The sequence below is a fragment of the Hylaeus anthracinus genome, unplaced genomic scaffold, assembly GCF_026225885.1.
Source record: "Hylaeus anthracinus isolate JK02 unplaced genomic scaffold, UHH_iyHylAnth1.0_haploid 12002, whole genome shotgun sequence".
Classification (NCBI taxonomy): domain Eukaryota; kingdom Metazoa; phylum Arthropoda; class Insecta; order Hymenoptera; family Colletidae; genus Hylaeus; species Hylaeus anthracinus.
In genome coordinates, this window is record NW_026534349.1 from 1,781,590 (window position 1) to 1,853,678 (window position 72,089).

At 45.4% G+C, this 72,089-nt stretch overlaps 1 protein-coding gene and 1 long non-coding RNA gene across 5 annotated transcripts in view; one reads left to right on the forward strand and one right to left on the reverse strand.

Annotated features, from left to right (window-relative positions):
* The window catches only part of LOC128891554 (telomerase-binding protein EST1A-like), a 115,727-nt gene extending 98,510 nt beyond the window's left edge, over positions 1 to 17,217 (forward strand). For both annotated transcript variants that reach the window (XM_054151120.1, XM_054151121.1), the window contains exons 18-20: positions 7,837 to 8,057; positions 9,501 to 9,585; positions 10,073 to 17,217. In XM_054151120.1, coding sequence (XP_054007095.1) covers positions 7,837 to 8,057; positions 9,501 to 9,585; positions 10,073 to 10,209 — 443 coding nt within the window. In that variant the 3' untranslated portion in view covers positions 10,210 to 17,217. The remainder of the gene's footprint in view (positions 1 to 7,836; positions 8,058 to 9,500; positions 9,586 to 10,072) is intronic.
* A 13,788-nt stretch (positions 17,218 to 31,005) lies between these two features.
* On the reverse strand, positions 31,006 to 53,960 carry LOC128891576 (uncharacterized). 3 transcript variants are annotated; one of them, XR_008460865.1, is made up of 7 exons: positions 53,316 to 53,960; positions 47,125 to 47,269; positions 46,901 to 47,037; positions 45,504 to 45,634; positions 45,358 to 45,432; positions 32,589 to 32,897; positions 31,006 to 32,072 (listed from the first exon to the last, which is right to left on the reverse strand). It is a non-coding gene; the product is annotated as an uncharacterized LOC128891576 (long non-coding RNA). The 3 variants fall into 3 exon arrangements; XR_008460864.1 differs by lacking the exon at positions 53,316 to 53,960 and having other exon boundaries at positions 47,125 to 48,149; XR_008460866.1 differs by lacking the exons at positions 46,901 to 47,037; positions 47,125 to 47,269.
* Between the last annotated feature and the right edge of the window lie 18,129 nt (positions 53,961 to 72,089).

A 72,089-nucleotide genomic window follows, 5' to 3' on the forward strand; every position in this document is an offset into this window, starting at 1 on the left:
TCGAAGGATTAAACTAAAATAGAGTCGCGTACATTTGTTGTTTAAATTCAGCTTTATCGCATCTTCGTACAGCTCCTCTTGCGTATCGACAGCTACAAGATAAACGATTTCCATGTATTTTAATCGCGAGAAAAATTCATAGAAATATCCACGGTCGTAGAATCTTGATCTTTCGTGCAATAAATTCTTGATAGATCGGGAGAGAATCGTGTCACTCTTGACAACATCGCGCATTCAGCGTAGATGACTGTTTTCCATGATCTCTGACGCGATTATAAAAATCAATTGTACGGGTTACTTATGCAAGAATCGATGACTCAATGCTCCTGCAATTAAAACTATATACACGTATCCTCGTTGCTGTAACGAGAGACTACTTTATATTTGTCAAAGCCAGTGATTTAAAACGCAAAATGAAATGGGGATTGAAATTCAGGTTTTAGCATAACTCCGAAACCGCGTTGAAAGGATACACTCGGTCGTATATCTACAGGGGGGACGTTAGGGTGGGGTAATTATCCTTGTTATTCGCGAAGGATCCAATTCTCTCGTTTTCGTAACGCGAGCCTCTCGGCGCGAGGACTACAAGGAAGAGATTAAATAATTCTGCACGGTCGCCAGAAACATCTTCGAACAACCGGTTGACCCCCTCCTGGTACCGGAGGGCATTTCTTTCGAGGGTCGTCGATTATCCCGAGCGAAGAGGTGGGCAACTCGGCTCGAAATAATGCCTCGTTGCGTGCCCGTGGAAAAAAGTAAAACGTACGAGATAATCGGCGATAAATAACAACAGCGGGAAGGGGGGTCTGTGGCGCGAGTCCTGAGACCTCTGTACTCGACGCGCCAAAATAAAAGGGGGGGCGCCCTCGACGCGAATCGATCGAGCCGAATATCGTAAACCCGCCTCCGCGCGATGACCACCTTGTTCGGCCCTGCTCGCGAGGATTCGCCGAATTCTCGCGATGGAGAAAAAGGATACGATTGTCGATGAGAACGTCGAGATGGGAACGATACCGAATCGGTGCTATCGATATCAGCTTCCATGAATCGTAAGGCGATATCGTCTGGAGACCTTATTTAAAATTTTAGTGGCTCTCAGCTATGGGTTTGCTTCCGAATAAGTCGAAAACATTTGTGAGCAAGTCGAATAAAAATTCGCCTCGATTCAACCTAATTGCGTTTCAAAAACGTTGAATCCTTAAGGAAAATCACGGATTACGACGTATCGATTCTTACGAAAAATATCCAGCGAGTCTCGCGGAGTGTTTCCGTCGTCGTTAAAAGTATCGCCCGAGGGCGAGCGTGTCATCGGGAGGATATCATCAGCGGGTCATGGCGTGGGTCAAAACGATGCGCAAATCTATCCGACTCACCTTGCGATGACGATGATCGTCGTCATCACCGCATTGGTCATCGTTGCGTATACGTTCTTTCGCACATTGATTTTTCTCGAATTAGTTTCTATCGATACCCGTACGCGCGCAAGAACGTTTCCTATGGCCTGCGAAACGGAAAAAGCCACGGGTATTTATGGTTGCATCATTACAGTCGAGGCGAAGCACCATTAAACGAGACCTGGCAAGTTCACAGTCGATCCAAAAATAATTTCCTCGTTCGCCGGTGCCAAGAGTTTCGCTTTTTACCATCAGAAGCGACAGTCCGTTAGTTCTCGGACATCGATGCGTACCGTAATTACCCATACGTCCGAGCGTACTTTAGCATGGCAATTACCCAATTACCAAGCCGCGTGTAACTGTCGAATTGGCGTTCTCGTGGCGCGGCCGGAGGCCATCGTAAATGTGTTCCAGTCGATGCCAACGACCCGCAGTTCGTCGATAGGAGTCGTTGAAAGGATCCTTGAGAATGATGCGTGACTCCTGACATCGAACTCGTTCGCTGGCTTGTTTGAACGCAAAAAAAAAAAAAAAAAGAAAAAGATCTTGAGGGTATGGATGAAACAAATGTAGACTTTGTTCCTATATCGGTGGAATATTAATATCTAATACGATACAATAAAATAAGCATACAAGCTCACACTTAAAGCAAAGTACCATCATAAACGAGCCTGAAACTGTCAGCGGAGAACACAGTTTCCACTTGAAGTAGTCAGTCGATGATAACCCTGTCGCGATACCCAGCTACCATGATCACGATATCGTTTCTGTCAGCGCGAACGCTAACGACGACAGCGTGAACGTCTTCATGCGCAGGTTTCTTTCTTTTTCATCGCTACGCGGTGGAACGCTATCGGCGATAAATACACGATTTTCCTTGGTGGTTGACGTTGGCTAGGAATTTTACGATGATGCCGGATTTACAGGCGTTACCGTGGATTGTATTCCGTCGGCTGCTCGAAACATGCCCCGAGATGTTTGTTCGTTTTCTTACGCGCCTTCTTTCGAAAACTGAATCGTAAATATTTGAGCGTTATCGCGCGGCCTCTTCCGCGTCGCGGGCTTTTCATTCGAGTAACGAGAATGTCTGATCAACGACGGTGGCATCTACTGCGTTTCTTCCTCGCGGCCGTAAAGCTCGGTTTCCGTTAACCCTTCCGCTCGTGAAACGATACATCCAACACGCTCGGTTTTATACGTTTTCAAACGGATCGAAAAGCAATTCCTGTTATTTCAAGTTGTGCTACATTTCATTCGTCTACTGTTTAACCATTGACCTTTGGGCAGGAATGTAAAATTTGTGAAGCCTTATTGAAATTCATTCGTTTAAACGAAAAATAATACGAGAAAGAGTATTAAAATCCACGCGAAAAAGTATAATACACTGTTTCCGCGCTATTAAAGAAAATAAACGTCGATCTCTTCATTTCTCTCGTCATGCAAAGAGTAGTTCAGCAACCCAACACCAAACGCGATTTAAAAGTAATGAAACGCCGCAAGAAATGCACCTATCGCGCGTAATTTGATAACGAACGCACGGCAAGCGCATGATCAAACTTCGTTATCCGCCAGACGTCGTTCATTTATCTTCCTCTCAGTCTCGCTATCGTTTTTTCATCGTGTGTCTATCATAAATGGAGTTTGGTTGAAATGCACCGGTCATCGCGTTTTCGCCAGAACTAATGAATCGATCGCATCCGCGCGTTAAATAAGAAACCAAAGGAGACGTGTTCCGTGAGAAGATTGCCCCGAGTCCGACGGGTTCAAGGTCGTTTGAAATGGAAAGGCCCATCAATCACTGTTACATGATTGCATATTACCAGTGATTGGGTCGATAATTCAGTCGAATCAATTTCGAGACCTTCCATTAGCCAGCCGTGTTGTTCGCGGAGAATTCGAAATCGCGAGATACCTCTCCTGTCCCTCGGTCATGGCCTAGGTCAGGCACCCATCGCTATGAATTTCGAGGACCCATATCTCGGCATCGTGAATTTTCGTCGATGAAAGTGGAGAACCTGGATCTTTGTTCAATTTATGAACTCCCTTGTGCATGTATCGACTTGGAAACGGTCCAGAAGCACGGGAGCGATTATTATGTCGTTAAAATTCCCTCGTAGGTAATCTATTAGTTAATGTGACAAGTGAATTAATCTCGAAGACAGCGGTTGGATTTATGATACCGAACTGACTTTGCTGTTTTTGCGACTTGGAATTTCTGGACATTATTTCTGTATTAATTTCATTCCGGACTGTTCGCGGCTGGGACAGCTCGTTCGTTTTAATTGGGATTTGAAGGGTCTGGAAGCCTCTTCCTGTCTCTGGAATTATTCTTCTTTCCACATCCGCGAGAGTAACGTCTGTGTACAGGATGATTTCGATGTCAGTCGTTTTCTGATTTGGAGGTGCCGGTTCATTGACTGTGTATAATACACACGTACTTGTTGCGCCAATGCTTTCGACTCGCATTCATTCAACGAACTGAAATTTTTTTAATTTTTCTCGATCGTCGTATTCTACCGCCGCGTGGACAGTTTCCGTTCAGAAAAATGCGAAAGTTCCGTAGAAGCGTGGTTTCGCGTGATTCGTGCGGCGAGGAAAAGAAGAGTCGTCGGGTTTAGGAGCACAAAGGCTGTCGGCGAGGTTGCGGGTCTCGTTTGGAAATAGGATCGTTGTTCTCTATCGCGGAAACATGCATTCGTATCAGCATTCCTTCGCGCGCACTATAAATCCTCTCTCTGCTTACCATACGCAACGGTGCGCGCGAATTTTGGTCGGAACGCGTGCTTGAACTCGATGAAATTTGCTATTCCGTGTTAAATGGTATTCGGCGCCGCGCGCGCGCGGAATAACCGACGAATCGATTTGCAAGCGAATTACTCGCCTAGTACCCGCCGGGAAATACATCTTCGATTCCTTTTGCGTGTCGGCTCTTAAGGGAGGGTTGCCAAAGTCCCGCCGCTCGAGATATTCCGTCACATTAATTTTCCTTCCATGCCTTTCTTCTTCGTTCTTTTCCTTTTTGTTTTTAACCGACTTCGAAAAGGAAAAAGGTTACTCAATTCTACATGTATATTTTTTGTTTAATGTATGTTCGCCGATTACGCCGAGATGGCTTAACCAATCGGGGTGAAATTTCTTCTTTAGCACGCGGTTTCTAGGTCTATTAAAAATCGCGTCGAGACACCCTGTACACCCTCCATCGTTTCTATTGAAAGAAAGGGCATACCCATCAACGAAGCACGCTCTCAAGAAAGTAATTCCCGTCCTCGATGGATCCCCGATCGAACGCAGCCGTGGATCGAGCAAATCGTTGCAAATCCGGTATCGGTCTCCGTGCCTGTGTTTACGAGGGGGTGGGTTTCCGGGTAGACTAATGCATACCAAATGCCGTTGAATCTGCAATTGAAAGTGCTTCTCTCTAGCAGACCCGGTGCGTGTTTGGCTTGGTACGATTGTGTGTCCAAGTGGCGCGTGCAGAAATTCAACAGAACTGGTGCAACAGAAGATTGATGTCATTTAAAAAAATTCTATCAGAAAAAATAGAGAAAATGGAGGAAAAGTTTATTCGACTTTTTTTTTTCGTGTACCTTTTAATTCTCTTCGAGATTTATTCAGAACATTTTTAAGAATTGTCACAAATAACGAAGGTATGCGAGTAAAATCTGAACAGGTCCCTGTGGTTCTCGATATTCTTTAACCCAAGTCTCCTCCAATACACGAGTCGATTATCGGATTTCAGCGATGGCTGGGAACGTCGGGGGTGGAAAAAGACACACACAGACTCGTTCAGAAAAACACGTCTGCAGGGAAGACTCTTCGGAACTTTTGTCGGTCGGGCATCGCTAGCTACAATTTATTCGAGAAAGTCGGAAGGGTGTTCCACCCCTCGCGAATGTGTATCTCTGGCCCGAGACTTCGTTTTCTTTCTTCGTGGCAGCCGAGTCTGACAGTGGGTTAATTTATCTGAACGAGGGAAACGTTTTCTGGGACTCTCGCTTCCCCAGGGTCGTGGAATGCCGGTGGCAGCACGTGGATTGTTTTTAGGAGCGATCTTTTAGGTTGATAGTAGTCGATGACCATGGAATAATTGTTCGAGTCGATTAGCACATTCACGATTCACATATTGACGAAAATAATAAAATTCTGAAGCTGGATCACGGATCTAACGCGATCAAAAGGTAACACAGCGTGTGGCGTCGAGGCTGTATCGAGGGAAATAGGGTGTCGTGTGACGTTGATGGCCAGCTCGGCTCAAAGAACCCAAGCCACGGTCTCGAGACCCATTCTCCATCGGTTGGTGACCACCATGGGCATCGCCCACGTACCGATCGTGCCTGGACAGCGCAGTCGTCGGGGCCAATCGCCCACCGTTTCAGACCGTATGCATTCATGTATGAGCCGTGAGAACCTAACTGTGAAACGTAGCCCGTTGCCGGGGCCAGACGGACCGTGGCTGCTCGCCTCTGGGGTCAAAGGGCAGCGCCAGTCGATTTTGCATGAACGCGCACTTTCGTTTTTCGGTGCCACGGGATGACAAAAGGAGAAACACGGCACCGTGGAACGTCTGAGAGACAAAAGGGAACCCACGGCGGGGACTCTTCGTCTCCGACACGCTGCGTCGAAACACGCGAACCTGGGATGACGGTAAATATTCTGCGAGTTCTCGCGCACTTGATGCTCTCCCTTTGTATTTTGGGCTCGAGTCGAACCCCGGCGATGCCACTACGGATAAAGGAATTTTTAATGGATCTCGAGAGCGGGCCAGTTTGCATTGTTTTCGACATGTAAGTTCCTAAGGGTGAAAATAGGTTTAAGACTACGTTTTTTTTTTTTAGCGATTTGCATGAATTTTTTTGTTAATGTAGAAGCTATCGAATACGAATCGAATACAACACCATCATATACATTAGATCGAATACATTTACTTCAATCACAGAATGCAAGATGTTACCCAAAATTTGTATTCAATTTTATTCGTCCACGGTTGCGGCCTTCTAGTTGCAATTTTCAACGATGTATTTTATACCTTGGCGTGGCGCGACGTTTAATAATAATCCGTACGCGGAGTCGCGAGAGCACAGAGAAACAATTTCGGAGTGTCTCTGACAAGCGGTAATTGGACTGTCGACAAAGGTACGTGACAGAATTTCACGCATGTCTCCGCACTGTTCGCCGCCAGATTTTAAATAATCCGAACATTTCTATTCGACAGCGCAAATTTTATTACGGGATCCCCGATGCCGCGCCATTTTCTTCAAACGCGTAACTGCGGCCTAACGCGATCCCCGCTTTGGGACGCGCGTAATTACGATGCGCGCATTTATCTTTTTATCGATTGTAAAGTAACAAAATAATTTATGTCCATTTAATATTCATAATATTCACGAAGTTCACGTGTTCTGTTGCCTGTTACACGTCCGTCGCCTCGTTAAGAAACGATTTCGTTGAGGTCCATAAATGTTCGATCAGTTCGAACGACGGAAATATCAGCAATCCAGAAATATCGTTGCGTGGATACGATCCAACAGCATCTCGAGGTTTCTCGAACGAGCCAGAAACTTCTCGTTCATTATATATTGACTATCCACTTCCTCCAGATATCTTTGGGGGATTCGTTTCTTTCTCTATTTAAAACGGCCGAAATTGAACCGTCGGGGGCTGATATATAATTCGTGAGGCGAGTCGATCGTTTCGCGATGCTCCACTTCGGTCAAGAGCCATCAAATCCTCTCAGGATTTACGGATTCATCCTCTTTCGTAGTTGAACTCTGCTTAGCTCAAGGAAAATGCTTCCTTCTGGAAAGCCAGGGAATAATACGAGAACAATAGACCCAAATTTTGAAACAATATTAATTGGAATTAAACCGTAAAAGTGTTTAATTTTCGCTCTTAGAAAATTAAACACCAAGTCCTGAACTTTTCGCGTCAGTGACTCAGACTCTTGGCTTCCCCTAAACCTTAAACGACTCGACGGAAAGTTCGTTAGCGACACGTTCGCTCGGGCGAGGGTTGGCCAACAAAGTTTGCGTAAACACTATTACGGCTACTTCGTTAAAATTCCGCGTTAACGCTTTTTTTTTTTTCTCTCGTGGGACCGTGGCGTCGATGAAAAAACTTTTCCATCACGAGTCGAGAAGTTTCTCCCACGATCGCTCTATGAATGAGTTCGTTCGAGATTGCCGACTTCTCCCGAGGGAGAACCAGGTCGTCCAGAATAAACTTGTTGGTTGTGCAGGCTTGGCGAATACTTAAGAGGACATTCTAATTTGAATTTGCGATTGTTCCGATGATATTTTCAAATTCAGATCCAATTTCAAACAATTGTATTGGGTTGTTCAGAAAGTTTGTGGCAATTTTTAACCGACTTCGAAAAAAGAGGAGGTTACTGAATTCGTCATGTGTATTCAATTCGCTTCATTGGAATGGTTAATTTTTGTTTCAGTTCTGAACGAGCTCGAGGGTCTGACTAGGGGTGCAGACGCCAGGGACTGTCCTCCAGCCTCGAGGGCGGCTTTGGATCCAGAGCACGTGGCTCGAGTAGCCGAGAGCGCCAAAGCAGCTCTAGCGTTTGCCAGAAGCAAGAATCCGGCGATTCGGTGCTTAACCACCAGAGGAACTGTTCTTACATCTAGCATATTTACAATGGAGGAGGATGTCGAGAAGGTAAGCTTGATGCGATGATGTCTCCTGGGTTGGTCTGACCGTCTGAGTCGCGAGGGCTAATATTACCGATCGAATGCACGGAATCTCAGTGGCTGTTTCTATACATAGTTATGCTATCGCTACTGAAATAAAAGCATCGGTACATTTTTAGACCTACGATGGCACTTTATTCGAGGCAGAGGGTACCAATTATTCAAAAGCATCGAGTGGTAATCCTCTATTCGCTTCGTCACTGCATCTTCATCTCTTTTTTCCGCTAAGTGGTTTTAGACGACTCTACTTTAAGCATTAGCAGTTCGATTTTGTCCCATTTTTCGAACTTTTCGCTCCTTCTTCCACCTGTCAAACTTCTAACCACCCTTCCTATCAAAACGAATACGCGATCACTTATCTCCTCTTAACGTATCGCGTACCAAAGAAACAATGCCTTTTCGTGGAAACCGGAGATAGGGATCTTCGTAATCCGTTCCTATTATCCTAGTATCGATAATTTCCTAGAAGCGTTAACCATCCGCTCAGAACCTGGATTCGATATGAAATTTTCTCGCGAAGTGGCGCAGAGGGAGACGGAAGATCGGGAGCGGAATGCTGCGAGAACGAATAGGCGACGAGGAAGAGGAAGAAGTCGCAGAGTGGCGAGGCGTGGAGAATAAAATCTAACGAGCTCGAAGCGCGCGTTATCTATCGTTTGACAGATCAAGGTTCCTGTTACGATCGTATCCTACCCGTGTACCCTGCATGTAACCGACCAGATAAGCGGGAGGCCGAGACGCGTGCTGCGCCAGAAGTTACCGCGCCGCGAGAAGAGTTTATCTGCACGCCACGTGGGGGTTCCCGGATACTCGACCCCTTATCATAACATTCGCGCTTCAATGAGCACTGGTCAATCCCCTACTTGTGTCTTTCGCTAGAACTTGGCTTTATCGCGGTCTTCCTCGTTTTCCCATGACCGGAGCAGAAATTCGCATCGGTCAGAGGCGCCTGCGACGATTAGCGTTACAGTTACGGTTGGACGTTGACGAAACTCACCCAAGCTCGGAAGGATTGACCATAGACAGATTCTCGAACATATTTATTTCCGATATTTTAAGCTTTACAATTTGTTGGAATTCGGGATAATATTTTATAGGAGCAGAGGTCCAAGAATATAGTAATGTTTATCAAGACTCCGAACTTTCTAGAGTTTCGTTCACCTTTTAAGTCGATCTCTTCTTTAACTAAGTGTAAAGCACATATTCGAATCAATACTTGTGTGTCGATGTAACGTAAGGATAAAAATATCCGTATCGAGCGAGGTGGAGGGTCTCGGCCACTATTACTTTTTTACAAGCCGACCCAAATTCGACGTTGGTCATTTTCCGGGTAGGAAGCCATTGGGATTCGCGCTCGGTTGACGCGTGTCATTTCATAAATGATAAACCGACGACTGGGATTCTGTTGCAGGACGGGCTGACAAGAAACGATGACAGAATACTGGCTACGTGCTTGAGCCTTTGCAAAACGGGTAACAAAGATCAAGTAAATGCAGGTACGTACACGAACCTCGTATTTCTCTTGGGTGTACTCCGAACACGTTCTCAACCTTTCCTGCAGCTTTGATAGTGATTAATACCGGGCCGATCGCGATTTTCGTTTACGCAGAGATTAACCGTTATCGCGACAGCGTGCATCGTATCGGAGTCGGGTGCAACTTTTGCTGGTCGTTGCATAATGTATCGCCAACGGTTTAATTCATCTATTCCTGATCGCGAAGACGACACCGAACAAAATCAGTTTCACTTTGCTATACGAAAATCCTTCGCAAAAGTTGATTGCTAGATAAAGCTACAGTCATACCACATTATCTTATATTCGAACAAGAGAACTCCCATCGATGAATCGAACTGATTGCACGGTAAAGCCATCAACCCTAATAACCACCCCCTCTTTCATCACACAAAACTAACATCGCCGACGCACCTCCGAAGTCCCCCAGATAATAAATCCAGACGTTCGTTGATTTCTGTCCCGTACAGAGGAGGGTCAGCCAAGACGTCTGAAAAGGGAGGTGGTCCTACTGACAGAGGACAGGAACCTCAGGGTGAAGGCCCTGGCGAGGGACGTTCCCGTCCGAGAGGTGCCCGACTTCATGCAATGGGCTGGCCTCGGCTGAAACGGTTCCCCGACAAACTCACACACCCGCTAAAACGAAAAATCTCCCGTTACCCCTGCCGAGTAAACATTGACAAGCAGCAGCAACAGCGATAAGACCCAAGCAGAGACCGTGTTAAGGAAAGTACGGTACAGAGGGATGTCTCGTGGATGTTCGTCGTGCACAGCTCCCCTTCTACACAAACACATACACACAAACACATACACGCGCCAATCGTGACCGATCAGCCGTCACACGCACGATAATGGGGTTTCCGTTCGCGCAACTTCGTCCTGATTGTCGGAGTTGCCCCTTACGCGGTGAGCGCGTTATATTATCGACGCCGAGAGGATGACGGAACAGGATGATGCGTCCAAGGGGACGGAATCACTGCGTTTTCCCGCGACGTAGTCACTTAGGGGTCGAGGGGATGGTGAACGGAGGACGTGAGCGATTAGGAGCGCGGAGAAACGGAAGACTTATTTTTCGGTGCGAAAAACGAGCATGTGGGAATCGCGTCGTGACGATTTTTCGAGGTATAAGGAAAAGTAGATCGCGAGCGTGGCAGGATTGGTCGAAATCCCCGAGGAGCTTTTTCGCGTTGGGGATACAGGGTGCGGCCTCGACGGCCAAGAAGATGGCGCACGGGAGAGTCTCCCCGTCTTGTCCGAGGAGAAACGGGAGAACGGTGACTGACTAAAAGAAAAGCGAACGAAAGAGAGTGAAACGAAGTAGGGGAGAGAGAATAGAAGAAGCGTTGGTATTTTTACACGTACGAATTTTTTGGTTGATTTTTTATCGATGACGACCGCTCCGCGGCCGGCTTTTTTTGTGTACCTTCCTTTTATCATGTTTGTAACGATCTATACACATATACATATATATACATACATATGTATGTACATAACTCTCTACATGTATATATTTATACGCACTTTTGAATATTGTATACGCCGTATGCGGTCGTTGGAGGATGCGCTCGGAATCCGCGTACATCTGTGTGTTGTTTGTCTCTTTCCTTTTTGTTCTCTTTTTTATGCCGTCCTTAGCGAGCTTCGTACCGAATGGCTCTGGAATTGACTTTTCGTTTTTCTCACTCGCCATGCTTTCTTTTTCCATTCAGTTCCGATTCATTTTTTTTTCCTTCTTCTGTCGTGTTGCGCAACAAGTGAACCTCGCGTGCAGTTGGCATCCTTCATCGAGCTTTTCGAAGCGTTTTTCGCCGTTGTTCCCTGATGTTTTTCTGCTACGAGTCTTTTTTTTTAATAGTTCCATTTTCTTTTAATTTTTGAGACGCGTTTATTTTACGTCGAGATTTTTTTTTTTTTTTTTTTTTAAATTTCGCTACACCTCACGGATCGCAAGGTTGTGTCAATGATAAAGGTAAAACTATCGATATCGGTAATCGTTTCACAGAAAAATCTTTCGGGCATTTATTAGAGTATTCCCCTATTAAGTTAGGTATACTTAAAATTTGTCACGTTACCATTTCGTTTCTCGTGAAAGAAGTATTAAACGCGGCGCCCACGCGGCTGCGATCCGTGAACGGTCGCGAGAATCATTTTAATTTCTTTTTATAGCGATTTACGCGCTTGGTATCGGCGTGCGGTAAGGGGGATACATTTTTTACAGCACAAAGAGCGACCATTTTAAACGAGCACGAACCGCGGGCAGCATTTTAAACGCTTCTACACGCGTTCGCGTTCCGTGTAACGTGTTAAAGTTTGAGAGCCATACCGTACGAGGTTCCCGAATCCTCGTCGTCGTTTTCCAGCGGCTGCGCGCGTGTCCTTGTAGAGCATGCTGCGACCGCGTGAATTTTTAATCGGGACACCTGCACGCGTCGGGCACGAAAGGTAGGCTCATTGTGAGGTCGAACGACAACGCTGGTTCACTCGTATGTACCGCCGGAGACAGTTCCTTTTCGTTGGTGAACGGAACGCCATTTTGTTTAGATTTGGTATTGCTTGGTCGACGCCATTTTGTTAACCTAATCGGTATCAAAATATCGATCGAATAAAATAGTTCTTCTATTTGGTAAATTGCCGATGTTTCGTCTAACAAATGAATGCCCTTTTATCCGTCAAAGTAATTCCACTTTGTTGGCGAAACGAGCGTAATTTTATCGACCATTTTTGGCGTTATGTAACCAAGTACGCACGCACGTACGAGGATCAATTAAAATGAATTTTAGCGTGTAACCTGAGCCAACGTTTGTAATCAACGACTGTCTCCTTTTCAGGCTCGGAGATGTTTCTCGCAGAGCTTGAAGCTCGATTTTAAACAAATTTCTTACACCGCGAAGGCCAGACTTTTTAAGAGGCCTTCGTTCCAATGACGATACCCGCGATGCCGTTTCCCCTTTCGTTTCATCGCCCTCTGCGATCCACATTTTTTTTTTTTTTGTCGCGTCGCATTCAAACCTTCGGTAGAAATAGTTGCATCGAATAGCCACAATACTGCACCTTAAAGTTTCCGATATAAACGATTTACGCGCACGTTGTATAACCATACCCTCGTAGTAGATAGAATCGTCACAGAAATCGCAAGTCGATTGCAGAGGGCGACCCGCAGGAACTCTGTGCCGTGATAAATAAACGAATCGAATTAGAATCGTCGACCAAGTATGACTCTATTAACGATTCTGCGATCAAAAACGACAGTCGATCGTGAATGTTGGAACCGTGGATCGATCGTCAGCGATCATCGACAAAGCGTGGAACTGTAACGATAGTTTCTCGTATTCAAATTAGTATCTACACGCGTTGCATCATACCGACTCTGTGCTTTTTCTTGTTGCCTGCGATCTTTGTGAATTCTCTTTTTCTTCATTTTTATTTTTAAACATAGCTGTTAAATTTAGGTGGTAACAGAGATTTATTATCGCTCGTATTCGTTGATTTTTGTAGGACCTTAGAGTGTTCAAGGGGATCGCGTGACCCGCGACGTTGCTCGATTGCATATCAAAGATTGACCCTTCGCGGCAGATCGAGCCTCTGGAACGAACAGAAATTTTTCTACTTGAAATATAATTGGAAATTGTACATGATACGGGGATCGTATAATAATTTTTGCCCTGCTGCAATCTTGCAAAAATTAACCCTTTCGAGCTTCATTTTTTTCTAGGCTTTTGTGTTTTTATCATAATATAGTTAATATACTCGATGTATGAGTTTTAGAAGAGGAATGAGGAGGGTGGATGCCAATTTTAACCAAGAAATACGTATTTGTACATGTAATACATGAGATTGTTGAGGCTATTTTAGGTTATAAGTTGTTTACTAAATTTTAATTTTAAGCCGTGGGATGCGTGTACCTCGGTAGGAGAGAAAGGGTTAAATAGTTGCTCAAGGTTGTTTTCCTCGCCGTGAAAAAGGGAGAATTAGAGGATCTAACCCTTCGATGGCCTTAGACGGCCAATTCGTTTTACTTCTACTGCAGTCAATTTTATATGTTATACTCTTTCATTCATTGTATATCACAACGTTTCTCAAGCTTTTTAATTCACTTTTCTAAACACTTCATTTCGCAACATACTCGCAGGACATAAATTCTTTCGTAGCTAATTGAGTATCGAAACGTAAAATACACGATTAATGCAGAGATTTATTTTAAATAACATCGAGACAGCGAAAACCAGAATCGATGCAAAGTGCCAGAAACGATCGATCGCGGAGGGTAAATTGTTTATCGTCGAATTAAACGCGCTCAAGCGCACGTAGGTACGATCAAGAACATTCCGATTAGAACGATCGATATCAAACTAGCGACAAGATCATGGAAACTTTTGTAACCCATTTTCTTCTCTTTCTAATTTTGCTGCGTTTTAGCGTCGATCGGAGAAACAATTCGGAGTGATTTTTATATCGTCGTCAGTGATCGACGAGTTCCTCTTTTGTTAGCCGTTATATTTGGTGTTTTAATCGACACACATTGCGTGTACAGGGTGGGTAATGTGATTTGGTACAGTACAAGGGAAACCATGGTTAAAATAGGAAATCAAATTCTTAACTCGTAGCTTTGTCGAGTTTCAGGTGAAATCGATGAATTATTTTTTATATATTTTATCCAAACACCGAAAAATTTCATTTACCTATTTCCATTATTTTCCTTGCCCCTTCAGGTGTATCGTCAATCATATTCTCAACCTGTACAATTCGACAAAGAGAGAGAGAGAGAGAGAGTGAGAGAAAAATTGAGAAACGTGGGACCGAGAGACGAAAACGCGACGTGTCCTATTTTTCGACAAAGATATAGTTACTTAACGAATCCCTAGCGATTAAACGATGCAGATGCGAGTGTGAGAACGCGGTATAGTGTGCATGAACCCGAGCAGAGTGAAAGAGCGTAATCAAGAATCGAAGAAATTAAAACCGCGCGACGATGGATCGATTGGCTCGCGCAAATTGAATGTATAGTTAACTTAATCACTTCTTGATCGTGCTTTATGAGTTTTTATTTCGTAATTAATTGTACACCACTGCTATTATTAGTATTATTTTTTAACGTAGAGAACGTATACATTAATACAGGATTAGCTCGGTGCTGTCGCGTGGAAACGTGAACGGCACTTTTTGCGATACCATTCAAAGCTCCTTAAAGTAGAAATTTATCCGCAAATTGTAAAACGAAAAAAAAAAACCAATGGTGGAGTGGCGCGATTGGGATTCAACGCTAGACTGCTTGATTCGAATAATTCGACATATTTTCTTGGAATAGAGATATCGAACAGGATACGTAAACGAATCTGAAAATTAAAATATTGGCGTGGATATAAGAGATACCGGGGGTGATACTGAACAAATTTGAGAGGATTCAAAAATCAGGTAGCTACGGCATATTATAAAATTTGTAAAATGTAATTATTCGAAATTCAGTGACGTTTCATTTAAATTCAACGTAATCGCTACTTTACTAGAGTTCTTCTAAATTTTGCCAATACACTGTCACTCGTTTCTCGCTACATCCACAGCAATATTGAAACTTTTTAAAGCGTTGGTGCATCTTACACATCCTGTTCAACACATGATCCAGTTCCAATCGTTCCAAATACCGTAGCAAAAAAATTGTATTGCACGGAGAACGAAAAATTGTCCCAGGGAGAATTTTTCTTTCTCCTAACTATACGTACGCGTATTAAAAATATCCAAAAAAATCGTACAAGGTGCTCGTTGAGTCCTGAATCGCCAGTGACACCGTCGAACGTACACCGTCATTGTTTTCGCTAACTTGTAAGTATCTCTCCGTAGGCTTGTTAGAGATAGGGGCGAACACAAGCAGGCAACGGGGTGTAAGTTCTGAATCGATCGCGCGCATTAGAGAGCGGGGGTGAATGGTAGAGAATGGAACAGCCAGCTAGAATCGGTCGCGTTGGGCATTCGACGGAAACGAGACGCGATCGGAGCCACGAGGCAATATAACTACCCTCGAATATTTGCACAACCTTGCACGAATCGGAGATGGGCAATATTTTTACCTATATAAATGTCTGAAACTTAAAAAAAAAAAACGGTACAAAGCTCTTTATTCATTACACGTGAAATTATAATTGTCACCCTAAACAGAAACAAAATTCTAGACGTGATTTATTAACAAATCCTTTGCAATAAAATTATGTTTCGACTGTATATATCCAGCAGCCCTATAAGGGGTGAAACTTTGTGAAATCTATTTTGGTACAGAACCATAGAATAAAATGTCGCCCATCTCTGAACCGAATCACTGCGACACGTTGGCCTCACCCCGCAATAGTCTGAACAGTGCAATAACGTGGCAGGTGATCGCGACGTTTCCGTCATCCGTTTTCGTTCGATTCGAGGCATTCGATACCTACACGGATCGGTTCGAATCTCACTGGACTCGTTCGGAGGAATTTCTGCTTTCTTACACGCGTCGACGACGATCAAGGAACCGTTATTCTGGGAACTTTTTGTAGCGATTGCACGAGAATCTTCGGTTCGTCGTGTTCCGATGGTGCTCGTTGAACCGGGCACCGTCGAAATTTTGCGAAACTTATTGTCACGGGGTCCGTGTTGCGAACGGATTATTTTTTTAAAAGGGAGCTTGCTAATTCTACTCGAGCCCACTGCAGAAGAATGTAGTAATAGAAGTCACTGGATACATATCTAAACTATTTTAATATCGCAGAGTTAACATCACCGGAGAAAGCAATTTACTCGCAAATCAATTTAAATAATTTATTTGGCTGATCGCGTTACCGAGATTTATATACAAAAGTTAAATTGTCGCTATAACTACATATAGCTACCATTGTAACCCTTTATCTAGAAAGAAGTTATTCTCATTGGGTTCCGGAGGGTTAGGAAGCTCTCGTTCGATTGATTTTACGCTGGCCATAAATAAAGAAACAAACAAAAAAAAAAAAAAAAAACGGGGAAAAAATGAATATTGAACCGCCTGACGATAGATAGACAAATGACGTAGATTTAAGGACGTCGACGCAAGGAGAACCGTGGTGCGTCGACGTCGCCATTTTTAATGCGCGATTTATACGTCCTGGAGCGACGGCGGTCGCCTCTGGTCGCTGTTCCCAGGGCAAAAACATACACCGTAAGTGTACCTATAAATGCATATAAAGTATACATTGTATGAATATGTGAACACACGCATACACACACGTACACACAACTCGTCACCGATTTTATTCAAGATTCTCGCAATAACAATATACGCGTATAGAATTAAAATATGTAAACAACGGGGGAGAACCGTTCGTTTGTATCTCGTCTGGGAATGAAAGTTTCAGCGACGTGACGATTGTGTTGATAAAAAAAAAAAAAAAAAGAAAAAAAAGAAAGAAAAAAAAGAAAAAGAAAGAAAGAAAAAAAATACGATAATTACGGTGGCGATGAACGAAGAAACATAGAATGAAGAACGCGATCCGATGATCGCGAACGATGACGACGCGGCGGTAGAATTTTTAGGCTAATCATTTATTACACTTACGAAGAATGTCGCTACTATAGTGTTACCACTTTGATTATTCAATAAAACGTGACGTTGACGGAATCGCTGTTGAATCCACGCGTATTGTACATTTTTTAATTTTTTACTAACTCTGCTGTGACGGTTTCCAGAGTCTGAAAAAAAGGATACCTCTACGCTGAAAATACTTTATCATGCCTGTCTCAACTAAAGAAAAAGAGTAACAGCATAGAGTCAGGTACCCCGAGGAGATGCTTCGTGTTATTCAGCTCTCACAGAAAATTCCATCCATCCATCCAAAACTGGTCAATTGGAACCTAATTTTTATTTGCAAAACATCTCCATCATATTCCCTTCGGTATCTCCTTCGCCAGGTCTTCATCACTGGTGTCCAAACCGTCGGATTTACAGCACCTCCGTGACACCTGCGACCGTTTCGTGGAATCCACGATGACGGTACGGTTAATTGGATTCCGTCGACCCGATTAGGACAGATCGTCGTCGTCAACGAAGGGTTAACTGTACAGGGGAATCGGGAACGCGGCGTCGGATAGTAGATTTCCGGCCGAGTTTAGCCAGCGGAGGGAACTGCAGCAGGAGTCCTCTGGCGAGCGAGAGTCCGCCAAGCTGGTTATTTTTAACCAGCCAACCTTGAACTTGCTGCCGCCACTGCTGCTGCTTCTGCTGCTGGCTCTGCTGCTGCTGCTGCTGCTGCTGCTGCTGTGATCCGATCACCAATAAAGGGACTTATCTAATTCTGAGAAAGGCGATCGGCTCTCTCGGCTAAAGGTAAGTACCCACGCTGTATTCCCACCAGCGGCGTGCCTCGTACGTACGTTATACTACATCTTAGGCTCGGGACCGTGGCCAGGGACACGGCCAGGGTACGCTTGAAAGGGACCTTTTAACATTCGCCAATATATGTCCCACGACGTTGCTGCCTGGTCGGGGTTATGTTTAAAGATGTGCCCTCGTCGTGGAACAATTGCGCCGGGATATTGTTTGATCTTCTCTTTTCGCTTGGGCTACGGGTTTTTAATTACAAGTATCGGGTTTCGATCGACGATTGAGCGATCCTTTGCTGAGTGTGAATTCTATATTTTCTAGATGTACGATGACGAAAATAATCAAGTCAGAGTTCAAAGAACACAATAAAGTATAAATAGGATTGGATAGTTCCTAGAGGTCTACGACCGTCCCACCCCTAAGGGCAGCGCACAATCTCTAACCAAATCAAGACGTTACGTTCTAGCAGACTTTGAACTGATTTCCATTCTTATATCAGCCATCTCGTAGCACCAATCTGCGGAGCCTAAATCTGAAGACGTCATCCGCAACTCACGCACAGAAGGTACACCTCGATACCGAAAGAAAATCCCGCGGATGTACCGTTTTCAGCCTGATCAAGTTTTCCACGTGCGCGCTGGCCAGGATCTAAGGCCATCCTAATCGCGGTTATCTGTCCGCGTAGCTGCACGTGTCCCGTGCACGCCGTTTTTCATGGAGGCTAGCGCAACAAAAGTGCCTCGGCGCAGGTCGTGCACACACAACCCCTCCGCGAGGATACGCGGCCACTGCGTCAGGAACGTCGGCATGTCCGTCTATGGTTCTCTCGGATCCTCGTGATAACTCCCGCGAGAGTTATGCGGTAGCCGCCGCGAGATAACATAAACTCGCGCGTTATCAGATCAGACAATGCATCCGGTGATTTGTGGACTCACGAATGAGGTGACCTGCATACCGAGATACACCGTCTTGGCGTCGTTGACTGGCCCCATAGGACCGTGGAACTACCGACGAGTCTTTCGCGTATTAATCCGACCGCTCATCTGCATAGTCGCGTGACTCGTTTACTCGCCCGAAACGAAACGGGCTAAACGCTCTGCCTGGACGGGGTTACGAAATAATCGTTTCAAGGAGCACCGTATTACTGGTTGGTTGAACTGCAAAGATGGTCGGGGACGAGTTGGAGCGTGCGCGAATCCAGGTTACTGCTGTATGCTCCGTACTTGAAGTTCTACTCATCTTTGGGTATATGTTACCCACTCCGTGTCGAAAGATGATACTCCAGGTTTTCGATTAAACATTCAGATCTTAAATACATAGAAGAAGCCATATGGCCCTCGCTAAGAGACTGCGAATATAACACGATACTCTCTTTAAGTCGTCGAATTGCAGCACTACCTGTTAGAAACCAAGTCCTCCCAAAGAATACCTCTCGGACCGCTCACCTACTGGTGCAAATTAAGTAAAGTACTGAAAGATGTTGAAGCAAGAGCGTGCTACCTGCAAAGGCTCATAAATTGGGATTCCAGGACAGCTGGACACCGCGTGTGCGTGGACCAGAGGTCACCACGGCCATTATATCATCGCGGGCTGATTTCTCGCGGCGTGCACGCCGCGGCGGCGTTTGGTATCAACGGTTGCTCGTGCATTACGTTTATAGGAGCACGTAATCGCATTCGCAAGCGGCTGCACTTGTCCGACGGGAGCATAAAGCCATGGCAGAGAGAGAGAGAGGGAGAGAGAAAGAACCGCCGGCGTACGCCGCCATAAAGGATCCGCGCACGCGTCCTCCCGTGAATCTAAAATCTAGCCTGCGCGGCTAGTTTCGAGGAGACTACGAACGCCAAGGCAAGCACTTGCGCGTAGATCCGGCCAGATCCTGACACGCATGAAGGACCGCATGTGTTGTCGGCCTCACAGCCGTCGTTTCCTGGTAGCAATTAAAATCGCGCGTGTCTGCAGCTTTCCTCCCCCTTTTCATTCTGCACGAGAATTCCTCGTCTTCTTCGTTTTCCCTCGTCACTTTTTGGTCGTCCACTTTTTTTGCCTGCCGTCTACGAATGGCGGTCCTTGCGTCGAGGGCTACTACAACTTCCGTTTCATTTCCAATCACTTCGATCCACGAACTAACTGTCGACCAAGTACCATTTCACCAAGCCCACGCGATCCAACATCTGAGAATGTTGCTTCTGACCAAACTCTTCATCTATGGACATCTTATTGAAAATATAATTTACGACCTGGACCACCAGCCAAAGGCGAGACTTTGCGAGATCAGTTCTGGCAGTCACCGTGTCGAGAAACCAGGAAGAAATACTGCCGTATTTAACTTCTTTCTCCCTTCCATTTGCACAAGACCGTTTCGTCTTCTTTCTTTATTTCATCCGCTTTCTTTTCTGTGCGCCGCCTTTCCCCTCTCGCCAAAAACCATCCTTTTCCTTCCCCGCGGGTTTCGACGGATATTTTTCGTCGAACGAGCCGAAGAGTTACGACAAGTTCAAGATCACAGGGTCGTTGCACGTGCACGAGGCCCGCGTAGGTGTAGTCGTGCACGCTGTAGCGGAGTCAGCTGGCCACGAGCCAGATGTAGCCGACGCTGGCTACAACTGGACGACTTTCGATCGTCGCGGGTGGGCTATAAACGGTAATCGCCCCCGTTCCAACGGACACAGAAAAATTAGGGGAGACGAGGGATCGTTGGCTGCGAGGGTCGTTCTCTCCACCCTCGATTTTTACTTGCTTCGCTCTTTTTACTCTTCGTGGGAGAGCTCGACGTTGGGAGCATCGGGTACAGGTTGGAATATTGACGCAGACTGGATTAGTTTACTCCTCTTTAGGTTCACATTCCTTCCTTCGGTATATATACAAGGTCGAACTGACGTAAACTTAGGCTATAGATAGATCAAAGATTAATTACATCGGAAGGAAACTTTACCCTTTGCACTCTGCGCCGATATCTTTGTAAAATGTGTGAAAAAAGAAAAGATCGCGATATAACGAATCCGCACTCGACGGGGTCGCGATAGACGGGGGTTACCTGAATAAAAATGGACGCATCGCGTGACCTGTGTCGTCAGGGTTTCTAGAAGTAGACGTATAGACCTTGCATCCAGTCCTTTCATTATCTGTAATCCGCATTTTAATTTTTCTCGAATCAGGTCCTCCGTCGTTGGTCGCTTACCCTCGACCTTGGCATCTACCCTCGTTTAATTGGAGAATATCCGAGACCGATTCCCCATCGTCTGGTACGTGTCGTCCGTTCTCGTTCTGCTCCGTGGTCGGATCCCACGCGTTCCATTTCCGAAGTGTTGCGTAAGAGTCGGCGACGCGGACGGGCACCGCGACGCGCAGCGATTCCCGGACGAGGTTCCTAACCCTCCGGTCACTCGGATGCGTTTTCTGTATTCGTCGGAGCGCTCCAGCCTCGTCTGGGTTACGAAATGCAGAAGACGTACTGCGCGAATGCGGTAATCGCGTTCCCCTCGCCGATTCGTGCTGAAAGCTCCGCTCTTTCGGGGAACATGTCTCTTCCTGGACTCGACGAGACGTTCGAATGTACGGGGTGGTCAGGTAGTAACGAAGCGACGACCAAACGGAGACATCGCGTATACGGTAGACCTGACGTGGGAGTTTAAACGAAAAATAAGCAACGGAAATTCGTGTTCTTGTTTGGGTTCTTATTCTTGGGTATAAGGTTAACCAAAAGCTAGAAGGTGACTGCTAAAGAAATAATACTCCATTCTTTACTCCTTTTTTTATTCTTTCCAGTTCCATTTCCAAACATTCGTTCAAACTCTGTTCCTGTCGTCGATCTGTTCAGGACTCGTGGATCCTCGTTCTAGCGAGCGCACACCTCCGTCACGAACAGGCTGTTCGCGCGATCGGCTAAGAAGCCACGGCGAGGAACGCGTTCAGTCCTGTCCAGGGACGATTGACGAGAGGATCACGGGCACAGTTACAGGACAGCAGGTACACCGGTCGCGAAAGACGAGCAGGACATCGATACACGTCCGGATGAATTCACGGAATTGCATAATGGCGGGTATAGAGAACCGGCGACCTCGCCGCTTAAAGAGGATACTCGTCCGTGGCGATTCTTATCTATGTAGGAAGTCATCCAGTCGTCCTCTTCTCTGTTTGCGTAAAGAGATCCAATCTCCCGGCGTGTGTTAGGTAATACTCCGGCCGGCTAAATGCATATTGTCGTGCCGTCGACTTCTTCCACGGTGTTGCTAGTGGTTTACCTAACTTCGCCGACGGAAGTCGGCCTCGTCAACGAGAAACTGGTACGCTGGCCCTTCCGTTCGCGATCCTTTAACGTGCACAGTCGTCGCGTCTATCTTTCTTCGATCATAGTTTTCGAATTTTCCTAAAATTTCTAACCTTGGTTTCCGTCAGGTGAAGCCTGCCTATTAATTGCGGAACGACTACTAATTATCGCTGGACAATAAGATCGACGAGCTTTTTCCCGAAGCTGACGAGAATAGGTAACGAGAGGCTCCCTCTCGGGGCGACACTCTGGGAGCACGCGCGACCGGAAGAGCCATGTCCGCCGGTTCTCTTGGAACCCCAGCGCGAGAGGAAGCACGCGAGGAGGGGGCCAAGGGCCCCTCGATCGAAGAGGAAGAAAACGAAAAACGCGCGCGCGGCGCGGCACATTGTTCATTCAGGAGGCGAGCGCCGCGGCCATAAGTCATAGATTAGATTCAGATCGCTTTGAGCCATTGTATGCGTATCGTCCAGGAGACAATGCCCCAGTGAATCAAGCCTACGATCGCGAAAGCCCGGGGAATCCCTGTCGCTGTGCTCGGAGTCCGTGCCGCTGGCCTCTCGCAAGTAATTGTCTGAAGGACGTCGGGGGTAGGAAAGCTTTGAAAGAGACGGCAAAAATTCCAGCGCCAGCCTCCGTCTTCACGGCGATTCTATTATCTTTGCGACGACAGCCTTCTTTTTCGTTAGCGTTGGCTACCGACTTTATGCAATATTTTTAACTCGGAATGTTCAAACTTGTACGGAATAACGAAAAGACATAGGCGTTGGGTTTGCATAACGCACCTTGGATACTATTAGGTCATACCATAAGTTCGTGCCGAAGACTGTGTCGATATTTACCCTTCTCGAGTTTCTCGCGATCCAGCAAAAATTTATTCCACCTTATCGTTTCACGCGTCAACGCCTGCCCAAGGCGTCGAGACGCCGCGATAACGACTTACCTGCGTCGCGTTTTCGATATTTCTTCCCGTCGTGTCATCGGTTGGTAACAGCCGCCGTTAACACGGCTGTCGATGTTCGTGCGTCTATTAAACACGTCCACGGGACCCCTGACGCGGTGTTCGACAAAGCCTCGTACACCGGAATCCATTCGCGCGCGCGTTTCGATGGATGTAAAGTAGCTGCATCCGTCCATACGCGTCGCGGACTGAATGGGACGGCGAACCGCTAAATAGTAATAGAGTCAGGCGTACGATCGACGGTTGAACGGACTACGACGAAGCCATCCTCGCAGCCGAGTCAGGCATTCAATTCTCGCGCAAGCAATTCCATCACGTGTGAACGAATTGACCAGCTGGTCAATATAAATAAATAATGCCAGTTGGTATGCGGGACGCGAGCTAGCCGCTTACGTGATCGATCGGCGAACGTCGGGCGTCGTTCTACGTGTAGGCGGTAATCGGCTGTAATCGTCTGCTGAGGCCATGGGAATCGCGAGCACCTGCTTGAATTGTTCCCCGACTCTTTCCTTTTTTTCTGTCTCTCCCGCCTCTCTAACCGTCTCGTTCTCTCCTTGGTCTTACCTGAGTCCACGTTGGAATTATAGTGACCCGTATCGGTGAAGACCGCTTCGCCCGCGCTGGATGACGATTTCAGCTCGATGCCTGACTCTGAGAAATTGAAAACGTATCTTGCAACAGTGACGCAACGGAGGAACTCATTTCGCGCGTGTTTTACACCAGGGAAGAGTCGCGACACGCGTCCCGTGGCTATCCTGTTACAGAGACATAAATTTGCCCAGGGATTACGGTATATCAGTTGAACTTAACAATAATCCCAGGCTAACGCCGCGTCACGCTGGTTAGGCGTGTCGGTGGCGCTCAGGATCCCGAGGAAAGAACGATCCGTGGTCGGAGCTTATCGCTACTTTGAATCGATCCATCGACACAGATCGATGATCTTTCGACACTTACTCTACTTCTTGGACTCTCTTCGCCAAACTAGCGCAAGGTTGCCATAACCGAGACCATCGACGTCATCGGAAGGAAGAAGAAAGATGGTAGGCATATGGCTGATCTCTACTGAATTTACAGTTTCAGCCGATCGAGGAGCACATCTTTCCCCTTGTTCCTATGCGTTCGGTTCTCCAGCACCGCTGGTATCCGTGGACAATACGCGACGAGCACCACGGAAATTTGTCGCGTTCCTTCCCCTCTACTCCACTCCCACCATCTTCTTGCACACTCGGCAAGTTCGCGGCGTGGCGCCAATAAAATCGAGAGAACGCACGAGCGCCGTTCTCACGAGGCGTGCGTGCGTGCCTGCGTAAGCGTGTCTCGATCCTCTTGTTCCTCGAGTTGGAGGGGACAGGACCCCTGTCAGCGATGGGCATTCGACTTTTCCATTCTCAGGTTCGCGAACAATTTTAGCCAAAAGTTCCAATCACTTCGAGTGTCACTTGAATCTCTAGATGTCTTGATTATTTTGGAATCTGGACGATTGGAAGAATAGGCATGTATAATTTGTGGATACCTCGAGTAGGATCGAAAAGTATTAGAATTAGTTCCATTAGTCTGGTCTCGAATCTTAGTCCTCTGTAAGGTTCCACTCTAAAACTTACCGATGTCTACTTTTGAAGACACTTAAGCTGGCCAGCTTGTGTCAGCTATATACAATCCTTTATGTAGATTCTCCGAGTAGATTGATGTGTCACATTCAGGGATCGTGTTTAGAGAAGTAGTCCGTATTAGCATATGTAAGGAAGTAGTGCAACGACCTGGTCCGGGCTCTTAATTTAATTAAGTTAAGGAGGTATTAGTATATATGTAGGTACATATAACTCGACACGACAGAATATTGAATGAACAGTTATTTCGGTTGACATAGTTGGCCATGCAAATTCCATTATACCAGAAAATAACATTTACAACCGACCACTCGTTTCGGAAGTCTAGTTCGAGAATGATTTAACGATAATTAATTTCATTTGTGAATCCTCAATCTTTATGACGAACCTGTGGTACGAGCATTGGTCCTGATTATTTTACATTATAGATTCTCTCCATTGATAACATTGAACGAACTTTTTAGCGTGCGTATTTCTACTTCGAGCCACAAGAAACATTTGGTCACAATCGTCCATTGTACGTTAAACAAGAGTGCATAATTAAACCCAAGATCACTCGTAGCAATCAAAAGCTGAAGAGCACATTAATGACTGCATTCTGCGGGCTCGAGGTTTTTTTTTTTTTTAAAACAGTTACTTCATTCTGGGTTGGTAGGATACCTGTTTTGGTTCCTTGAAAGGATATAAGCGAACTCGTTAACATAAATCCATAAATATGAAAACTCGTTACTGACAGACTTTTTAAAACTGCTCCTATTCCCGTGTGTGGGTAATTTATGCGCTTTGGTTTCTGCGCAGGAAATACGAGTGCTCGTAACCATAAAATCCCAGGTTAAAAATTCACTATTTCCCCTGTATACGGAACGGTCCTGTACGATTTAGTTATGGGGGATTCATTTATGTTTATCGACGTACATTCGAATCTCGAAAAAAGTTCTTTTGGGAAGATCAAATTTACTTACTTTGGCTCGCGATAAAATTTATTTAACGCGTTCACTACCACCATTCGCTCGGTATAGCGTTCTTTATAGGATAATATCCTCGTAGTAAACTGTATTTAGCGTGGCGCATATTTATATACACGTACAGATAAAATTTATTATACTTTCCAAATATTCCCAGTTGCAACACTGCGGTCATTCGTGGTCTTCCGAGCGTACATTTTTTTCATTCTTATTATTTAAAAAAAAAAAAAAAATATACACGTTCTTTCACGTCTCAATGTCTCGTACTGTCTCCAATGCGAGACGTTAAATTTAGTTGGAAAAAGGTCTGCGAAAGGGAAGACCGTGTAACGCAGAATCATCGAAAACCAACATCACCTCCCGAGTCTCGGATACAGAATTTACGCTCCCCCGTAGATCCTTATCCCTCCCGATTATTCATTCGCCGGAAAGTCCAAGTTCGTGACACGGTGCTGTTGCGAAGTCACGACGAAGTTAAGTTTACCCAACATGACTTCAGAGTCGCCTCTTCTATTATTGATATGCATCGGGGGTAACCCATCCGATGGTGTTCACCGCTCGTGGAAAAAGCTGGCCTTCGATGTTTCGTCGTGACGATTCCAAGTGTCCCTGTCAGAGGTGGACAAAATCCTGCTCGAACAACGGACGACGAATAAAGTCAACGTGTAGCTATTCAACGTGCGCGTTACATAACAAATAAAATAACTAAACGTGTCGAATAATTTCTACGTTATAATTTAGTCTTATTAAATTTATAAATCGGAACTCTTTCGCGGAGAACTTCACCGCAAACATTTCCGATCCACTTTGTGATCCCTTTTAGGTGCGCGTTAATATACCTATACCCAAAATGCCTTAAAAATTCAGCTATTCGATCGAACAGACGTCACGAATAAATCGCTACGCCATTGGTTATCTATTGTTCGAGTAAAGTTAGCTTATCTTCAGTGCAAATAGGGTGATCCATGCCTCGACACAATGACACGTCATAGCGGTTGCATCCTGGCATATTGGGCTTGAACCCTCGAGGCCTTCTCTATGCGCCGGGGGACCACCTACGGCCTTCTCTTCTTATTAATGTTAATAGATGTTTCGTCCTCGACCAGCGAAACTCGCCAGGGTTAACGGTACCGCGATCGCTGTGGGAGAATGGCGGCCTTGTAGATGGTCCGGAAGATGTTCCGCCGAGAACAGAAACTGCATGTCCAAGGATACTTACGGCGCTGTAATTTATACAAATCTGTGTGTCAGCGGAAAGGATCGGCGACCGATATTCGCGTGGAAGTGTGTTGGACTGCAACATGGAGCGATGGTTTTATTTAGAAACGAGGACGATCATGGCGAGGCTCCAGAAGGATCGGTGGAGCCGCTATTACGAAGATGAAATCGGAATATTTATTCAAAGCGGCACTTCATCCAAGTAGTCACTGAAATTATTATCACGCGCGTCCCGAAAGAAAATGATAGTCCCACCAATTTCACAGTATAGTGCACTCGTCGATATTTTTATAATCGATGCTCGGCCCTAAGATGTCCGATCACTTATGGACCCCTCGGATGGAAAGTCCTTTCCACGTCAATTTGTTCAATCCAGCATTACAATTTTTGCGTCGTCTATTAGTCGAGGAAGATAAACCAGAGGCCGTTTATCTCGCTGAGGATTGATATCCCCCAATTCTCCTCGAAGGATAACATCCTTCAGGATCGAAGGATGACCGAACTTCGTAAGGATCGAAGCGGAGGGCTCGGTGTATTAAGATTCAATTTGACAGACGCGAGACGAGGCCTCCTCTCCCGTATTAGACGAGGGCTCGACGCGATCTGTATCATTCATAAACGGCCACGAAATGAAATGGATATTTATTCCCCCGACGAGATCCTTGGCGCGTGCTAGAACGTCGACGGATCGATTCCAAGGGGCCTGGGGATCCCTCAGACGTAGACGTCTTGGGGTTGCTACGCCCCGATAACATCGAGGGTGAGGGAACCCGTCTCGAAGGGGGCGACTTACCCTCAAATCCCTGGAAGTCCTTTTCGCCGATTTACTCTAGGCAAGCAAGTCTTCGCCCGTCTCGAATCTCGAAGTAAATATCGAACCTGCGATTTAACGGCGCGTAAACGGATCCGCTACGGGGCGCAAACAGCCCACTGATTTATGCTGAACGAATCGGAGTTATTTAGACGCCTTTAGGGAGATTATTTGGGACGATTATCGAGCCCGCGAGGAAATTATTCGAGGCTGATATTAGCAGGAAGTTAAAAATAATCTCTATATCGTTATTCTTTTCTTCGCATGCCAAAGCTGCCTCTTTGCCAACTCTGCTAAGTCCAAGGTAACTCGGAGAAAAAGTTCCACAGATTCAACCTGTCTTCCCCGAACAACGAGTGACTCCAGGCGCGTGCGTCTCGGGATCCACGGGCGCTGGACAAGGCCGGCAATTAATCGAATAATGGTGCGAAAATAGCCGGGGCAGATGGATTTTTCCGCGCGTGGGAGGTCGTCGACCCTTTAGCCGAAGGTGCGCGGTTGGTATCACCGCGCGAGAATGTCGAATGGAATTACGTCAAGGGAAATATCCTACTCTTGGCGCGTTTACCGTTCCTCGTTCGACTACGAGCCGGCCTCTCCTCTCCTCCGTCTCCCTAAGAGAGAGAACTCAAAGGTTACAAACGCACTGACCCATGCGTGTCACCGTTATTCCCATTGATTTTTTTTCTCTCTCCCACTAGCCGAACACTGTCTTCGGCGTTTCTTCTTCCCGCTCGAAAATCCTCGTTCGAGGAGGAATCGGCCATCAGGCAACTCCTCCCGCGCGGCACGTACCTTGGACCGTGGCCTCGGAAACGGCCCCGTCGAACGAACTGTACGAGACCGACGGGTACCTTACCCATCGGTTATTGGTTCACAATGCCGAGAACCGTGCGTCATTATCTTATGTGGTACATGGGAAGCTGCGGTCAGAGGTTTTCCAGAGAAAGCTGCTGCTACCTCCCCATCAACCAGCCGCCATTTGCATGATTGACTGGTTCCCCGGGATGACCGTCAATCGAGCGCGTCGATAACCAGCTGGAACAAGACGATTGGATCCTCGAACGGGCTCCAGGAGCTCTAATTGCGTTAGGAAAATTTCATTAACTCCTAATAGGGTGACTTGGCCCTTCTTTTATGAAGATAGCGAAGGAATCATCTGCAGTTTTCCCAAATATTCGTGTAAATGTTGAATGTCCCTATTGAATTTCAATGATCATGAAAATATTTAGACGTTTTAATTGTTAAAATACACAACCAGAATAAAGTAAAATAAAACGCATCTTGCACAAACTCATGTAACGATATATATGTATACTGTTAATATAAGAGAGTTCCATTTGGGCTTAAATAAAAAAAGATAATAATAAATATTTAATAACATGAAATAATGTCTTTTCCTGACTACCTGGGTGATCGAAAATGCAAGTAAATAGCTGTCGCAAGTTACATATTGAAACGTGATCAACAGTTATTACATTGCAACTCGTCACCAGCTTGTACCGATTATGGTTTATGTTCCATTAATTCATTGCAGTACAACATTTATCTTCTGTCATTTGAGGAACAAACAAAAAATCACTCTTTTTAACGTTATCTTGGTTTCGAGGTAATAATCTTAATACTTCACATAAACCATCGCTCCTGTCATCCCGATGGCGTGTACGCTAATATTTATGTAAAATAGACGCGTCACATAACCGGTATCAATCGAGAACCTGCCATCGATAACTTTACACCTCGGGGCTGATACTAAAAATTATGTCATATACACGCGTTTCACTATATAATTGTCAAAGATGGGATCGGCGACTGACATGAAATATAAGATGAACAGATGTCTCTATGATTCTTTTTCCTGTTTGATATCCATAAATAAACCGTGTATGTCGCGATGAATAAATTCTGTCCATCTCAAGTCTACTTATATAAATTGCATATGATAAGCAATAAGGAGGCACAGATCTAAGTCTGGCCCGAATTACGCCTGGTATCAGGAGAATATGATACACGAAGAGGTGGCACGAGGAAAATTCATGGTACGTATCGAATTTTGGTCAGAATTTGACTCCTGGTATCAGGAGAACATGATATGCGAAGAGGTGGCACGTTTGCGCCTACGAGCAGGCAACCGGTCCGACATGTCTGTTAGCACAGGTTGCCTGATTCGAGGGGCTAATTTTCGATACATTTCGGAATTCTGGCCAATTTTTCGTTTCTGGCAAAGTCAAAAATGTTGCAAATCGCTTCTCTCAAAATTTCGAAATTCTGGCTGATTTTGCATTTTGGTACCAGGAGCACATGATACGCGAAGAGGTGGCACGAGGAATTCATGGTACGTATCGAAATTTTGTCAGAATTTGACTCTTGGTATCAGGAGAACATGATATGCGAAGAGGTGGCACGTTTGCGCCTACGAGCAGGCAACCGGTCCGACACGTCTGTTAGCACTGGTTGCCTAATTCGAGGGGCTAATTTTCGATACATTTCGGAATTCTGGCCAATTTTTCACTACTGGCAAAGTCAACAATGTTGCAAATCGCTCCTCTCAAAATTTCGAAATTTTGTCAGAATTTGACTCTCGGTATCAGGAGCACATGATACGCGAAGAGGTGGCACGAGGAATTCATGGTACGTATCAAAATTTTGTCAGAATTTGACTCTCAGTATCAGGAGAACATGATACGCGAAGAGGTGGCACGAGGAATTCATGGTACGTATCGAAATTTTGTCAGAATTTGACTCTCGGTATCAGGAGAACATGATACGCGAAGAGGTGGCACGAGGAATTCATGGTACGTATCGAAATTTTGTCAGAATTTGACTCCTGGTATCAGGAGAACATGATATGCGAAGAGGTGGCACGTTTGCGCCTACGAGCAGGCAACCGGTCCGACACGTCTGTTAGCACAGGTTGCCTAATTCGAGGGGCTAATTTTCGATACATTTCGGAATTCTAGCCAATTTTTCGTTTCTGGCAAAGTCAAAAATGTTGCAAATCGCTTCTCTCAAAATTTCGAAATTCTGGCTGATTTTGCATTTTGGTATCAGGAGCACATGATACGCGAAGAGGTGGCACGAGGAATTCATGGTACGTATCGAAATTTTGTCAGAATTTGACTCCTGGTATCAGGAGAACATGATACGCGAAGAGGTGGCACGACTGAAAAACCTATGTATCAAGAAACGAAGGATTTTGGATGAGTATGGAATTTGGAAGGTGAATAATCTTGTAGAAATTTTATTGTTTTGAAATCGTTTATTGATAAGCTAAATATGATTTGAATACATAACATGATGTTTTCGCATTTTGTACAAACATTCATTATGGTACATTGAGTAATTTGAATAAATTTTAGTAGTATTATACATGGATATTGACGCCTGGATCCTTGTCTGTGTTCTTGCGAATGTCCTGTTGAAAGCAGGAAGGTTTTTTCGATTACCGGCATAAGTGGCGAGGTTCGGAGCACGCGAAATGAAGGAAATCGACGGTTCGTGACAGAACTTCGATCCGAGTATTCGCGGAGAATAATCGACCGAGAGCGGTCGTTCATTCTCAGAGATTCCTTTCATTAAGTATGTGCGAGGGGCCTACGTTATGTGATCACGGTAGAGAGAGAGGAAGAGGAGAGGTCCTGTGACATCGATGTTCCGTGGGACATCGGTTCGACACACTGCTCACCTCGTTTCGCGAATTCGCTCGCCGATCACGATCGACGACACGTCTCCGTCGAATTATCGAAATACCTCGCACGATCGTCGGGGTGAATGTTAATCCGCGCTATCGCTCGGCCGTCGTAATCCCGCTATTTCTGGCCACTCCGTGAAATTTGAATGTTCTAGCCAAAAAAGTATCGTCGGGAGAACGTGACACGATTTTCCGAGCGTGGAAAAATCAGGCTGACCGCAGCCGGGAAATCGGCCGCTGGCGAACACGTACCGCGTAACGGATATTGCATTACCTGCGCGGTTCTCCGAGGAATTTGTATTTCCCCCACTCGTCTTAAAAATTAAATTTCGCACGTGGACATTTTCACAAGACATTCGTTATTGCGGTCGAAAGGTGTGCGTCGGTTGTATCTGGGTTGAGCAGGAATACAAATTGGCTCTCTTGGTGGATCTACCTGACCTTGAAATGGCCTTGCAATTCTATGACTGTGAGTCTTTGTGACCAGTACGTTCCATTTGTTGAATTAGGAATAATTTTTAATGGATGGTTCATGCATTAACCAGTCAGCTGTGGCGTTCTCTTTTCGTAGCGTGCATCAGGAGATCTTTTACAGCATCCCAAGTTATGTGAATGGAATAGTTATAATAGCTGAAAAGTAAAATAAACAGAGCTAGTAATTCATATTAGCAGGCTGAACTCGGAGAAAATGTCGAAGTGGACGCGGAATGGTCTCTCGCGAGCCACCTAGAGCAAAGGCGCGACCGATTTTCTCCCCTTGGCAGGATCTCGCTAAGGAACTGTATTCGCAATGACCATATTTTCGCACGCACCACCAGTACCCTGTATACATTCTCGAATAAATTTCATCCTTTTTGCTTGCAACCGCAAAACCAGCAGCCATACACGGCAGATATTCCCTTACAACACCTGCGAATAGCAATTTTGCTCGAGGTAAGCGTCGTTCAACCCAGTGGTTCTTAACCTTTTTGAACCCACAGCACCGTTTAGAAGATTCTTGACGTGTTCGCTGGCACAATGAATGTAGCCAGAAAGCAATCACAACCCTCGCTATTTCCGGGGAATTTCATTTAATTTAGGTCTCGTCTTTGATCCTGCTTAACTACTAAATAATACCGTGACGCTAATAATGTTTCACTGGCTCACCTCGATATGAACCCAAAAACTTGGGCCTTGCAACGCATAAATCGGGTACAGCTCTTAACCATGAATTTTAGTAAAAGATGAATATTCCCCAGGTCGTTAAAGCAGTATCTAGGGCGTCGCGTCGCAGAGCAGGATGGTTAAGAGTCACTGGTCCAAGGCATTCTTCCTCCCTCAGCTTTTACCCAGCCAGCTACCGCGATGCATCGACGGCAATTAAAACATTCCTGCTTAACCATCGTGGACAACTCGGAGAGGAACCAACGTTGCGTGAGCGCTCGCGCGCGCGGGAAGCGATCAAAAGAAGCGAGCCTGAAAAGAAAAGAGAAAGAGGAGCAGAACGAGCAATAAAAGGCGGAACGCCATGAGCCTGACGCGCCTAACCGCCCCATTATAATGGCGAATATCGCGCGAGCGTGATGTATGGCGCAATTGCTCTCTCGACGCGGAACGCGAGCGGACACGCCGCGAAAAAGAACCAAGAATCGTCCAAGGAAGAAGAACGACCGGTTGTTGGTCCTCCTTCTTTCTCGATTCGCCGAATAATTGATGCACGTTCGAGCCTCCAGCGGGGTTCGACTGGTTTTTTTACTTTATTTCGATAATTAACGGGTCGAGGCCCCAATTTTGTACACACAACTTATTATAATAACACATAAAAATTTAAATTGGACGTAGCGAAAGACGCGAATACGATCCCTCGATTTTCGCGGGTAATTGCTTTGTTTTACGCGGCCGATAATCACCCGATTCGACCACTTTTTATACTAGGCATGTCAGAGAAAAATGGACTATGTACAAATGTAAAACGTTTAAATAAAAGACTGGTACAAGAGTTGTTTTGATCGCTTTATATTCCGCACCTTTATAAATAAATGAAATGAAATGGATCGATCGTACCATTCGCTCGGAATATATTCCAAAAGAACCACCCCTTGAAAGAAATTAATATTGTTCTACCCACACGTCCTGCTCTCTATCTATTTAAAAAAATTTAGAGCACCTGTATCCCACCTTAATAAAACCTACCCATAAATAACCTTATCTCCTACCTTAATCCAACCTTGAATGTCCTAAAAGGATCAACCTTTTAATACGAGGCTACAAATGAGGAGGGTTGCTGGAACCTCGCGGTCCCACGTTCGGGGCCCGTCGACGCTCCTTCACGGTCTTCCAGCGTCGAGTTAAATTGGATCGCCGTAAAAAATGAAGGCGGACAAGGGGGATCCAACGTGTTTCGAACGTCGCCGTTTAGGCGTCTCTATATTACACGCCGATAATGCGCGTCGAGACGTTGAACGAGCTACCCTCGGCCGCGGGAAGCGCAATCATCGGGCCCCTCGGTTATTTTGTCGCCACGCGAGCGTGAAAAACCGGTGGCTAACGAACAAGCCAGAGCCGATTCTCGCGGGTACTTGGCGCGATCGAGATTATTCATCGGTGGCGTAACGAAGACGTATGAGGTGGAAATGATCCTGGCCAAAGAAGAAGAAGAAGAAGAAGAGGAAGAAGAAGGCACGCGGAAAAATGTCCGCGGTGGATATTAAACGCTCCGCTGGCAATTTATTAATCGTTACGGAACGCGTCTGAGAAGGGGGATGACGTTTTAGAGCTGATCGCGGAGACCAATAAGGAAAATTGCGGCACGGAAATGGGGATCGGTTGAAATCCTACGCTTAATTATACGGGGCCACTTGTCTCGGCCAGGGACGGGCCGCTTTAATCGCTTCCCTTGACTCGACCGCGCGGGAAAACGCGCCACAATCAACTGTAAACTGTAAAGTTGAAATTGTAATTATAACTTCTATAAAATACTGCAGTAGTCTAAACGCAAAATAAGGCACACAGATCCAGACACACGATCCTTGGATCCACAGTCGGCTGCTTTTCTTACGCGACCAATCACGCACCTTATGATTCGTGTTGTCGTTTTGACTCTTTATTTTTGGGTATGTGGGTCGCGATACTACAATACCTTCATTGCAAGCTGAAATCCAATTATCGAAGATACTGCTCATGCCAGGAATACGTTACAACATCACTACAAACATCGTTGTTCGAGGTCCGTCATGCCACGAGTGTCAGCCACGAAGAGCTTCGGTCGTGCCCCATTAAACGTACCCAGCCAACGAATCGCGAACTTGTAAACTCGAGGGTCGAGTCTCGCGAACGATAAATACCGGAGCTTAACAAAGAGAGCACACGTTTTAACGAATGAGCAGGGAAAGTGATTCCAACGAGCTACGTCGAAGGTAAAATTCACTGCGCGGAGGGTCGCATGGTGCCCCTATCGGGCCCTAACACGGCACCCTCTGGCGCAATATTTAACGAGCAACCACCGGAGCGCATGCTCCTACGAAAATTGAACGTGCCTCGAGGTCGCAGTATTTCGCGTGTTTCATTAGACGCGTTGGAATTCGCTCGCGGTTCGTCGACCGAATTCTTCCGCTCGCTATTACCGTGCATCGTTTCAGCCCTTAAACTAGACTGTTTTCCAGTTTGTGCAAAGCAAATTTATGCTCCGAGACGTTTGCCTGAACCATCGACACAAAGACAATTTGTGGGGGATATAAATTATACATATTTCGAAGTGGAGAGTAATTAAGTCGGTGGTTTGTCCAAACCTAGAATGCCCAAGCACTGTATGTCCAAGCTCCGAATGTCCAACCCTACTTTTATAGCAATACCTCCTGCCTTTCAAAGTAATCAAACCCATACAATACCCCATGATATAGATACTTATACACGTACAAATACTTGGAAAGGTATAAAATATTTTCTCTCGTCCCTTGTACTCCGACTAACCCTCCCAAAACAGTGCTAAACACCACCAAACACTAAATGTGTCCCCGAACTCCTCTCGACGGCTCGTCTCCGCGAATAAACTATTCCCACCGCTTAATGCTTCCCTCGATACCATCAAACTTCCGCAATAACCATTCCTCTGCGACGCTGGCAGCCAAGGCAGACATTTCAAGTAAACAAACTTGCTAATGTACGAACGGCTTCACGACCCCAGGAAAACACTGGTGTGATTCACGAGCCGGTGACATCACCAACGTGACACACAACTCGTTAAAGCTTCTGCTCGTTTGCTTTTACATTAACCCGATGCATTCTCGCGCAAGAGTAAAGTACTCTCGAACCGCGCGGGCTCGTTGAATTTCACGCCGAGCATCCTCGACGTCGCGCCGCGCAAGAACGAGATCTTCCGTAGCGGATTCCTGGCATTCTTCGACCAATATTAACGTGTCCTGGAAAGTATTCCGCGTTTCGAAATCTTAATTTAGCGGAGACTGCGGAGACAAAGCGTAATTTCGAGTAGGGGCACGTTTCGAGATGTCACGCAACAATGTAGATTAGAATATTATTCCGTGAAAGCAAAACGAGAACTAAATTCAGCGGTAACGAGTAAACAGATATAGTGTCTTTATCGGTAATTTTATTAAAGATGTTTTCAGTCATTCGTATTTATGGTCCTGTTCGAATTAATTAATTGCTCGATTATAGTAAGAAATGATATGTTTAATGGCAAGTTATGAAAACTATGATTTGCTCTCTGTGACCTATAACAACATTCCTCTTCTTAACCCATCATTTTGATCCAACGTAGCAATCAAACGTTACTTCGAATAATAATCGTAATTTATTATTCATGATTCATTATTAACATGGCACTTCGAACAGAAATTATTTTAAATTACAATTTAAGTTTATCGTTCGTAACTCATCCGCCACACGTCATTTTACATCCAAGCAATCGGATTGCTTCGACGGAGCGATCAAAAATTTCTCCCTAACGTGGCCCCGATTTATCGAGCGTACACTCTACGCCGTGTTTCTAAATCGCCATAAAGGATGTGATACTGGAAACGAGTCGCGATTGCGGTGCAATTCATGAATCCTTCGGCCAGGATGATCTCCCGGAAGTTTTTACGACGCCGTTTTCCAGAATTATGGCAGTGAATCATCGATAGCAGCGCCTAGGGATCGGAATGGCTCGCGGTGATTTCGATGCCGCGTTTATTGCACAGAAAACGACGCGGCGCGACACCGCGGCCACTTAAAATATGAACTCGATGTCCACGAGGGAAAGAACATCCGTTAACTCATTGGGATTAGGTGGATTAGAAACCGTCCTACCTTTTCACTCACGTTGAAAAGGGTTAACATTTATAATGAGTTACAACGAGTGGTACGATAAGAAGAACCGTGTTATTCGACGTTTCATGCTAACTTCGAAGCTCGAGCTTTATTTTTTTCGAAGAATTAAATATAACGCTCACTGGATCGAATTCCAAGGTCATCGAAACTGTAACGGAAGTAGGTGAAAATATATCGCGTCGTTATGCAAACCGCTCAACTGGCCAGCGCGCTCTTGCAAGGAAGCGCGTTATGAAATAAATTGCGAACAATTACCTTCTGATTCGATGCATTTAAAGGAGCTGGGAAATCGTGGGTACAGATAACGGGTGGTCGTTTCGTTAGAAATATACGGCGAACCGTACGAAACGGTAAACCGCGACGGGGCTTGCGAGGAAACGCGAACGGAAACGAAGCATAAATTAGTGCCGACGTTCGACGGATAATAAAATCGCGAAAAACACTTTTACGACGTTGATGATTCTATCGTATTTTACATTGATATTTATCGTTTCTAATCGGTCGATCGTCAAACGGTAATCGTAAATTTTGTATTCTTCCAGGGAAAATGGAAGTGGACGTCCTTTGCCCGGTTTGCGTAGGAACTTGGCACGATTACTTTGATTCAAAAATAAATTGCTCGTTAGACTGCTGTCATGCTAATTTGATATTTATCGAATGACGTCGCAACGAGGAGAAGTCATTGGCGTTCGAGGCGTTGGTAAACATTGCTCTGCAAAAAAGAAAGGGAAGAGAGTCGATACGAGAGATGGCGAGGTCGATGTAAGGCGCTGAAAACGATTATGCGTTTCAAGGCCGTCGTGTTGTATAACAACACGCGTTTCACCTCAGTCGATCGCGATATCGACCTCGAAGGGAATGCCGCCAGACCGACGACGCACGCTCGACTATAAGGGAATTCACTTAATTCCCCCAAGGTCCCGTGTCATTTTTCTCTTTAACACGCTTTTCTTTGGCCGCGTCGATCGTGGAACGTGTTTCGAACCTTTCGTCATGAAATGGAACCCTTTCGCTCTTAAATTTGTCATTTTAATACAAAAGAATAATTCACCTAAAGATATCGATGCAATAGATTGGACACAGTCTCATATGAGCCGTTCATTGCACAAATCGATATGTCAGTTTGAACCATGGCTTTCACGTGATCGACTCAGGAACACAAACACAGTCGAACTAACTGGGCCATTTGTACTCGGGGAATCACGAGGCTAGATCGTTCCAAGGAACTCCTTACCTCGTCGAAACGGTTCGATAACTCTCCCGAAATGTGTCTAACGGCACCTATTCCCCTAACTTGAAATCCCCGTCGGGGATACAATTCCGTAGGAACGTCGTCGAGTAAATTTCGTCGTCCCGTTATCGTCGACTCCCGTGGTCACGAGGAGGAGACTGGTAAAATTCTCATCTAGATACAAAATTTCGAATAACGAACGAAAGATACGTATCTCTATTCGTTGTTTGTTAGAGGGAACGCACACCCAGTCCTATACACATAAAGTTCCACGTCGTACTTATCGCGGTAACTGTTCGATCGAATAAACATTTTAGCAAACCAAAACGCCACGATTTCCCGCAACGGTTCGCCTTAATTATCCCTTTGTACCTGGCCACCGAATAAGAACGAGCTGCTTGCGATTTCCGTGGACGATAGACGAGAAGATACACCGTGTCCACGACAAATCACAGACGTTGGTCGCTCGAAATTGTTGGGTTGCAAAGCACGAACGTCTACGCTCGATAATGGCTGAGACGGCTGCGCGTGGTCCTCTGATATTTATGTAACTTCCACATAAGTAGAATACGGTAAAGCCTCGATTACAGAAACTAGTCGAGGCAGATGATGTTCCGGATAACAATTTTCCCAGATAATCGAACTATGTCTCAAAGTGGAGGCATGAGGTTATTATAGAGTAGACTCGTATTTATGTCGTGCGATTCAGACAATTTCGTAATCGAATGTGTATGCCCTGAAGAAAAGGAACACTCTTTATCGAGGAGTGGATTCGAGGCGCTTTGATTCAAGCTTCTTGATAATGGCGTAACTGTATCTCGAAGGGAATCGACTATGTGTCCAGCAGAAAATTTCGAGTTGTTCTCGTATTGTGGTCCAGACCTTCGATTAGCTAAAACTCGTTTAAGGATCCACGAGGACGATGACCTCCTTCGAGAACCTCCATTATTGTTTCCATTTTGCTCCTTGTATTCCACTCCTTTTTTCTTCTTCGACCTCTTCGAATCTCTGTCGATTCGTTTCTCACGCGTTTACCACTGGAATCCCGAATTTGTGCTCTCTATTTAATTGCCTCTGGGCTCGACTCCGGCTCGATTCGTCGGGTTAAATTATATCGTCGTTGCCCCATGAGAATTCGATTAGCGTCGGTTAAGTGGACACGACGAGAGGAAAAGATTCCAAGATCGATCTGGCCTCTCCCATTGGCTGTCTCTTTGATCGATCCGTCGGGGATTACTCGTAACGGTGGACTACGCTGGATCAAATTTCTTCGAATCTGTGACGCCAGTCTCTCTGGTTATTTTCAATCTCATTGCCGGGGAATTCCAGTAGAATCCGTGACGTTAGGTTTCGGAATCGTTTGAAATCGTCGGCTTTTGATGGTTTGGGGATGTTCGAAATTCGAAGACTTACGAAGTAATCAAAACCTAGTGAGGCTTCGGTTGAGAAATTCATAAAAAAAAAAAAAAAAGAAAAACAAAGACTTTCCAAATTTCCCAAGTCATTCAAAAATTCTAGTCTGAGCTCCGCGTTCGAACGTCACGTCGATACCGTTAGAAGACAGAAAGCGTCGATCGTTCCATCGAAGATCGATAATTATGAGGCGGATAATTGAAGTCCGATCAAGAATGAAAGAACGGTACAGATTAATCACGATGATTATCGATACGACGTATTCGTAACCGAACGAGAGTCGATCACCGAGGGGTAATTTATGATGAGTGTTCGAAAAGATTCGAAGCATTCGTAACTATGAATTATCGACTTACTTCGACTACTCTAGAGTTACACGACGAGTCTTCTGACTTCAGGATCGAAATCGCGAAGAATCAACGCAATTCTAAACATGATTCTTTGCGATTCGAATACTAATGTATTTCACGAGACTCGACCAGCCCGAGGCTCTTGTCAAACAGGATTGGAAACGGTTCGAAATTGACGTTACATATTCGAGAAAAAGACTACGATACAGCCTGTAAACCCATCGCTGCGAATGTTTTCCGATGGGATTAGGAAGGAAACAGTACAATCTCGTCGATGTTTACGAGTAGCTTAATTAACATATCCTATTAGCGACGACAGGTTTCGGAAATGTTACGATAGGTCAAACATCCTGCTCGCGGTTAACGATGCATTCGAATTCCGTTAGGGGAATACTAAACGCTGGCTTCACGGAGCACGTTAACGCCGCTATGGAACGGTACGAACTCGGGCCGTTTTTCTCGGCTAACCGCGACAGTATTTAAATACAAAAGAATGCGCTCAAAGTTATGGATCTCGTATACGATCGATCTCACGTCGCGTCCCTCGGAGTCCCATTACGAACCGTCGCTCGCTACTTTCCATTAAATTCTCGACTTTCCTTGAAACCGTTCCGCAAACGGTCGATTTTCTCCGCGCATCGTTTATGCAGCAGCCTGATGCATAACGCGATGCAACTTCCCGTTAAGGTCGATTCTGACGAGGTTCTAAGTATGATCGAGGTGGCTGCGTACGATTCGGAATCGCTTTAGTGCTCTAAACGCATACAAAATTTTCCGCGTACTTATTAAATAAGTCGTTTTATTAAAACAATGTAATTATATACTTCACCGAAACGTATTAGATTGATACACGTTAAAATAATTTTCACGTAATTCTGTAGTTTTATTAATTTCGAATGCATTTCTTTTATTTCATTGCAATCATTTTCTGCAATTATTAAAGAAACGAAGAAAAGGAAAATCTATCCCTCGGGAGAAACATTGCCTCCCATAAATTTCTTTCAGCAATGGAAGCTGACCCCTAGCTTTCGCCGAATCGTTTTCAACCGAATTTCTCCACCCCCGACCGGCCATCCACCCTGTCCTCTTTCATTTCGACCGCGGAACAAGACTAAGGATATTATTTCTTCTCAGCAGGACCTCGTCGGCCATTAATGTTTAATGGCTCGTCCGTTAACGAAATCTATTAACCACAGAGGCGTTTCGAGAGCGTTTCGCGTGTTCTCCAAGACTTCTGGGCACACGAGCATAATTCAATAGCACGTTACACGCGCGACCATTCGAGGATAACTTTCAGACCGAAATTTCATTATCCACTCGACGAGAACCCCCTATGTCTGGTTCGAACGTTGAACCTCGGGCTTCATTCTTGTCTGGCCACTCGGGAAGCTTTTTACCGTCTGTCGCTATAGAATTAGGCGATTATCTTAAATCGTATTTCAGTCGAAAGATGATTTTGTTAAACCGAGTTACTCGATTCTTTCTCGTTCCCTTCGAATTGTTTCAACGATCTAACAGAGAACGATACCGTTCAACGATTTAATTTACATCGCGTTCAGCGTTAATATCTCGCCGCGTTACATCGAGTAAATTTCATCGGTAAGTATCCGACCTAATTGGTACGAATCCTCGGGCGAAACAGGCGAATAAACTCGCGCGAGATAAACTATTCGCCTAAGAGGTCATTAGTATTATCCGCGACCCTTGTTCTTAAATTATCGTCTCAAATAAATTTCGCCCAGATCCGTTCACGCGATATGGCTTATACCTCGTCCCCTCCCCTCTAGAACGGTGCCCTCGCCGTGCGACTATTTACTCAGGCCGCAGCGGGATGGCAGAGATCATTACATTTAACGATAGTCATTAACTTCTTCCGTGCACGGTGGCACGTACGTTTCGGGATGTTATCGTTGCTCTACTGAATCGTCTTTGGCGATGGAATGTTGCTCGGTGTCGGGCGTTTTTTTTTATTATCGAAGCCAGCGCGAGTACCGAGTGGAACTTAGGGCACGCGGGGATTTTTAGGAACGTCCATTTTACCTCACAAATAAATGAATAAATATTAATATCAGTATCGTAGCACGTACTTGAAACGAACATGTTACGTTAGACAAGCCTGATCACTCGTAAAAAATCAAGGGTTAGAATAAACCCAGCCAGTTGTACGGCGCGTCCCGGTGGCCATCATGGCTGCGACTGCCATAAATTCCGCGACGTATCCGCCATTCTTTTCTCCCTTTGTCGACCTCCCGTCGAACTTCACGATGACCCTAGCCCCGCGAGGCTCGGCTGGTGTATCGAGAACAGATCTCTGGCTCCCCCTTCCTCTCTAGTCGGTCTGGAAGATCGCGGGGGTGGAGGGCGAAGGGCCAGGGGCCACCTAAACGCGTAGGCTTCGCGTGGGCCGCCCTTCGAGGGTTCGATAACCGAAGATTCGCGGCGCGAAATTACCGAAATTGCAGGTCGACCGACCAGGCGCGTGTGCTTGACCTTAGCGGGGCCCCGAGGGCCCTGCACTCGGGGCAACCGAGGGGGTTCACCGTGGGATACGTTCCGACTATCGATACAGTCGCGCAGAAATCATTTCCTAACGAGTTCAACGAAAGTTTGTGTGCTCGAAGAAGTCACAGCCTTGCTCTGTTTTTAGGGCACGAGGGGATCTTAGACTCTGTGTTCCTAAACTTGATACTTCGGGACATCCTACTTTGTAGAGCATTATATCCATTGCAAATTATACACGAGTCTCATTTTTCTAAATTTCCTATAATTTTTCTTTTCATTTAATCCATAAGCAATCATCCTTTTAATCAAAGAATTTGAGAATTTCTACATGACAGTCTCCTACACCGTTAGCTCGTTTGTCCGTTACAATTAATTAGCGAGAGCACTAAATTTAATGCCGTCGAATCCCGTAATTCATCGCGATTCCTTTCTTTCCCTCCCCCTACTTCTACCGATTTTCTACCAGCGTGGACAATTACAACCACACACGGACCCGCTATATTTACAACCGTCGTAAATGAAGTACCGTCGTTGCATAAATCAATCGGACTTTTATGAACTTTTATTAACGGCCATTCCGGCGGTTTTATCGTCCCACGTATGAAATCTTATTGTCTTATCGGCCGCCGAACGTGTTCGAGCGTTAATAATCTCTATCGGGCGATTCGCGTGGCCGACGTTTTAAACATCTACTACATTTTTAACCACTGGCGCCAGGGGAACGTCACACCATCGCAGAACCGCGAAACACAGAAGAATGTAGGAACTCCGTTAAAAAAAAAGAAACTCGTACAATAGACATTAGGGATTAAAATTACTCTGAGAATTTTCTTTCGACTAGCTCTCTAACTCTTTATACTACCTTGTATCTGTATCAATATCTCCTCATACCAACTTTCCCAACTAAAGAAACTCAAATATAAATACCAGTCCCTCTTACCCAACGAATAATACGCTACTGGTTCTCGCTTAATTGCCCCTATCATAAGCGTTTTATCTCCGATGGAACGAATGGCGTAACGGAGCCGAAGCTCATTGTCTCGAATACTTTTTAGCTACTAATAACTGCCTCCCCCCCTGGACTTTATGCCCCTCCATATCCGGGATTCTTCGTGTATCCCGGATCGCCTAGGTCATCGTGGGAACGTTAATTCCACGATAGATCCTTACTAGAATTCTTTTCACTCGTTCGGGAGTGTCTCGTGAATTTTGTCTTGATTACTGTGCGAATGGATTTACAACTGTTTTAGAACTCGCGTTATACGGGGATGAGCGACGTTCGAATATTTACGTTTGTTGCTCAAGGACGTCGCACGCCGACGACTCTTGTAGTTCACGATACAATAATAATGTGGAAAAAGTAATTAAAGGAAGGATTTCAACCCTAATTACGAACGCTACTTGGAAGCCTTCATCTTTGACTCTTGCTCAACCTTCGTTGGATTTAATGGGTTAAGCAGATAAAAGTATAACCCGGTATAGCTCGTTGGTTTCAATTCTACTTATCTTAAACGTCATCTTGAGAATTTCCTCTAAGTGCTAGTACTTTTGCACGCACGTTCACTGGACAATTAAACCGTTATCATTTTTCCTTGCCATTTTCTTACTATACTTTAATTTTAACTGGCGTCATACGTTTCAGAGTGCTGCGATCTCTTCGATACAAAGTATCGTCGACCTTCTACCATAAGTGAAGGAAAGAAGAATTTCAATCAACATAATCTCCGTGAACTTGACACGTCGTTCCGCCAGAAAACAGATGCAAATGCCCGTGGGATCGAAGACACAGCGTCACCTTCCGGCAGCTCGGGGTACCGTTACATCATTACTTAAGTCCCCCAATTAAGGTAGATTCGTTCGAAGATAAAACATCGCCACCGGAAACAAGCAAAACGCTGACGCCACTTCGCTTCTACGCGAACCGTACTTTCTACATTCGTACTCGAGCAGCCATGGTACTTTCAATTTGCCGAAAAGGTAGCAATAAAAAGCAAAGAATACATTTAAGTCTGGAGAATTCCTCGCTATTTTCTCGAGCTACGGATGAATACAGATTGCTTATAAAATTATAGAATTCTACACAACTCCACGTGTCCCATTAAATTCACCTGGAACGCTACTATAACCCTTTCAAAAGGTCAATAGATCAACGCATCGGTCTACGCGAAAAAGACTAGAACGACCTAGGACAATAGTTGTACCTCGACCCCAAATAGCTATGAAATGCAAATGCTAGACGCCCGGGGGGTGGGTGGGTGAGAATCAAGGGGAGCCAAGGGGAGGAAATGTTTTCGCGTCGATTTATCACCGAAAACCGGTCGACGATTCTTCAGACTTAATCGTTTTCGTTCATGCAATATTGATGAACTCCGTTGTCCATGACACGGGGACCGACGTTTGAGTAATGCCGTGATTCCGAGCAACCCTTAATGCCGCTACAATATCGTTCGTTTAATGACTAATATAAATGCAAATGGCGGATTGGGAGGTTCGAATGGATCATGTTTCGAGGCGTACGCGGTTGATACTTAAGCGTGTACGAGTAAGTAGCACTGCTCTGTCGGATAACGGGCGTCCCGTTTGAATATTCACGTATTTGAATAATCAATAATAAGCAAACGGTATAGTGGCTGCGCGCGTACGCGTACGTACTCGCGGCAGACGCGACAGATTAATCTAAATGTAAATGATCGTAATGTCGACGTGAAATTTAAAAATTGCCACGTCCCGCACGAAATACGTGGCGCGCTCGCCTAAAAGACTCGGGGACCTTCATATCGCTACGTGTACGTGCTTTGAATTATCGCGATTTTCAGCACGCGCTTGAAATTGGATCGTCCGCGACGAGGCTCGCCAATAATATCGCGGCTAACGAGCAACATTTCTCAAATGCAGCGCGAACACTTTCGCGAAATTTTTGTACACAGTTGGAGGAAACTAAAAAATATGCACGAGAGTTTCGTTTTGGTTGTTGAATGTTTCTGTTGAGAGGGTGGAATCTACCCTTGAGGTTGTGGATCGGGACTAGCTACTTGTGTGTTTTGATATACATGAGTAGGTTGATTTTTGTGAAATGTCTCAATTTTTGTGAAATCAAATTGAAGATTCTTACGTTCGAAGTGGTTCTCTTGACAACGATTCCACGATGTAGCACGTCCTTATGGTTTCCTGGTGACGGCTGCCGCATCTAAACGTATCCGCGCAATTAGATTGTTCCCCACACCTAGTTTGCCGCTAAACGACGATTATTATGCTCACATTGTAGCAGGAATGAAGGTTCCCAAAGTCGACGAGGCCTTCCTCGACGAGGCAAATTGAAGACAAAATGAAGAGAAGACTTCTTCGGAATCCACAAACTGGAACTTCGCTACCGAAGAAGTCCAATGAACCTAAAACATTTTACCTCATAGTGTTTTATACCGTTATATCTACATTTTATTATTTACACATTCTTTGGTTTAGTAGTTCTTGTTTCTGAAGTTAATTGAAACAAGGAGAAACGAAGATTTATTTGTTTTATCAAAGTGAAGGTAAATACGAAAGTAAAATGAAACAGTTCTATATAAGTTCTGAACTTGGAACACGAATCGTCGTATTTTGAAATACGCCACGAACGCGTCACGGCATTCGTCATTCGGTCCCGTCATTATCCACGCTTTGTTTCATTGTTTTGTTTTACTACGTCATAAAGACGGACGATTATACGAGCACTCCGTTTTTAAGGCCTCTCGATCTTCCACGCTCACGGACGGGAGAAAAAGGTATCGTTAACTTTCGCGATTCGGACGACCTTCCAGCGCCGAGCGTAATTAAGGAGTCTAATGTCGGACCGTAATTGAAGTCCAGTCATTAAGAAAGACGTAAGCGTCATAATTTTGCGAAATTAGCCTCGCGTTTGAGGAAATAAATGTCGGGAGAAAAGCGAAACGCGGTTCATTTGAATTATCTGTTGCACAGATAGAACGCTCGTTGGTTGATGTTATTGTAATAAACAACGTAGATGGCAACGTTGAATGATCGAATGAATGTTTCGAGATGTTTAGGTTAACTGGAATACACCGTGTAACGCGTCGAGGCTATAAGGGGTTAACGAGGACGTTAAATTACAGCATCCAAGAAAAGAGCGCTGGGTCTCCAGCAAAGCTTGCGATCCGAGAATAGAAGGGGAGGCATGATTTATGTCCGATTATTAATGTGCTTCGACTATCGTCGCGATACACGTCGCCGATCGCACAAATGCGCCAGCTTATCGGTACGCGATCGCCAATATATCGTTGATCTAACAACGTTTTTCCCCAGGTGGATCTCATCCGTCCACCACCGACCTTTAAATGATTTTTCATCTTGCGCGCGGCATCCTTAAAGGACAACAGAATCTTTACAACGAATACACTTTATAGCGAAATCCTATAAATAATAATTCGTTTTCAAACCTTGGCCGTTTCTCATGCCTCGCAAGGAAATGTACTAACGTCAAATATTACTATAATTATAGTGTTTTTAGAATAGAATTATGGTAATATGTGCCACTCTTTGACTCGAATAAAAATTCTACATCAACGTTATCACCTCTGTCTTGTCTCCTATGCTATAGCAAAGCAGTCCGAACAATAAATAAATATAAATAAACCCGACCATTGACTTTCGATTCTCACCTAGGTACCGTCATCGAAAAATCAAGCGATGAATCAGCCCAATCGCTTCTAAACAATCCTGATCATGATCCTTCCAGCACGGTTCCTTCGAGGAGTGGGTGACCTCACCCACGAAGACGAACAGCGTGTACGCGACGCTTAAAAAGATGTATGCAAATAACAGCCATTAATCATCGTTCGTCGGACGAAATTCTGCTCGCGGATTTGTTTACAAGAGTGTGTACCTGTGTTTCTTTCGTAGAAGATTGCGTGGATGGTATTAGAGTCGACAGGAAGTAGAATCGCAAACACTCCTTATGATTTCACTCGATGAATTTATGAGACGTTCGCGGCCGTTTTGATGCTTATTGACTCGTACGTAGAAACCGGCTGTGAATATTCATGACGATCGAATGAGATGCGCGCAGTGTGTACAAACTCGGCAAGAGTCTTGTGATTCATTCGGAATCGAGGACGATTTGGATTGGAAGAGATAGCACTTCGCAACGGTACACTGTTACAGGCAATTGGTTTATGTATTCGTTTTATGCCCAGCAGAAATATCTGCTAGTCTTATTATAAAAATTCTGTTTGTACTGTTGTATGGACACTTTGGAACAGCTTGTTCCAAGAAATGTTTAAATGCGATCATAAATAATTGAAAATTGTTGCGATAGAACTCTTCTATTCCAAGCACAGGAATTCTTGATTAAAAAAAATCTCGACACCTACGTTTCCATAACGCGATAGTCGACGTAAACGTATACTCATTCGATTTGATTCGTCTCTTATAGGTGAATAAAATGACTTGTAGCGCGACTCGCGTCCACCTTCCGTATTACCATATTAATCGCGGCGTCACTTTATTAATTTACCTCTGGCTGACGGGACGTCACGACTTTCACCAACAGGCTAACAGTCATCGAACAACGAGTAATTAATAACATCGCGGCTCGCGGGATCCATCAACAATTTGCAAGCACCACGGTTTAAAAGCAACCGAAGCGCCGCGAGAGTCTCTCGGTACACGGTATCATAATTCAATATTTAAATTGCAATTAAAACCGATGACTCCGCAGTACGGCCATCATTTCATCCTTCGACGAGCGCCTCCCTGCTCCTTCGGCTGGCGATAATCGAGGGACGAGCACGGCGAACGAAAACGGTTTCCTCCCTCGAACTCGTTTGCTATCCAAAAGGAATTCCTACCATTTTCGAACGACGAAAATGTCGAAATTTGTAGGGAACAATGTTAAATTCACGAATATACACCCCAAAGAGTAAAACGTCTGTGTTATCCCAACTACGACTAGACCTTTTAATAATTTGTTTACCACACCCAACACCTCAAATCTTCAATTTGCAAGCCTGATTTTCCCATCAGGAACTTCGACAAACCCCCAAACATAAAACTGCCTTATTTTTGAACATTTAAAGACCCCTTAATGGAGACGAGATTTGAAATTCAAATTGGTCCCAATCCCCGGGCGCAGGCGACCATTTGGTAAGACTGTTCGGGGATCACCCCCGCGTACGAATTCACTTCGCTTTCGGCAAACACGTCGAGCTCGAGAGCGTCGCTTAATGAACGCCGCGGCGCTCTGTCACGCGTTATTACGCGTCTCGCGATCAAAGGCCGTCGGGACGCCGGGTTCCGGGTCGACCGGGGGTGCCGCACGATTTTTGTTTGCCGCTTGCAGGACCTTTCGCAAATTCCACGGTGCAATTGTTTCTGCTTTAGGGGAAATGTCCCGCGGGAATAATTGAAAAAATTCTTATCGCGCCATTGCTGTCATTTACTGACGACTGTTCGAATGCTAAAAGAGTATTAATTTTGATTATTTTTATCTGGAAACGAATTGTGCATGTTCTTAAAATATGAATAAACGTGTGTGCAAAACCCTTTATAAAAATTCCGAGATTTAACATTCCATTTAATAAGAAGATGAATATCCTCCGAACAAATCATCCCTCGCGCTTCCATCACACTTAGCCTTTAAATTTCCAAAGAAGAAACTCGATTAACGTTTACCGTTAAACGACCCCTAGTAGAACGCTCTTCAGCGTCGAGCGCTCTCGAAGAGGCAGAAGCAATATAGAAGCGCGAAAATCGGGAAAATCGTGCAAAAATCCGACGATCCTTCGCTTCAACGATCCAGTCTGCGGTGAGTCACAATTAAATCCGCGTTCGTTCGGGATAAAAATGGTAGCCGCGAAGTCGCATACCGCGGCGTCATTATCACCGATGGAGGAACGACTACTGGCTGGGCCGTGGGGTCGTCCCAGGTGATTTTCGATAATCGAGCTGACAGCCGTGTCCCTCCACCCCTGAGATCGTTACGCGAGCCGTCACGCTGCGCGCGGCGATTAAACCGAGCAGGGGGAATCGGCCAAGAAATTACGAAGAAGCCAGCAGGTGTCTTCGCGATTTCTATATATAGCGATTACACCGCGCGATCGCCAGGACGGGATAGAGTCGGCGATAAATTCGATAAATCGATCTGCTCGACGAGGTTACGCCTCGACAAGAGTGCCATCTTCTTTACGAAAGAGCGCGGAAATTCCCGAGTTCTCCTATTTTCACAAATTAACAAAGTTGAATCATAACTATTCTAACATCAAGTCACCGTGAATTTATCACGAAGTTGAAACGGAGTCAACGCGAAGTTCCAACGAAGTTACTGCGCCGCGATACACAAAAATGCGCGTAATTTATAGCGTGCAATTATATCGCAGTCACGACTCGAAATTCTTGAACTTAATCGCTGCGCCTTTGAGTCAGCGACTGCTCACGCGCGACCACTTTGTGCATTCGTCGCGATTCGAGACGCAGCGCCGCAGAGGATTCTCGAGGATGATCTAAGTGCCTGAGATTAATTATTTCGTCGCGTTTAATTAATGTTCGCCACCCGGGACGTAATTACCGCGGCGTGCTCGTTGCGCGTCACTTTGCCAGCCCGTTTACCCGCTACAATCGAATCTCGATCGATTATCGAACGCCCTCGGGATTAAAATCTCGGCTGTCTCCTTGGCAGAGATACGAGCTAGTGGAATTCAATTGAAGCCCCGATAAATGGGTATCGATGCTGGCTCGATACGGTTAGATCGACGGAGATAACGTTGATACCGAGTGTCTCTATCGGTTCGGTGTCGTACGCAATATTAATCGATGGGGTAAAGGAAACGGGCTGATGCAAATAGGTACAGCGAGTCGTAGAATTTGTAATCCTTCAACTGCTGATTCGTGATTCGATAAAAACATGTATCGATTTAATTAAGCTTTCTACATTCGCTCTATATAAATGCTGTACCCTGTACATATGGAATAATAAAATAGCAGATGTATACGTATGTAAATTTAAATTGCAATATGTATCTACGAGATCGATCGTTTCTTTGGCTCCTAGAATTCTTTATAAATAATACACAAATTCCAGATGCATAAATTCGTATGTTGCAAGGGGAATATTATTTTTCTCTGATTTTATAATAATATTACTCCTACATCCAAGAGAACACTGTATAGAGAATTTCAATATTCCTTGTACATTGAATTCCCCAAAATCATCGTTTTAACGCTCCCTGACTTCAGTGAAAACACCCTCGAAATTTCCTTGACCGCGTCGCCAAAGAGCGGCAGCCACGAAATAAACGCGTCGCGATTCAATGGACCAGGAAAGCGCAAAGCCAGCAAAGTGGCATGCACGAGCAAAGTGGGTCTCCCAGAGTCGGTAATTAACCCCTGGGGTTAATGCCCGAGCCCCCAAGGAGCCTGAGCGTCGGTAATGAACTCATTGCGTCTGAGTTGCGGCGGACGAAATTGAGTTCCGTCCGGTATGCCTGATATTCCTGTAAATGGAAATTGGTACAAGGCAAAGGGGGCGCAATATGGAGCACGTGTGCGTCGACGTATGCAGCCGATCGATCGCGTTCGCAGGTGTTCCGATGGCTCGCGAGGTCTCCTTATCGGTGCGTGTAATTAATCGCGATTACAATCGAGCAATTTACCGCGATCAATCGGAGCGTTGGCGTCGCATCGATCCTCGCCAAATGTCGGCGACCTCGACCTTCCCCTAACGATCCACGAAATTGCTCTCGCGACAGCGACACGTTTTACCTTTTCTTTTGCCTTACGTAACTCCTTACTTTTGGCCTAGTTCGCGTTATCGTAACTCTGTACGTTACATTAAAGTTAGTCTTGTTTTTTTGTACACGTCTGTCTACTTAGCTAGGGTACCCCGGGGTCGCTAAGCCCGTACTGTAGCTGCATATTCGCATGCTACAGCCCCTGAGGGCTCATCGCGGCTTTGTCTATCGCATGAAGACAGAAGTTCGAGGTTACGAATGTAGTATCACGCGTCGAAAATGACTAATATCGTGTTCATTCAGAATTGTGCTTGGTCAGAAAAACGACGGCCAGACTGGCCCAAGTATTAGGCATTTCGCTCGCGCGGAAGTGAATGGTGTAAAATAAATTGCCGTCTCGCCGGCTGTTTATTACTCGGACAAATTAGAATTCTGTTAAGGCAACGGTCATACTCGAACAGGCATCGCAATTACTTAGCCTGGCATAAATCACGGCGGCTCGACAGTATTCTGTTCGGATTTTTGCTCGATACGGTAGGAGACGTTCGTAACGCATCGGGAAATTTATTGTGCCGCGACGTCTGTGTTTCCCAATCCGATACCGCTAAGAAAATAACTCGCGGCATTCACTTTCGCGCCGTCGATCTGTGAGTAATTAAATTGCAAATTGGAAGTAATATCCAGCGATAAATTCAATTCCAACGATTTAATCGGCGCACCAGGATCTCGTGTCGAGTAAGTGAAAATTTCGTTCTATTCGCGACGCTCCTCGGACAATTTAAGTTTAAGTGTATGCTTGATGAATCGCTTGGAAGATTTGGGTAAGAAAATTTCGTGCAAGTCGCCAATTTATGTTTAGCTGTCCGTTTGATGAATCGCGTAGACTTAAACGAAGTTAGAGGGACTTCGATAAATCCTACGGTTTACGTTTGTCTGCTGTTTTGTATTTCGCGTACTTCGAGAAAGTTATTATTTCCGAGTGATTTACGAATTCGTCGAGCTTTCAATACTTGCATTTCTAGGATACACGCAGACAATTTTTTTATATAAATTAGATGATTAGCAGTGCCTCCACGGTTGCCACCTTCTGGAAGTCCGATACTAAAGTACCAACGGAAGCGTGTCGAGGCAAAAACTAGACCCTCGTTACGAAAAAATCGGTTCATGTTAAAAATAGGTCACAAAGAATTTAGATGGTGTCTGCTTATATCGGATCCGATACGATCCTTCTCCATCGGGCGTTTTTTCCAATACCGTTTTAATAGAATCGATCGTAATCGGAAGCCGTTGATTGGACATGTCAAACTGGACAAGAACGTCCCGATAGAATTAATAAAAAAAAAGAAAAGATCGAATCGAGCCACGGTGCGATTGCCGCTATTAAATTTAACCTTCGATCGATAGTAATCCTCCCTGGCCGTTTTCGATAATACCTTGATATAATACTTAACACTCAGTCTAATACTTCCTCCGTTACTCGTTACGCTATTTTATACTCTCCGATTGGATTTATTTAATATTATGCAATGATCATGTGCACGTACTCACAAGCTATCCCGTGTCTATAATCTATTTTAAATAAGTTCGCTGTTATTAAAAAATATACGCGATAATACTCATTTGATTTAACATGAATTTTCAATAATGTACCGTTTCATATAAAAATGAATTGGAAAGCCTGCAGCGTATATTTCACGTTATCGTTTCTTAACGATTCAGTCCATTAATGTGTACGTATTACCCTGAATGTTCTTAAGCCACGCACTTAATATTCTGTCACACCCTTCGCATAATATTTTCTCGTTTCCTGAAGCCCGATGCCTCCATTAATCCCCCTCAAACTCCGTTATTTACTCTACCTAATATTCGCTGGTTCCCTCTGTCATTTTATTACTCGAGTATTTCACGTCGTTCAGCTTTTCGTAATTCCCGCCAGTCAAGTATTTTCTCATTCCCCCTGTTTAACACTTCCCTACTTCGGCAGTTTATTATTCCACTCGTTTAATAACCCCACTTCATCTAACAGTTTATTACTCCTCCCCTCTCACGAACGCGTCACCCTCGCCTCTTTCGTTTAACTTGACGTTCCTCGAGAATGCACCTTTGAGAAATTCGATTTAACAAGAACGAGTGCTATCAAATATCTACGACGACCTTCGAGACTATTTCATCATCAATGACGTGATTAATAGTTATTGAGCATGTAACTAGCCTATAGCTTCTTAAAAATCGACTTCCTTTGCACACGAAAATTCGTGAACCTTCCTCAAAGATGAACAAATACACGAGCAAAACGGTAAACTAAAATTCTTAGTACTTCCTTTAACAAAAATTTACAAGTGTCACTTACCCCAACAAACAACCCCTCGACTCGCGCACTTTACTTTCTCAGCTACAGTCCGAAACTAGATATTCGCCGAGTGATCCAGGACCAGAAGTCACTGTCTTGACGTCAAGAAGTTCAGGAAGCATCGACGCAACAGAAACAAGACGTCCACTTTTGTTGCCATTCGAGAGCACCACCCACTTAATATACGCAAATACGAAGCGGCCTCGCGTGACCATCTCTCGAACGTGCAATTTATCGATAAACAATTTCGAGTCTATCTTAATCGTCGGCAGTAACATTGTGCGCTGGAGGAGAACGAGCCGCGGAAGCCTGGCCGCGGGAACACTGTAATTTCCTCCACTGACCCGTTAATTTGTATCGTTGCGGTTATGAGGGATGCGGTTATCGAGAAGTTCGCTGAGCATGTGGAAAATAGAAGGGTTCTGTCCCCAACCGGTATCGATAGGTTGTCGAGAATTTAGAGAGAGAAAGAGAGAGAAACGGACTCTGCGCGAAATCGTAGGAACGTAAAAGTTAGTTGAGAATTCAAGATTCGTGTGGATTTCGTGAATGCCAGGGTGTCCGAGCCAAGCTCCGGAGCGTGGATACTTCCCCCACTCTGGCCGCTCGAGGTAAGACGATGCACATGTCTCGATCTTCTCTCTTCTACGCTCCGCCGCACACTGACGCCCTTCTCTCTCTCTGGTATGATGCGTAGAAGGAGGTGGAACCGCGTGGAAGGAGAGGGGAGCGTGTGGAGCACCCCCACCCGTGGACTACCTTGGCGTAAAGAGACGATGGACTGTGATTGGAGCAAGAAAACTCACAGTGACGATTTAAGTTGATATGACAATTAAAACGTGGATATAGTTTTGCTTAATGAGTGATAAACTTGATTTAGTCTGCTTAGAAAAATGAGTCTTCTTATAAATGCTATGCCTGAAAATGAACGTATCATCTAAGAATGGTATTGTGCGTATAAAATATTTTTCGCATAACAATTACTTTATATACACATGTAACATTCTGTTATTATTGTATTAATATAATTTAATATTTATAACTACATCATTGATGTATCAACAGCTACGAGTACGTAGAAACTATCTCATGACGTCAGAATATTTCATTATGAGCTCTGCGATTAATTATTCACTAATTTCTAATTAATTTTTATGACTGATTTCACCTAATCGTTACCATGGAATAGTATGCTACACACGAGGTACGTCGCATTCATTCATAATAAAATAATTAAAAGGGAAACTCTACCCCAGTATGAAACTTTAGTCCGACGTCTGACCACACGCGGGCCTATTCTACTTAAAATAATTCTCCGCTCAGACCTCGCGAAATTCCACAAATGTAGCTCGATGTATAAGACGTTATACCTGCACCTGCACCTAAATCTTCGCAAAACGATGAATTTCAAAATAATTTCAATGATGTTCCCTCAGAGATATCAACGACACCTTACCCAAATTAATTATGAATTTTTCTCGAGTCTCGTTGACTGTGCTCGACAGATTTGCAACGAAATCGTTCCAACCAACGTTGAAATTATTAACAAGCCCCCACGCTGTACTCGTTTCCGACCGGAAAGTTTGAATTCCACGCAGATCTACAGGAAGCGTTAATTACCGTCTGCTAACCAGCAACGCGAAATTAAACTTTTGATGTCTAATTCGACGCCCGTTCCCCGTGCACGTGTCGGAAACGTCGCTTCTAATTGAGATAGTTCCGCAAACGCGTGGAGATTGGTTGTCGGTAGCTAGAGGCTCGTTTCGCGATTTCCGGTTTGCTGGCTCTGATATCTTCTTACCTCCGGAGGGACAATTCTACAGCATATTCCTTTTCAAACCCGTCTCGAAAAGTGAAGTTAATTTCGTCTAGTTATTATCATCTTTATGTAGCAACAATTCATTTACTCGACATTTCTTACGTTTGAAACGAAATATGTTTCGATAGGTGTACTGAAATAAAATTCGCACGATCAACGACCAAGGGATGAAGCTATTTTTAATATTAGCAGCAGAATTCGTGTGCCACTTCGAAGTCACGCCACGGACGGTTAACTAACAAAATTCAACGCATGGGAGGGGAACCATTGAATAGGGGAGCGGTATTTCAAATTTCTGTTTCGACTTGAAAGACAGGGACAAGCGGGGTTCAACAATCTCCGGATGACTTCGCGCAGGGAATTCACAATTAATGGATTTCACGGCTGTCGGGAATTCTGGCGTTTCGTGTTGGGCGACAGCGGTGCTCCGTCGTGTCACGACGATCGAGAAAAACGTCGACAAAGACAGGAGGAAAAATGGGGACGAGGCAAAAGCAATAAAGAATACAAAAAAAAAAAAAATGGGGAGAAGATGGGAAAAAAGGAAAGGAAGAAAGCAGCAACTACTCCAGCAAGAATAGCGTTCTGCCTCGACGCTGGTGGCCGCGTTCGAGTTTCCTCGTCCCGTGATCGATACAGCTCGTGTGAGGAGCAGATAAAAGCCGATTGAACCTCGTCGAATCGATCGACGAACGAACGCCGTGCGCCGTTTCATCGGGGAGGAGGAAAAAACATTGTATTTCTGGAAACTGGATTCTGCATTCCTCGTCCCTCCTACGTTATGGAATCTGGCACTGCCAGCGAGGAAACGATGCCGAAGCGTTCGCTATTGCGCGTCTTTAACCCTTTACACTCCAAATTTTCTAAGTCTAAATTAAATTTTGTATGAACCGAGGATTCGAATAGAAATATAGCTAACATAATATGTACTCAACGCAAATAAAATAAAAAAACACGCGAGGAAACACAGATGCTTACACAACTCTCTCCTATTTACTGTTTTTTTCTGTTCGGGACGAAGCGATCGTTTCGCTTTCCTTTTCCCACGACGATGATCGATCGTGGATCGATCCGGCGTCGTTCGTGGCCCGTGTCGCGTTCGGGAATGCGACGGGAAGAGAAGACGCACCCCGAGGGGCGCAGAACGATGACGAATCGCGCGACACGATCGGCAAAACGCTCGAGACGGAGACATCTTCGGTTCGCGCTGGGACTTACGCGGGGCTGCCCACGCCGCGGAACAATAACCTGTCGCCGAGGACGGGACCGATCGATAACTCATCCTCTGACCAGTCGATTTAACTCAACCTCTGCTTCCCCAGGCGGAAAGACACCGCCCGCCCGCGGAATTGCGCTCTGCACGCACGAATAACTCGGCGTAACTCGTGCCACCAGCGCACGCGTTCGGCTCTCCTCGCTCCGTTTCACCCTTTTACCAGGGACTTTTATTTCGGGGAACACCCTGTGGCCAGTCCGCTTTCATTTTTCATCGTTATCCGATCGGGCAGACTTATTTGCGCATTTTATTCGCGGGAACACGCCTGGCCAGGCTGGCCAGGCTGGAGCCTAGCAGAGTGGCTCGATCGTTTATCGTAGGTTTTATTTTTGAGTTTGTCAAAGCTTCGGTATCATTTGATTTTTCACGCTACGAGGGAGATTCTAGCACGTGTTTTTTATTTAGGGATGGAACTTTGGACAATTATACAAGCGATGCACTATTCGCACACGAACCCCTAATTTATTAGTCTTGCGACGCACTTACTAAACCAAGATAGCAATATTCGATTCTCGACGAAACCAGCCGCGGAGAGGCTTCGATCAACGTTCTCCTGTCGTCTTTCGAGATCCTTCTGTCTCGAAAGTAGGATTACCGCGGCATAAAACGGTGACGCGGTCTATAATTACGTTCAACAAGCATAAAATTAACACGCGTGCTAATCTATGCGCGGCACGGTAGTACTCCACGTCCCGTTATTACCTCGCTGGCAAACGAGTAAACATTCTCATTGGGGGCAAAACGCGCGTTCCCCTCCGAAGATTTATCGATCATCGTCAACGTAATTCTATTTACGTGCCCTGGCGCTCGCGCGCGTTATCGGGATTCCTCTCGTTTTCCTCTCGGCACGGTTGTGCCATAGGTGAGCCGAAATCTGACTCGGGTAAAACGATTGACGTTTAGGGATAAGAAAAAAACGACATATAATAATGGCAAATGGCTAGTAAATGAAATATATACCCAACAAGCAGTCATCCGCGAACCTAATTATGCTTATGAATCATTGATACTCGACTGATTTACGACCACGTTCGCTCGTCTTTGTCTCCAAGGGAGATCCAGGGATTTTTCTCCAGCGTCTTCGCGAATTCTCCACGGTTTTCAACGCGTTCGGTAAACAAGCGTTAACGACTTGTCAAAGGAACAGTTACGTAGCCATAATTAACAATAATTTTTCCCTCGCGGACACTGCGCGAAGGTGCAGCAACGCTGATTAGGCGAGCGCGCAAAGAAGGCTAATTAAACGTTCGCTTACGATGCCGTTAGGGCATTCTTTATTAACCCCTTGTACGATTAACCTGCTAAGGAACGCTTCGGGGTCAGATTTCAGCTCCGTCCCTTTGCCAGGACGAATTCGCTTCCTTTCATTCGCTATTCGTTTAACGGTGTTAATTTTTATTGTTCAGTCAAGTTATTATAAGTGTAGAAAGTCGACTATACCAAGTGACACCTTGACTTTGGCTCAAGCGTGGTTCCAAATTTTTGTATATTTTATATATTCTGCTTTAAAAATATATCATCCATTGGATGTCAATCCTATGGCGAGTACAAATGTTTCTGTGGCTCGATGTATAATGAAACGACTCGAAAAGAACTCGACCTATACTATTTTATGGAATGGCTAATGTGTAGGATGATTCGTAATGATTCCAACGGATTCGCAGTATCACGGTGTACAATACTCTCGATGTATCAGCGTCGTTATAGCATCTCCATCCCGCAACGTAACCCACGGATGCAAAATGATGCCAATATCTCTCGAACGATGGTAAGCCCACGACCATATCTCATTCCTCTCGCGTTTCCTCTTATCGATTGAGTATTGGAGGCTTCCGTGATCACGAGGATTACTCAAAATTCCCGCGCCTCTGGCGAAGCTTCCTTCGTTCACGGACAAGTTGCAGCTTCCGACTCGTAGCCGGCTTTATCAAGATTCGAGATGATATCGATACGCTCCTCGGAGAAAGAAGCTGCGCATCCTGTGATCGCGGCTGAAACCACCGTGTCCCAACCGCTATCTCGTCAATATCGCGAATGGATTGAAAAAGAGTAACGCGTAGAAATTCCTGGCATTTTCTCCAATCCCATCGGAGCCAACGGTAATTAACCGTTTGAAAAAAAAAACTCGCAAATTAATATACTAATTACGAGGATTCCTTTTTCTCATTAACCGAGAATGTCGCAGGCTTCTGTTATACGACATTCTGAGAAAGCTGATGGCTTTTTGCCATAAGTATCAATTAATCAAGCGAGTATGTCCCATCGTTAACGAATGAGACATGAAAGTATCTTGCTTATATGTTAAAGGGGATGGCCTCGGTTATTTCAGACAAAAAAAAAAATTGATTTTTGCAGTTTTCTTAAAGATCGAAGTCTCGCGAGAGCTGCCTTGGGAAGAACTGACAATTAGCTATCTTTGAACGAGCACCGTTAATCGACAAGTAGCCGAACGAAACATTCCTTCCAATTCGATTTCTAAAGACTTCGTGAATAGATTATTAATACCGATCTAATCCTTTGGAGAAGCGATCGAGGTGTTGTTTATCGCCAGATAAGCGCTTCATAAATAATCCTGCACTTGGTGGCAAGTTTATTCCCAACTTTACTCCCAAGTAAATTTCTTCGTTCGACAACCGTGTTCGTATCACTTTTTTCGCGCGATCTGTAATCCCATTCAGCCGTTCGATCCATGATGAACTAGCTGATATTAATCGTCGCGTATCTGTCATCGGCATCGTGGTGCACGATAATAAGAGGAGTCGCTGTCGAACGGGACGACAGATAATTACTTAAGCGCGACGCGACGTTGTTTCGCTGAGGACGGAGCCTCCTGTAAAGCGTTAGACATTTTTCATCCGTTAAGTCATATTACTCGGCATAGAAAATTAACGCGTCACGCATATAAACGGGTGAACATAATCGGCGAAGCCTCTTAATGGACGAGTGACAGTGGAAAGCGACGGAAAGAGACAATTTATTCGCTTGACGATCTCTCATTGGGAAAGATGAACGTTTTTAAAACGCGGAGAGTAAACTGCGACGATAGTAAATACCTTTGGGAACGCGAGGATTACTCATCCGCGACTAATCGTCCATGCTTTAAGTTTGGAGTCGCGAGATGGAATAAACATTCAGCGAATGTATCACTTGGGTGATAAGTAACGCGTGAAGCGGAGACTTTCAATTTTCAAATTGAAAGAGAAGTGAGTTGTAGGTTACTTGAAGTGTTGGGATTTTTACGATAGACTGTTTGTAAGAAATGTTTGATTTACGTAGGAACGCGAAAGGTTAGCACTTGGGAAACTTGCACGAATTCTTCTGTACATTGTAGCAATTCTGTTTTTTATGTGGTTTTAGTTTTTGCGTCTACTGCTTGGTAATTAGATTTAATTGGATTTTTGTTCGATTAGTGGTACTATGTAGCTCAAATATTTTTCACTTGTACAGTAGGTGGTAAATTGTAATTTCCTTATTACAGGAGTCGGAGTGGGGAGGGCCCGTTTTCTTTAGTAGATGTTCACGTGTGATTTTTGAATGGCCAGTTCTCAATCTAATCATTATTTTTTTTCTCTCCTGATCATAACATTTTGAGGGTACCGATTCAATAGTGGTTCTCGATTTGTTCAGGACGAAACAGATCGATGGATCGTTAGACGTCCGTTTGGCAAGCACGAAGACGAGAAGACACCTCAAGGCCCCCGTGTTCCTCCGCGCAGATAATCATCGTCCGCGTGGGTGACGTCACTTTCGGTGGCCTCGACGATTCCGAAGCCTCGTAATTCCGATTCCAATAAAATACCACGACACCGAGCATTAGCGTTTTATCGCTTGTCGCGGTTTCGTCGGCGTCCTGGACGACCATCGAGCAAAAGGGAGAAATCCTGCGCGAAGAAGTAGCCGCAAGGTGCTCGGAAAAGTCGTCATCGTTACCATAAAACGGGCTGCTGGTTTGGGGTAACAGGAATAGCGACGAAGAGTCCAATTTGATCGTCTGCCAGGATAACGAAGCGGTCTGGCACCTTTTTCTAGTATCATACGTTGGCGAATTGAGATGGCGCGATACGTGGTTTAGAGTACGACATTAAATAACTCGATCAAATAATTAGAGGTCTATAATGTTCTGCCGCGAGTGTTCTGGATCATGCTCGGATTTGAGTAAAAAAGAATTATTACGAAGCTCGTTATCGAGTTAGCCTGGCGAAGAGATAAATTAAGCCGGAGATTAAAAGTCAATTACCCTTAATCGAGGTAATTTCATTGTCCTGGATTCCAAACAAAATGATTTATGTTCCTCATTCTCCGGACTCGGAGCTCTGTGTACTTAAACCGTGAGAGGTTATTACCGTCTTTGATAAAAGGTTGCGTCGATAAAGTGTTATTAAACGGAAACCATACCTCAGCATTCATTGATCCTTAATTGAAAATCCGTCTTCTTTAATATGACGCTGATTTTACGCGATTAACGCGACAGTGACACTCGTCTTCGGAAAGATTTATTTTCTATCGGTTCTTCTGCAAATTCGATTACTGAATGTTTAAATAAACACAGTTTTCGACGAACAGGCTCCATTGTATTTGCGTCTATTCCCTGATCAACGTTTCGAAATGATCCAACCACCAAACGCGAGGTCGCGTCATTTTCTGGGACATCCAAATACTTCCTCGAAAAATAACCGGAAGTGACGATCGAAATTTCAGGGCCATTAGGTTCGTACATCGGTTTTTAACACAAAGCAAACAAGCTCGCGGTGTAGTCATCGACTGATTTTCGTCGATTTCTCAATCCGCCTGCGAGCACTTTAATCCCGACGGATTAGAAACGTTGATTTATTTGCCAATCAGCAACCTTGATGCTTCGAGGAATACGAAATACGCCTCTCCTTTTCCGAGTCAACCACGAAATTCGCGTTCCACGCAAAACACCTGTGGCGCAGCTGCGATCTGCGAATGCACGCGCGTCCTCGATGATTATCATTGAATCGAACAACGCCAACGAATCCCGCACACATGCGCTCGTCAATCACGTGCCACGGATAGATACCTAACGAGCTGTCACCCTCAAAAAGGGAAATTCTCTACGTTTGGGACGACAGAATTCCGGAAAAATGGAAACCAATCCTGCGCAAAACGACTTTATTCGCAGCTGTGTTTCACTCAATCGCGACAATCTCGATTCAGGCTCGATCGTATTTGGCATTGGTAACGTCTCAATTAAGTGCCTTTGCTTTGCAGGACTTTTAACGCACTTTGACTGATGGGTTCCTTCTCGAGGATCCTTGGACTTTTTCTTTTGGGGGCATTGAGAATGCAAGGTTTACTATACCGCGAGCTTTTATGGAGTAACGATGATTAAATTTATTCGAGGGGTGATTTTTGTTCTCTAATTTCTTAAACGGTATTGATCGTGCTTTTGGATCCAGTCTTTAGAAGTCCTCTGTACGTTTCTGCGAGCAGGAACATAAATTCCAAAGAACCCTATTCGTCACATCGAATCTTTAACATAGTAGACAAAATGTGCCCCATTCACGCGACATAAAGAAACAACCCGCCGGCTATTTGTATCACGTAAAAACCTAATTGAACAAAAGCTATACCATCAACGTAGCAACGAAACCATGAAAGGGTTAACAGTGGCGAGCCCAAAAAACAGTTCGTTCGCGAGCATAGCTATTCATCTCGCGGCATTACGGAGCCCCCTACGAAGAGTCCCATCGGTATCCGACTCGGCGCATAAATTCTCCAGCCCGTATCCCTTAAAAACCACCCAGACAAAGAATCTCAGACGCGTCCCGCCTCGAACGACCGGTGAAAAGAACGTCTCTTATCAGATCGCATTCAGCGTCGATGACAAACGTCCAGGTGGAAACGACGCCAGGCATTCCCGTGGCAAACGCTCGTTGTTCGCGACGAACGCGTGGTTCGTTCGTCCTCATCCTTGCAAGGACGTTCGGGATCGTCTCCACCTCCCCCTCCACGGCGATTGGTCAGTTGGCTGGCCGTAATTGCCGCCGTTTAATCGCACATAATCGTTACTAATCGACCGCGAACGCGATTGCGGCATCCGCCGCTTTATTATTACGACAGCGTGGATAAGGTCCACCCGTCCATTTGTTACGGGCTGATCGTGTCTCGAGCCACGCCGTGGACTGGTGCATCAGGCTGTCGCCGTCGGTGGAGACCAGCCGTTGTTCCAACCGAGCGCGTGCAACCGAGACGGGACGATACCGGGCAAAAATGTATATCAATTAATTTTCTCACGGCGGGGCGTGACGCTCGGCTTCCACCACGCCGTGACTCGTTATACCAGTGCCTTCCAACTACTTTTACGCCACCGTACTCCCGGTGGAACCCTGCGTTTACAATCGAGTTGCACACTTTATGGTAATCTTGCGCTCAAGGGAGCAATTTGCGTTGCGCTTGAATCTCGCGGAGATGTTGCACGGTAACTTGTTGGGATGTTTTAGTTGTATGGAGATGCCGTACGGTAGGTTGCACCGTATTACAATATCAGAAAAGTATAGTGCTGCGATAAAATATAAAGTTCGTAATAAATTCTTTTTTTTTTTACTAAGTTCAGCGTCGTCGTATACAAATTCATCTTCCAAAACGAGTGAAATGTAACCACCTTCTACCCCATCGATCAATTCGTGGACGAATGCGTGCCAAAGAAATAGCTTCTTTCTCGAAACGCGAAGTAAAATGTATGCAATAAGGGATCGAGGAGTGTCTTACGTCCCCTTTTCTCACGACCTTAGACAGATAACCCTAGTCATGGCGCACCTGTTGGGAGGCACCGCGTTATACCAAGGACGAGGCCTTCGAGCTATCGTCTGGCTTAATTCTCCGCCAGGATATTGTACGCTTCGCGAGCGTCTCCTTCTTTGTGTCTTTCGTTCGTGCATGCATGGACGCACACGTGTATGCGTTCCTTTCGTTGTGGAAAAGATTTCACCGGTAACCTTTCAGGGACGTCCATCCTCGCAGAGGCTTAACTCGCGCTTCTTTCTTCGCTGGACCAACGTCTTAACGGGCCACCCGATGATTCCTCGAGTCTGTCGCTATGGGGTGTCGCGCACCACCATTTTTCGCGTCTCGAGCGTATCGAGCCGAAGGTGGGCGAGATTCGATTTTGAATCAGGAATCTTTCTACGTTTTGTCTGCGTCGAATAATTAGGATACGGAGAATTGTCGCCCTGAGAAATTCTCGATCCTGACCACCTAATCGTTAATCTACTTACGCGAATCTACTTCGCGAAAACGCACAGCAGATACCGCAGTTTTCTACGGAATTCTTTCGTTCAGCGTAGAATTCCTGCGCGGATGATTACATCGGGATTACTGTTATGTTGTCACGACTGTCTCATGCTACACAGTATAAACTGAAAAGAAAATTGAGTCTAAAGTAATTTACGACGCACCTGGAAGGAGCATTTATAGCTAATGGGACAAAACCTGATGAAAGTGGCTAGGACTGATGGCTTGACCCCGCTACAAAGTATACGTGACTCGAGGAGTCACTCTACCCAGGCGGGATACAAAAATGCGCTAACTGTGCTCCATCCTGACAGCGTCTACAAAAAAGGGTGACTCTTGTCAGACACAATAGAGTCGATATAAGACTCTATCCTGTCTAAAATATCATTTTATGGACACGATATTTGAGACCGATCGAACTGGTTGCACTGTTTTAAAATAATCATGATGTGGCTCTATTTTTTATTCTACGTGTAGAAACGTCAAAATACCAAAGCAGAGGAATAAGAAGCATTCGTATCAAAAAAATTAATAAATCAAACGTTCCGTCGATATAGAAGTATCGTTTACAGTATTTCCTGACTAGTTTCTTTCAAAATACCACGAGCGTTCATTTTTTCAACGCGGGCATTTTTTCGCCGTGGTTCCCGGCAGCGTCGCCAGCTGCGCCCTTACAAATGCGCTTCTCACGACGGGTCCCCGTCGTGGCCCCGGGGAACGGGTCCGTCTGGCTCGTGGTTCTCGTGCACGACGCAGCGAAAGGTTCGACTTTTTCCACGGGGACACTTCCACAGTGGACACCAATCGGGACCGCTCGTGTTAACGGAAGTGGAGTTCTCTCGCTCTGACGACTCAATCGCGGGCCCCGAGCCAACCAAGAAAATGATGAAGGCCCGCGATAAAATTCATGAGCCCGTGCGGGGGCCCCGAAGTAGCGAGCACGCGAGCGATTAGCATAAAGGAGTCTCATTAGCAGCGCTACTCGCCGAAATGTCAGCCTCGTCTCGCCGTCCACCCGGAACCTAGCGCGCCGTTCCTCGACCTTCCAACGGAAAAGGGCCCGTTCGTGGTCATTCTGGAGGAATATCGACGCCGACCATCGTCCCGGTCCCGTCTTCCGACGTGTCGTGCACGGAACAGAGGCGCGGCAACCTTTGCTCCCGCGAACTAGCATCGAGAATTAGTGCCCTCCCCCCCCCTCCCTGCTTCCGATTGCTTCTTCTGACCTAACCACTGCCTTCTTTGCTTCGTGGAGTGTACGTGGAGACCCACAGTTCGCTGTAGAAGACCCAAGGTGCCTACTATCGCGTTACCACTGGTCCGAGTTCCATCAAAAAGCGACCAACAACAACAAATACGTAGCGAAATTGAAATATACAAAAACGCGGGTACGCCCCAAATTTGTCCAGCTCAGAAACAGTATCCTTTGGAAATATTCTCCGGTTATCGTTCGAAGGATATTTCTCTACTTGAAAAACACCCTTTGCTGATTTACTGCGGGTCTTTTTCGCGCAGAAATTCGTGTCAACATTTGCAAATTATCTCGCGACGCAGCGTCCTTGCCTCCTTCCTCCTCTCTTGAACATGTTTGCTCGACGAGTACATCCAGTATTAGCAACGATGCTAGCGATTGACCGTCCTTTGATAAACGTCCAGCCTCTTATCCGTTCTCTTCGAGGACGCTCTTTCTTGAATTATGGAACATTTTCGGTACGGTAGGGTTGCGACGATGCTCGTGATGTATGGCTTGCTACGCTGGATTTCGCGCGACTCGTTCCTCCTTTTTCTTTGAATGATCTTCATGAAATATGTTTTTGTATACCGGGGAGATTTGTGACGATGTCGGTGGATTATTGCTTTATGGACGCCACTTTGAATCGCTGCGCCTTGCCTTTCGATTTTTCGAGGATGCCCTTGCTTGGTTTATGGGGTACTTCGAAGTAGGGGAAGATTCTTAAATTCCCAAGGATTATTGCTGATGGACGTCTGGTTACTCGCGGAATACTTCACGTATGTGGGAAGGAATCACGTTGAGTTCTTAAATTATTGTTTGCAGCTCACTGGGTCCCAGTCTTTGTTCTCTTGGTTTTTAGGTGTATCTTTGTGGAACAAGCTCGCTACAAAATCCACTACGTATTTCATTTCAAGAAGTTGCAACGAAACGGAGAAGAGAGGAACATTTCGAAATTCTTCTTCAACGCCACGAAGTTCCATTTAAAACAATGGCGCGATCCGCAGGTGGATCGCTGCGCTTACGACTCAATCGCGTGACTCATTCCGTGTAAAAAAGAAAAATGTCTACACGGATAGAAGAAAAGTGAAACACCGTACGAGGAGAAAATCTCGCGAAACGACGCGTACCAATGCCAAAGAGATTCCGCCACCTGGAAAGGTCATCGTCAAAGCTCCGCTGGAATAACTCGTTTCCGTTCCGCGTGTCGGAGCTCTCTCGCGCATGCATGCGCATTCACGGCAACGTTTGAGGGTGAAAAAGTCACGCGAGTACCGTAACAATGAGTCGTCATGGGAAAAGGCGGCCGTAAGACGGCGTCGAATGGACACTAATCGTAAGTACCCTCGGGCGTAATCCTGATGAGGCTGTTGTTTGATTCATCGCCTAGCCGGGACGTAACTCACTTTGCCGAACGATCGCACCTCTTCCTCTGTCCTGGTCAAACTCGTATAATTCACGATATAAAGTACCGTGCACTTTGCCGATATATACGACCGTGGCGGATATTTGCCGATTCTGCGGCGAGCTTTGCATCCTGTCCGAGTTGAAAGCGCATAGTTTCGAGAGAGGTGGACGTTCGGGTGAATGGAGGCTAATATCTCGCGACCGTTCGAATTTGTAACAGTATTTTCTTGAATCGGATTGGATCGTAGCCTGCTGGAAGCTGTGGTGGCACTTTCCGCGAAAATATGGGTGCATTATAGAGGAAAGAAGATATCAAAAGAAAATTCAAAACAGAAATTCAAGTCTGACCAGTTCCACGAGGAGTAAAATAAAAACTGGTCTCCCAATCGAATAAAACGCTCCCCCGTGTCCGATCGCAAGTGGAGTTAATTAGAAAATAGTTTCCATCCGGTTGATGTCGTTCGCGTAAACCAGAGATTCAGTTCCTCGAACCTAAGTTCCACCGATTACGGATTCAGGAATTCAGAACACAGAGGCGCGCTTCAGGAGCGAGGGAGGGGGGCGTTCTTTTGTCGAATGCCGTGATGTATCAGAATTAACTCTCCGCAGTGGTCGATTCGTTTATTTTTCGTCGTGCAGCGAAAGGAGGGTGGGGGGGGGGGGGAAGGGGAACGATCGTGACAGGAGCCCCCAAGACTACGGAGGCGTGTTTATATTATCGCGCCGCGACACCCGCATCCACCGGCGGCTGTTCTTTCGTTTTGTCCAGCTAATCCCCCTTTTCTTGCCTCGCGGCCAAGTCGATTCAACTGGCGAGATTCCCGGCGTACCGCGGCGGGAGCCTGTGCCGCGGCCATAATGACGCGAGATTTCCGATAATTTAACAATGTTCTCGTTATTGCCGCCGCTGGCATCGTCGCCGACGCTCGCTTGATTCCCTATCGCGGAAATACCATAGGGAACAGTGGGCGAGGGTGGCCGAAGAAAATCCGCCTTTGGAGGGGAGAAAGAAAAATCCCATTCGATCGGAATGAAACGTTTCCGATTGGTCGCTGTTGAAACATTAAACGTCCCCTTATGAAAATGGAGAAACAAGCGAACTTTGAAAGGTAGTGAAACGTGGATGAATTTACTAATGTGGAGTGAAATTAAATATGGTCAAGTTGGGCAAACTGCAATCGAACAAAATCACTCGGAACCACTCCAGACTCGCTTAATTCTCCCCTCGTGTTCAATTAATCCTAGCTGCCCATACGCTATGAATAGAATATAATCTTCGAAGTTTTGCGTCACCTGGCTGATTGATGTTGCGATCCTTCGAGATAATTCCGTGCAGTTTCGTTTGGCGAGATTAATGGCAACGTGGCAAAATGAAACAAATTTGTGCACACGCACGGTTGGCGCGTACGCGCGTCATCGCTAAAGTGGACTTTGCGCGGCAATGATTTATTCGCGATTGTACGTCCATCGGAGAAAGGGTTAAGGTCGCGTCGTTTGCCACGGAATGTCGCGTAACCACAGAAATATTCGCGCGTTCGTTATCGTTACGTCATCGATCCGCGAAATCCTCGCGTGTTTATACGCTACTGTATCTATTAACGATCGACCATCGTCGACTATGCTATCGACGCGTTTACAGTGATTCTTTGTTGACAAAAAAAGAAAAACAAAAAAACAAAAAAAAACGTACATAAAAAAGTGATACCAAATAAAAATAATTCCATTATTCGAGGAAGATTCCCTAAAATTAATTTCGGAGATTCACACGACCGAAGGCAGGTGACCAGAAAGATTCGATTCGCGAGAAAGTGGCAGGTGAATCGAGACGATCGAGCAAATGGTTAACGCCAGGACCTGCGTGGCGGGTCGGTGTGTTGATCCACTGATCCTCCGACAGGACCTCCAGGCGCGTAGGATCCTGCACGCGATCCCTCGCAGCGATGCGCTATAACGTGTCGTTCGCTCGCGCCCTTCTCTTCTTTCGCTTCCACGAAAGACAAACATATGTACGTTTAACGATCCGATAAACGTCAGAGAGATAAACGCGGCCATTTTTGTTGCCGGCTGGCTCGTCACGGTACACGCCACGTTCGCATCCGTCTCGTAAGTGGAACGAAGAAAAGGGTTGCGGAGGATTTCTAATCAAACGAGATCAACAGAAGGATTAGCCAGGAAATCTCTTCGCGGATTGAAAATTTTGAATATTAACGTCATCATCTATTATCTCGGTGGCAAATACTCTAGTTTCGTCATAATTCGGCAAATGAGATCCGTGCGACTAAACTCCATCCACGCCTCTAGACTGATACAGTCTCAGATAACAAGATTCGTGTAAAGGAAGATCGATGGAACCCGCCTTCATTTATCTTGGTTCGCAATTAGTAACCCACGTTTTCGTTCATGCGACTCGCACGAAACGAGATCGATTGATCTAGATACCATTCATCTCCTTGTAATTCAGGTTTTACATTGTAAGACCGATGTAAAGGGAGATCGATGGTACTCGGTTTCATTCATCCTTCTTCGTGTGCTCGCGGCAACCTACTCTCTTCGAGACTCGATAATCCGTATTACCCGCAGGGAATTTATTCGTTGCGAATAACAGCTCGTAGTTTACAATCCCTTTTCGCTTGGGGTTAAGAAAACGGAGTGCCCTTCGATCGGGCTAATTTTTTTGTCATATGTACCAGAAAAGAAAGCCTTGAGTGCAAAGGTTTACGACCACCCTGAAGGCGAGTAAATCGAATGTCTCGCATCCGAATTGTACATCTCACAGGTGATAGCGTAAAAGTGCCTTAAAATTCGAACCCTGCTTCCTTATTCCCCAGGAAACTCCTAATCTCCATATTGAAGTGCAGTTGATCGAGAACTAAATTTCTATTCAGCGATTAATGTCCGAGAAACTACGCGACGTCCAACAATTTCTCAGAGTTGCAAGTTGCAAAGTACGCGCATTGAAAGTTTCCACGGCGACGTGGAAAAAGGCGAGTACCGTTGAACCATCGATATCGAATGGAGGGATTAAAAGGCGCTGCGCATTTATCGAGTAAGATGAAGTTCAAGTGGAAGGGGGCGGGTTATAGTCGGTGCATACCGATGTCGATCGAGCCTGTTGCGTGAACGTCGGCTCTGTGCGTTACAGGACACTGTCTAGATCGCCCACGCGACCGTGGGTGTTCGAAGCGTTGAATAATTCCGCGGTGCTTGTCGAGTGCACTCGTTACTACATACGCAGATATTCGGATAAGCGGCTACACGGGGGTAGCCAGAGAACAGAACAAGAAGAGCCCTGGAATCCGCGAAGATCGATCCGCTGGCTGAGAGCTTTGTGCTCCCAGCGTCCCCTGTGGCGATGCTATGCGTGCTTTCCCGTTATTTACATAAGTCTCTGAAGTATAGTACTCTTGGGAGAAGCTGAATCTTGGTATCGGTGTTTCCGAATCATTCCCGACTATTTTCTTGTTTCGGAATCTAAAATCGAACTCTACAAACTAAACTAGCTTTCGTTTTTCTAAACATACTACAGCTACCGCGCCACAATTTACTCGGCAACGTTATACTTACACCTAATCTTCCGAACCTACAAAAGAAAAACGGAGTTACCAATAATCCGCCCACTCGTCGATCAACCTCTCCAGCCCACCAATTACCATGTAGATCATCTGCGAATCTTTCAATTCCTCGAAGTCGATCGAACCAGTCTGGAGACTTCGATGCCTGGGCAGACTACGAGATCATGGTTGCACGCCTCCCTGAGACGTGTTCAAAATTTCCAACAACGAATAAAGGATAAATAATTCGAGAACATTCTTTTCTACATTAACGTTTTGAATAATAATAAATGATCAATTTGTCATTTCTTCGGTCTTCGGATCAAGATATGTATATTACTCGCAACGATACTTCTACGGTGCTACGAAGACCGAAGAAGTTACAAAATATTTTCACAAAATTCTCAAGAAAACAGAGCGCAGGGGTACTCCCGACGTTAAACGATTAAAATAGATAAATAATGGACGAACCAATAACAACTTGTAAATTCACCAAGGCGCAGCGACGTCAATTCCGCTGACACGAGGGACTTCAACGTGGCTCGTTCATCCTTTGCCATTCAACTTCAGCCAGAAGAGCGACCAGATCGAAGATAGAGGCGATCTACAACCCAAAGGAACAGTAAACACTCGACTAGACTGGGACTCTAGCATCGTCGCCCCCCCCTCCAGCTGGCTTTCATCTTTGTGCCTATTCCACGGGCTTTTCTTCCTTCTTTTCTTCGATCGATACCGTAGCCGTGCCAAGCAGAAGCCGCATACCGATGAATGAAGAGAAAGAAGAAGAGACGAGGAGAAAAAGATCGACCACAATCGGTGCCAACCGACAACCGGCTGGTGACTTTATTTTTACTCGCTACCTGTCGCGATTATTTCGACAAAAAGCAGCCGCGATTATTGTCGAAACGCGGGGAACGTTATTGCGCGCGATTATCCTTTGAGAGAACCGTGAGCCTGGCAGTCCGAGGATCGCTCGAGCAATTTTCTCGTCACTGCCCGAACATTTCTTGCCAGTGTCGATAGTCGCTGTGCCTTTGGGATATCGTCCCCTGAACATTTTCGTCGCAATTAATTGCTACAGCAACTAAGTGGCCCCGAGTTCGTTCACCCCTCGATAAGGAATTTCGTGGAACCGAGGCGAGTCGTGTAATTGAATTCGATCGAAAGAAAGGGCAAAGAAAGAAAGCTCGCTTTGCCTGCGTTCTGAGCAACACGGTGTCCGTCTCTGACAGTCCCTCTTCCTTCTTCTGTCTCTCAGCTGACACTTTCAGAAATGTTTCGCGGGTAATTACTTCGGAGCTTCAAGTGCCGGTGAAGGATGGGGAACAAAAAGAGGAGCGAGGAATTCGCGTGCATCACGTCGCGCGAGATGTATCGTCGATTGAATAAATTGCGCGAACCGTTACCCCTGCCGAAAACGACGCAGGGAAATCGGTATGCGATGGGTGAGAGTGAACGAGGAACCTCGAAACGTAACGTCTTTCGAAATGTAACGTCCATCCTCTTTTCTTTTATTCGAACAATGAGCATTCCAGTTTGTGGCCACAATTAGCGAGGAATCCCGAGATCGTTCGGGAGAATTCAGGTCCCGTGACACGGGGCAAGGGTGACGCTGCGACTGGGAACGTTTTCTAATCGCGGAGGCTTCTAATTAAGCTCCTCGAGTGGACGGAAAACCACTGGATGCCTGACGAAGTACGTCACGCCAAAAAAGCACAACCGCTAACACGTTGACCGCCACGTCAGTCATATATGAGTAGCAAGGGTTTTCTAAAGTCGCAGAAATAAGTACTAGCATAAATGTTAGGTCATGTAACATTTAACAGTCAACGTCCTTAATATAGACTCTGAGCGGAGTCTACTTCACCTACCAATAGAAAGTGGAGATCGTTTCCTTTTGGAGGAGCGATCCTCCAGATTTTTGCTGCTTCCGGCTTCGCGCTTCTTCCAGCGTTTGTCACGTGGAATGTGACTGTGACTCAAATCCGCGTAAACCGCCTTCCGGGATAGCCCATGGAGGAGCACCGCCTCGATAAATAAAGAGCCAAGGCTCGCCTTTGGATCCCGAGCTCCGTTATCTCTTATCGTCCCGGCCACCCTCCACCTCGTGGTTCTGCGCGAAAGATCGAGCCGTAAAGATAACGGGCGTCTCTCGGTTATCCTCCCATAACGATTACGAGTCATTGGAATCGTTATCGTACGTTCGCCGGCAGAATCCGCGGTCTCCTCGTGATAC